General features: G+C 45.5%; 3 protein-coding genes across 3 annotated transcripts; 1 reads left to right on the forward strand and 2 right to left on the reverse strand.

Moving 5' to 3' along the window:
* Window positions 1-13,878: 13,878 nt before the first annotated feature.
* On the reverse strand, window positions 13,879-31,014 carry LOC123045499 (kinesin-like protein KIN-7E, chloroplastic). The gene is made up of 25 exons (XM_044468576.1): window positions 30,420-31,014; window positions 30,224-30,321; window positions 29,131-29,220; window positions 28,553-28,605; window positions 28,216-28,281; window positions 28,079-28,132; window positions 27,700-27,759; window positions 27,359-27,437; window positions 26,945-27,012; window positions 26,609-26,668; window positions 26,382-26,486; window positions 25,803-25,907; window positions 25,529-25,636; window positions 25,310-25,456; window positions 24,849-25,031; window positions 18,601-18,771; window positions 17,180-17,416; window positions 16,536-16,676; window positions 16,289-16,414; window positions 16,020-16,070; window positions 15,879-15,926; window positions 15,573-15,809; window positions 14,823-15,497; window positions 14,547-14,636; window positions 13,879-14,385 (listed from the first exon to the last, which is right to left on the reverse strand). Exons 1-25 carry the CDS (start codon window positions 30,800-30,802, stop codon window positions 14,365-14,367), a joined length of 3,456 nt encoding a protein of 1,151 aa, XP_044324511.1. The 5' UTR covers window positions 30,803-31,014; the 3' UTR covers window positions 13,879-14,364.
* LOC123045500 (uncharacterized) lies at window positions 20,376-24,205 on the forward strand. Its single transcript, XM_044468577.1, has 2 exons — window positions 20,376-21,041; window positions 21,323-24,205. The coding sequence occupies exons 1-2, from the start codon at window positions 20,376-20,378 to the stop codon at window positions 23,087-23,089; spliced, it is 2,433 nt and encodes an 810-aa protein (XP_044324512.1). The 3' UTR covers window positions 23,090-24,205.
* Window positions 31,015-34,646: 3,632 nt separating the features above from the next.
* LOC123045501 (probable L-ascorbate peroxidase 7, chloroplastic) lies at window positions 34,647-38,611 on the reverse strand. The gene is made up of 12 exons (XM_044468578.1): window positions 38,303-38,611; window positions 38,086-38,214; window positions 36,937-37,057; window positions 36,745-36,845; window positions 36,560-36,647; window positions 36,199-36,266; window positions 36,028-36,114; window positions 35,588-35,662; window positions 35,431-35,508; window positions 35,234-35,338; window positions 35,009-35,081; window positions 34,647-34,897 (listed from the first exon to the last, which is right to left on the reverse strand). The coding sequence occupies exons 1-11, from the start codon at window positions 38,474-38,476 to the stop codon at window positions 35,061-35,063; spliced, it is 1,047 nt and encodes a 348-aa protein (XP_044324513.1). The 5' UTR covers window positions 38,477-38,611; the 3' UTR covers window positions 34,647-34,897; window positions 35,009-35,060.
* Between the last annotated feature and the right edge of the window lie 32,621 nt (window positions 38,612-71,232).

The following is a 71,232-nucleotide window of genomic DNA, read 5'->3' on the forward strand; positions in this document are numbered from 1 at the left end:
CTGAAGTGTATTTGGATTGTCTTCTGGGGGAGTATTTGTATATTCCCTCTTCATGAATCCAAGCTGATTCCATGTCGCCAGTCCTGTTCTGCGCAAAAGTGAGCCTGTAAAAAAAATGCTTAGAGACATTTTTGTTTCATGGAGCGGTTGAACCGCAGGGCCCTCCCCAACTTATGCCGGAGTGCTTGATTGAAGCCTGGTCGAGCCGGGCTATCATGCCGTAAAGTAGTTCGGACTCCTTTGTTGGTGTCCAGGAGGTTGGCTGCCGAATCAAGGTTAGATAAAAAGGCACCACTCGCTGCTTCCGTGGTGGTATACTTTCCGGTGCCGGGGTGGAGTTTGGCCTTGCCCATAATTGTGAATATGTCACGTGGGCTTGGTATTTTAAGCTTGCCATAGGCACAGTGTAGTACCGCGTTGAATCAAGCCAACGCGGTTAGCCCCGACAGTACGTAAGAGTTACTGTATAAGGGGACAATGTCGAAGACTGACTATTCAGTATGGTGATTGTTTGGTGATCCGAAGACAACCTCCGGGGTGGTGGGCCTGTAAAACTGACCTTTGCACCTGGTACGACATCTTGAGAAGATGTTTTTAGCGGGTTTGATCCTCGAGCGATCAATACCTATCTGGTGCACTGTGTCCTGGTGCAGCAAGTTTGGGCTGCTGTCTCTGCAAATAGGGGCTCGTATGTGGTGGAACCCGCCAACTATTGGGTCGAGGATAAGTGCAACTGAATTGCCATGGTTGAAATTGGCTGGACAGTCTATATGATCAAAGATGATCGGCCGTATTTTTGTACCCTAGGGCGACTTGCTTTGTCGAGTCGGCGTCCCGAAGAGTACGCATTCGTTCCCATTTGGGGATGTGGATGGTGTTTATCACGTTCACCTTGTTGGTTGCGGAGAAATTTCTTTTGCCCTATAATGCTTGATGGTCTGGGCTCCTCGTTGTCTTCATTGCTTTGAGACCCCTTATTGTTTCCGGCACGTGACCGGCCGGCTTGTTTGAAGATCCGGCATTCTCTATTGGTATGATTGGCTGCCGTTCCTGGGGTACCATGAATTTGACATGGGCGGTCAAGTATGCGGTCCAGGCCGGATGGGCCCGAATCGTTCTTTTTCTGCTGACCAGAGTGGGAGCCGCGGAATCCGGCATCTACTGTCGTGTCTTGGGCGTCATCATTGTTCTTGTGACGCTTATGTTTGTTGCGTCGAGGTTTATGGATGCTATCTCGCAGGTCCTGTGTATTGCCCCGGGCCATAGTGTATTGGCGTCGGGGTGTGCGCTGGTATTCAGGCTGATACGCCGTTTTATCTCGGCCACGAGGTGGCCGGTCAGCCTCGTCATTTGCTGGTAGTGTAGGCTCTAGGGCCTCCTCCTCAAGCTGAGATGGCCACTTGAGCTTTGGGTAACCTTTGGTGGGGCGCTCGAGTCCGTATTCCTCGGCTGCCAGGACATCAGTCCATCTGTCTATGAGAAGATCTTGATCAGCTTGGAGCTGTTGCTGCTTCTTTTGCAGGCTTCTTGCGGTGGCTATAAGCCAATGCTTGAAGCGCTCCTGTTCTACGGGATTCGCAGGCACACCGAATTCATCATCGCCGGGGTTCACCTTGTCTTCGGAGGGAGGCATATAGTTGTCATCCTCCAAGCATCCATCCGTCGCCTGTTCATCTGGGCTAACCTGCCCGTCTTCCTGTTCGGCCTGCTTGAAGGTAGGCTGATCGGGATTGTATTCATCTTCGGCACCATCCGGATTGTTTTCGTCTCCTGTGCCGGTATTGCTGTGGTGGGGCTTAGAGCAACGCCGATGACGCCCATGCTTTGATTGCTTCCCTAAGGGGTTATGCTTTATTGCCTCATCGCCATTGTTTTCTTTGGGGGTGTCCACCATGTATATATCATACGAGGATGTGGCTATCCAACGCCCTGTGGGCGGTGGTTCCTGTTCTTCTCCTGCATTGTCTTCCATATCGTCGATGTCTTCGGAGTCGAATTCAAGCACGTCGGTTAAATCATCGATAGTGGCAATGAAGTGGGTGGTGGGTGGGTAACGAATTTCTTCGTCATCTGCTTCCCACTCGAGCCGGACATAGTTCGGCCAGGAGTCTCCTGACAAAGAGAGAGACTTTAATGAATTCAATACGTCGCCGAAGGGCGAGTGCTGAAAGGTATCCACAGCGGTGGACTCCATTACCGGAGCCCAGTCGGATTCAATGGGCCCGGATGCGCGCGGCCCGGAACCTATGGACGGACACAAGTCCGGGGGTCCCGTGACACAGGTTTCCTTAGGGGTGGAGTCTGTGTTCGGCTCTACCACCGATGGGTATGAGGCCTCCGTGGCGGGGTCCATCCACCCGTCCTTGGATGACACGATCTGCCCCGGATTTAGGTCCGGAGCTACTGCGGGTGCGATATCCCGAATACTGTCCGACAGCATATCTAAGTCATGCTCGTCGTGACCGTTCGGCGTTCCTGGCGTAGGCCTAAATCCGTCGAAGATCAAGCCTCCGCGGATATCGGCCGTGTAATTCAAGTTTCCAAATCTGACCTGATGGCCAGGGGCGTAACTGTCAATCTGCTCCAGATGGCCAAGCGAATTGGCCCGTAGTGCGAAGCCGCCGAACACGAAGATCTGTCTGGAGAGAAAAGTCTCACCAAAGTGTATAGTCCGGCTGTCCGGATACCCCCTAATCCAGGACTCCCTCAGGGAGGCACCGCGGCTCTGAGGTCGTCGGAGAAGGGGAGGGCGCAGGGTCCGGGGAGCGGGTGAGATCGTCAGGGAGAGGTGGCGGTGGGTGAGGTCGTCGAGGAGGGGCGGTGGGTGAGGTCGCCGGGGATGGGGCGGCAGCGGGTGAGATCATCGGGAAGGGGCGGCGGCGGGTGAGGTCGTGAGGGCAGAGAGATAGAGCAACAGAGAGAGGGGGGTTGGGGCCGGGGGCATGGCCGTTTTAGGCAAATTCTTTGTCGTCCGCTAGCATACGACAAAGATATGTCGGGCGGCAAATATTTTACCTAGCTAGCTCCATGCCCCGTGGGGCCCAACTAATATATTTGTTGTCTGCCTTTGGGCCCTTTGCCGTCCGCTGGCTGACGGTAAAGAACTGATAGATAGTAAATTGTATTTTTGCCATATGATAGTTCTTTGTCGTCTGTTTTTTCAAAGCGGACGGCACAGACCTTCTTTGTCGTCCGCTAGAGGACGGCAAAGAACTAGCTGACGGCAAATTCTTTGATTCCAGTAGTGGTGGCTTGTGGCCCTCCTGTGGAACCTCCTGACATGAGACTGACACCAAAAATCCCTATATATATTCGGAAACCCCTAGAAATAACCCTAGAACTTTGACTCTGGTGCCGCAAGCCTCTGTACCTCCTGCGATCTCATCTGGAGCCCTGTTCCGACACCCTGCCGGAGGGGGAAATCATCACCGGAGGCCATATTCATCATCTCAGCAGTCTCCATGACGAGGAGGGATTAGTTCACCCTCGGGACTGAGGGTATGTACTAGTAGCTATGTGTTTGATCTCTTGCTCTCTCTCTCTCTCTATATATCTATCTATCTCTATCTCTCTCTCTCTCTGTCTCTCTCTCTCTCACTCTCTCTCTCTCTCTCATGTTCTTGATTTGGCATGATCTTGATGTAGCGTGAGTTTTGTTAATGTAGTTGGATCATGTGGTGTTTCTCCCTCTCTATCTTTTTTATGATGAATTGAGTCTTTACATTTGAGGTTTCACTATTATCAGATTGAATACTTTTATGGATTTGAGAACACTTGATGTATGTCTTGCATGTGGATTCCCGTGGTGACAATTTGATGTTCTATTGATTCACTTGATATATGTTTTGGCAATCAACTTGTGGATTATTGTGACATTGGGGTAATCTATGCATAGGGGTTGATGCACATTTTCGTCCTACTTTCTCTGGTAGAAATCTTGGGGCACTCTTTGAAGTCTTTGTATTGGATTGAATATTATGAATCTAAAGTTGTTTGATGCATTTAGAATAATCAACTCACGGATACTTGTGGTGGCATTGGAGTATCTAGGTGACATTAGAGTTGGTTGATGTGCATCATATGGTGTTATTTTAGTACGAACTCTAAGGATGTTTGTGACACTTATAGGGATGGCTTAATAGATTGATCGGAAAAGATAACTTTGAGGTGGTTTCATACCCTACAAAAATTTATCTTATGTTCTCTGCTAGATAAGAACTTTGGAGTGATTCTTTGTTGCACGTTGAGGTATTGTTATATGATTCAATTATAATAGCACTGTTGAGAGATTGTACTAGTGAAAGTACGAACCCTGGGCCTTGTTTTCAAGCATTGCAATACCGTTTGTGCTCCATTTTATCACTTGCTACCTTACTATTTTTATATTTTCATATTACAAGACCCTATATCTACTATCCATATTACACTTGTATCACCATCCCTTCGCCGAACTAGTGCACCTATATGATTTTCCATTGTATTGGGTGTGTTGGGGACATAATATATTTCTTGTATTTTGTTGAAGGGTTGTTTGAGAGAGACCATCTTCATCCTACACCTCCACAGATTGATAAACCTTATGTCATCCACTTCAGGGAAAATTGCTATTGTCCTACAAAACTCTGCGCTTAGAGGCCCAACACGAGTCTATGAGAATAAGTTGTGTAGAAGACATCAAGCTCTTTTCTGGCGCCGTTGTCGGGAAGGTGAGTGCTTCAAGGTATATCTTTAGATCTTGCAATTGAGTCTTTTAGTTTCTTGTATCGCTAGTTTGGTTTTATAAAAGAAAACTACAAAAAATATGGAATTGAGGTTGCCTCATGCTATTCATCTTTATAATGTCTTTCTTGAAAATGATGGATCGGAAAATTGTGCCAAAGTGATAGATGAAGAATTCAATAAAATGTTTGGCATAAAATCCATAAATTATAAGCATGATTGCAAAGTTGTTAGTATGAATTCTTTGAATATCCATGATGCTAGTGATATGCAAAGCCATAAGCTTGAGGATGCTATGTTTGATGAAGATGATATTTTTATTCCCCCAAGTTTTGATATGCAAATTTGTTATGATGATTGCAATATTTATGAAAGTGGGTTTGGAAGAGTGTCAACTTTATATAATGATTATCCCACTATTTTGGAGGCTATTGAATCTTATTATAATGATAAAAGTGGATTAGGATAGGTCATGACTTTATTTATTAATGATTCCACTATTTCAGAAGAAGTTTCAATTGATTATGATGAGAACCAAGTTGCTACTTATGATGATTATTGTGATGATACTTATGTTATAAAAAGTAGTGATGATTATATTTACAAAACTTGTCATAATTATAATTACCCTTTTACTGAAAATTACTCTTTTAATGTGGCAACAATTTATAGTATTCGAGTTTCATATGATACTCCCACTCTTATTCATGAGAATAAATTTGCTTATGAGGAGAGTAATAAATTTTCTATATTGCGGATCATGAAAAGAATGGTTTATGTGATAGTTATATTGTTGAATTCATTCATGATGCTACTGAAAATTATTATGAGAGAGGAACATATGTTTTTACATATATCAATAATATCAAGTTTCCTCTCTATGTGTTGAGAATTGAAGTTATACTTGTTTTGTCTTCCTATGCTAGTTGATTCTTGTTCCCATAAATTATTTGGTCACAAAATCCCTATGCATAGGAAGTGTGTTAAGATTAAATGTTCTATTCATATGTTTCCTGATGCTCCTATTATGTTTCAATTCTCTACTTTTATGCGAACATCATTGAAATCATCATGCCTAGCTAAAAATGCATTAAAGAAAAGCGCTTGTTGGGAGGCAACCCAATACTTACCCCTAATAGTTTTATATGTTCACATGATTAAGATAATGTATTGATCATGTTTTATGGATTTTGTTTCAATAAAGAACCAAGTAAAGCCTTTGGGATAGTATGGATGGTAGTTGACTTGATTCTGTGCAAATACAAAAACTTTTGCGCTCGGTCCAGAAAAATATAAAAATCACAGGAACGTTCTTTGGATCTAAAATTTTTACACATTATTTATATACAACTTCCCTATGTTTTCCTAATTGTTCAAAATTTCTAGAGTTGCATAAGTATGCTCATTGTTAAGATCATTACAGATTGTTCTGTTTTTTGCAGATTCTGTTTTCAATGCATAGTTTGCTTCTTTTATAGTTTCTATAGCTTATATTGGTCAATATAAATTGTGGAATGATATAGTATAGTAGCAATTATGTGATTATGAATCTTGTATTGATAGTACCAAAGTGAATGATTTGTTCATTATCATACTAACCAATCTCACAAAGTTTCGTTAAGTTTTGTGTGATTGAAGTTTTCAAGTTTTGGGTGAGATATCGATATGAGAATAAGGAGCGGAAAGACCCTAATCTTGGGGATTCCCAAGGCACCCCAAGTTAATATAAAATGAATACCCAAGAAACTAAGCTTGGGGATGCCCCAGAAGGCATCCCCTCTTTCGTCTTCAGTGCTATTGGTAACCTTACTTGGAGCTATATTTTTATTCGTCACATGATATGTGTTTTGCTTGGAGCATCACTTTATTTTGTTGAGATTTGCCTACTGTTATTTAGAATAATGTCTTGCATCTTTTATTTCAATAAAAGTGTCAAGTATAGCCTTTACTATGCTCAATTTGCAAGTATATGGGTTGCTGTTTCAAAACAGAAAGTTTTCCATTCTTGCTTAAATTCTCTAGAAAAGTTAGAATGTGATACAAGCTTGAAACTTTGACACGAGAAGCTATGATACATTTTATACAGTGTGGTAAATTTTCAGAATTTTTTGAGTTAAATAAGTATGGATCCTGCTTCATCCTTTACAGACTGTCCTGTTTGAGGGTAGGAGTATTAAATATGCAGAGGCATTTAGTATGAAATGTTTAATAATAATTTTAGTGAATTGTTAAAATAGAGAGTGATAAGGTTTTGCATTGATTTATACTAACTTATCTCACAAATTCTTGTTGAGTTTTGTGTGGATGAAGTTTTTAAGATTTAGGGAAACCGTGATATGTGAGGAATTAATGAGACGCAGGAACTCAAGCTTGGGGATGCCCAAGGCATCCCAAGATAATTTTCCAATAAGTCTCAAGCATCTAAGCTTGGGGGTGCCCCGGTAGGCATCCCACCTTTCTTCTTCAACAACTATCGGTCAATTTTGGTTGAGCCTAAGTTTTTGCTTCTTCACATGACATGTGCTATTCTTGGAATGTCATTTTATTTTTGTTTTGATTGTTTTTTTAAATCCTTGGATCTTAAATCTTGAATGAGAGAAAGAGTCCACACATAGCTACTTAATTGTTTGACTACCCATTGATCTTCACTTATATCTTTTAGAGTACTTTGTCATTTACTCTCGTGCTTCACTTATACCAAAGAGTAAATTGTTGAATGAATTAAATATCATAAAGTTGAAATTGCATGTGATTCGTATTCTTGTATCATACCTAGTATTAGTTTCACATTGGGTTTATAAAGTAAAATGTATTGAAGTTTCACAATCACAATATTAGTCATACAAGCAATTCATGAATGATTAGTATAAGGAAGAGAACTTTCACATACGAATATATTATCTTGGACATCTTTTATGATTGTTAATACCCATTTTTTTCAAACTTGAGAAAATTAGTTGAAGTTGGACAAGGAAGACAACGTAATGAGTTATGTTTGGGTATATTTGCATAGAAGTTATATTGTTATGTATCCTCCAACATGTGGTGCTTGCTTAGGATCTTTTACGCCAAAAAATCGTACTAAGTAGAGATACTACTTGTGCATCCAAAAACCCTTAAACCCAGTTTCTTGCCATGAGTGTCCACCATATCTACCTATGGATTGAATAAGATCCTTCAAGTAAGTTGACATCGGTGCAAAAAGTAATAAAAATTGATCCTAAAATATGTATGATCTTTTATTGCAAGGGAAAATAAGCGTTGTATGAACTTGTGATGGTAAAGAAATAAAAGCGACGGACTGCATAATAAAGGTTGCTATCACAAGGGGTAATATAACATGACGTTTCTTTGCATTAAGGGATTGCACATCCAAAAATAAAATAAATGCATGACAACCTCTGCTTCTCTCTGCGAAGGGCCTATCTTTTACTTTATGTATTTACTTTTATGCAAGAGTCAATAGTATTCCTTCTCATTTCAACCTCAATTATTCTCTAGTTGGCGAGCATCATGTGGTCGGGAAAGATCCAGGCACATATGGCCATTCAAATATATTTGATCATGAATAGTTATTGTTGACAATTATCTCTATGATAAATAAGTTGGGAGGCGAAACATTAAGCCCCTATCTGTCTCTGTGCTTGATGGATGCTATTTTTTCTAAAATATGCTTTGAGTACTAGCAATCATAGAATACTATTGATATTGAGTATGTAGCGCTCTTACTTAGATTTTCTTGAATAAGTTGAATTGCAATTATTTGGGAACATAGGTTGTTAAGTTTCAGAGAATGCATTATTTGAACCATAACATGTGAATTGATTGCTACTTTATCATGTTGAGTTTTATGAGAAAGAGTTGTTGTTATGTTGCTAGGAAAAGTGATTGAAATTATCATTGATCAAACTTATTCACTATGCTAGCATTCACACTTCATAAATTATTTCTTTTATCATTTACCTACTCGAGGACGAGCAGGAATTAAGCTTGGGGATGCTAATACATCCCCAGCATATCTATAGTTTATGAAGTATTCATGCTATGTTTACATCAATTTTATATGTTTTCGGTATGATTTGAATAGAACTAACCCAAATTGATGATGTTTTCAACAGAACTACTGTGGTGTTGTTTTTTGTGCAGAAATAAAAGTTCTCGGAATGGGTTGAAACTTTTTGACGATTTTTTTGGAACAAAAGAGACACTAGAAGCTTTGGGGAGGACCATAAGAGCCATGAGGGCCCCACTCACCACCAGGGCGCGCCATTGTGGCTTGTGGGCCCCTTGTACCACCTCCTGATGTGAGACCAACGCCAAAAATTCCTATATATCCAGAAACCCCCAGAAATAACCTTAGAACTTTGACTCCGCCGCCGGAAGCCTCTGTAACTCCGTGATCTCATCTAGAGCCTTGTTCTGGCACCCTGTCGGAGGGGGAAATCATCATCGGAGGCCATCTTCATCATCTCCGTGATCTCCCTGGTGAGGAGGGAGTACTTCACCGCGAGCTTTGTTAATATAGTTGGATCATATGGTGTTTCTCCCTCTCTATCTTGTTGTGATGAATTGAGTTTTTACCTTTGGGGTTTCACTATTATCAGATTGAATACTTTTATGGATTTGAGAACACGTGATGTATGTATTTCATGTGGATACATGTGGTGACAATGGGGTGTTCTATTGATTCACGTGATATATGTTTTGGCAATCAACTTGCAGATTATCGTGACATTGGGGTAATCTATGCACATTTTCGTCCTACTTTCTCCGGTAGAAATCTTGGGCACTCTTTGAAGTTCTTTGTGTTGGATTGAATATTATGAATCTAAAGTTGTTTGATGCATATCTAATAATCAACTCACGGATACTTGTGGTGACATTGAAGTATCTAGGTGACATTAGAGTTGGTTGATGTGTATCATATGGTGTTATTTTTGTACGAATTGTAGGGCGGTTTGTGACACTTATAGGGATGGCTCAATAGATTGATCGAAAAGGTTAACTTTGAGGTGGTTTCGTAGCCTACAAGCATTTTATCTTATGTTCTTCGCTAGATAAGAACTTTGGAGTGATTCTTTATTGCACATTGAGGGATTGTTATATGATTCAATTATGTTAGCACTGTTGAGAGATTGCACTAGTGAAAGTATGAACCCTAGGCCTTGTTTTCAATCATTGCAATACCGTTTGTGCTCCATTTTACGACTTGCTACCTTGCTGTTTTCATATTTTTAGATTACAAAAACCTATATCTACTATCCATACTACACTTGTATCACCATCTCTTTGTCGAACTAGTGCACCTATACAATTTGCCATTGTATTGGGTGCATTTGGGACACACCAGATTTCTTGTATTTGGTTGCAGGGTTATTCGAGAGAGATCATATTCATCCTACGCCTCCCACGGATTGATAAACCTTAGGTCATCCACTTGAGGGAAATTGCTACTGTCCTACAGAACTCTATGCTAGGAGGCCCAACACAAGTCTACAAGAATAAGTTGTGTAGTAGACATCAAAATTATCATCGATTTCATTGAAAGTTTTGCATAATATTTCTCGCTTAATTTGTCTTTCTTTTGTGTGCATGTTCTAATTTAGCTTCGGTACTCATGTTGTAGTTTTACATCTGCTATTTTGTCTCGAGAAAGTTGAAGTTTCAAAAGAAATTTTAAATCTCCCATTCACCCCCCCCCCCTCTCGATATACTCTCAATCCTATAGCTAGGCAGGACAACACTGAACGGTCATGGAATCTAGCATCGCGGGCGCATGGGTGTGACCAACATACACAAATACAAAGGCCAACATCAAATGAATTGTCGAACCCGATGGAAGCTCAGGCCTGAAGCATTGGATGAGGTTCATCATCCATCAGGCACGAGTAATAACACATGACACCGGTCCCCGCTCATATTCCTGGGCACATTGTGTCAAGAAATAAGTTCAACGATAGGCCTAACAATGTTTTCGAGTGGTTGTACGGCTATTGGACGCGCATTCTGCTCGGCTAATGTTCTTGTTGTGCGTGTGTGTTGCCAATGCCCCGCGGCTGTGCTCTTTCCATGGGCCTTCTAATTCTTTCCATCGACCAATAGCAGCCTGGAAGTTAATCAAACTATTCGAACATAATCATTTGCAGACAGTCGAGGAAAAAACCCTTCAGATAGTTTTCTTTACTTCTGGGGTGTAGTTGGTCTCTACGCAAATGGGGCAACTGTTTGTTGACAAAAAAGCTATGGGAATGATGATCATCAAGACAAATACCAACACAATACGAACATAATCATTCACACGTAGTTGAGGAAAAAATCATTTAGATAGTTTGCTTAACTTTCGGGTTGCAATTGGTCTCTGCGCCAATTGGTTCAGCGGGTCATCTAGTTGATTTAATGATGTGTTCTATCCATTTGTAAAGCATGGTTCCATCCATACATTTTCCAATATTCTAGATATGCATGATCTTGAGCTTGAGTAATTAGATGTGAATAGTGCATTTCTGCATGAAGAACTGGAGGAGATATACATGGACCAACTAGAAGGTTTCATTGTGCCTGGTAAGGAGGATTTTGTTTACGAATTAAAAAAGTCCCTATATGGTTTGAAGTAGTCTCCAAGACAGTGGTATAAAAGGTTTAATTCATTTATGATCTCACATGGAATTAAGAGGTCTGAATATGATAGCTTTGTTTACATTAGTTTGTTGATGGGTCACCTATAATACTTGTTACTATACATTGATGTTATGTTGATTGCTGCCAAGGGAAAGAAAGAGATCACTACTTTAAAGGCACAGTTAAGTAGAGTTTTAGATGAAGGATCTTGGTGCTGCTAAGAAGATTTTAGGTATGGAGATTACCGAGGACAAAAAATTTGTTTTGCTATTTCTTAGTCAGCAGAGTTACATTAAGAAAGTGCTTCATCGTTTTAACATGCATGATGTTAAGTCAGTAAGCACTCCTATTGCTCCTCATTTCAAATTATTACTTTCTCAATGTCCTAGTAAGGATGAATTTTTTGAGTATATGTCAAGAGTATCATCTTCCAGTGTTGTCGGTTCTTTAATGCATGCCATGGTGTGTTCTCGTCCTAATTTATCATATGCAATGAGTTTGGTCAGTAGATACATGGCTAATCCTGGTAAAGAACATTGGAAGGATGGTCAGTGGATTTTCAGGTACCATCGTGGCACTTCCAATGCTTGTTTGAAAGTGGATTCAGATATTTCTTCCAACGATTTGGGTAAGAAAAGGTCCCTTACAGGTTATGTTTTCATTGTTGGTGGTTGTGTTGCAAGCTGGAAGACAACATTGCAGCCAGTAACTGCCCATTCTACCAATGAAGCAGAATGCATGGCTATTGCTGAAGCATGTAAAGAATCGGTTTTGCTGGAAGGTTGTGCTAAGCTTTGTGGAGATAATTCTTACATTAATCTATTTGACAAAGTGGTATATACCTTAGGAAGGATCAGATGTTCCATGAGAGAACAAAGCACATTGATGTCAAATACTATTATATCCAAGACATTGTTGCTCAAGGTAAACTGAAGGTGTGCAAGATTAGTACTCATGATAATCATGTTGATATGATGACAAAGCCAGTTCCTCTTGCTATGTTTGAGCTTTGCTAGGACTTAGTTGGTATAGATGTTTAGCCCTAGCGGTTGTTTGGCGATAAAGTGTTTTCTTTGTTGTTCGGGAGAAAAAATTATTCTTCATGCTGCAAGATGGAATTTGTCTCAAGATGGAGTTGTTGAGTAGTGATCCAAATTCATATAAAGGCTAACTTCTGCACCCCCCCCCCACACCCCAGTATTGATAAGTTTCAGCGTAGGTCACCTACGCTATATATGCCTCATGTAAACTGCCGAATGGGATAAAATCATCATTGTAAATCCTCAGCATTTGTAACCTCTCCGATATAGTGAAGTTTCGCTAGTTGCGCACGTGGTCTTTTACCCTTCTCATCGGAGCGGTTTTCCACGTTAAAATCTTATGTCCTCTGTGTTGATTTGATCTTCCTCTTTTTGTCATACCTCCAACATCGGTGTTCGTACGAATGGTTTCTCTTGCAACTTGGCGACACAAATAATTTGATAACAAGGTAACAAGAATTCATTGGAAACAGGTTTTTTAACTTGGAAACGGAGTTTCTAACGGAGAGACTTTTTTTTCCTCCATGAAACCACTGCTAGATGCCATCCGTTCAAACGTATTGTTGTGTGATCCATGCCAGATGGAACAAACAATCTGCAGTTTCCTGCAATAGGTAACAGTACTTCGCGGCACTGTGCCTGTCATGGCTCCTACCTCTAGGTGGATGGAGCGGCAGTAGTCCTGGCCATCTCAGGCCCGGCCCTGTCAGCCCACCCAGGCCGGCCCTAAAATACAAGGCCTAGGCCCGATGGGCTTGCTCATGGGCCGGGCTTGGGCCCAAGTTTTGAGCCCACCAGCAGGGCCTGGACGGGTTTGGGCTTGGCATATTGGCATTTTAAGGAAGAGGCCCAGCCCACGGCCCTAAGCCCTAAGGGCTTTTGAGGGCTTTTTACCAGATGGGTCGGGCTTGGGCTTGAAAAGTAGGCCCGATGGTAGGGCCTGGGCCTCAGTTTTCTACCGTGGGCTTTTTTAGGCCCGGCCCAGCCCATGGCCAGATATAAGCGGCAGCTCCATGGTGAGGTAAACTTATTTTTCAGCATTCCAGAGTCCAACTAGAGAGCAAGCTTACACTTCGTCACTGCGCCCCCCGGGTTGATCACCTCGACCAGAGATCAACCATGGACATGCGAATTGAAGGCAAATTCTTACGTTAGCTGCTGCCGTGACACGAACACAAATTCATTTCCTTTCCCCCCGCCAAAAAAAAAATTCCTTGCCGACGGCGCCGCCGTACAGCAACTGAACACGGATCGGAGGACCTGGGCAGCGGGCGCGCACACACGTTCTGGTCTCCTGGATCAACCGTGGAAAAAGAATGTCTCGCGGCACTGTATGACAACCACCACCAACCCAGATCTCGGCCGCGCGCAAACGTGGAACCCTAGCTTGCACAATCCGTAGCGACGCTTTAATCAGCCGGAAATCCGTGCCGCCACTGATTGCTGAAGTCAAATCCAGCACTAAGTACAGTCCCAAGCATACGGCGATCACGCATGAAAATGAAAATAATGTGCGAAGGCTGCAGTTTTGCTCCAGGGAACAAGTACGCCAGGACTACATATATCCGCCTAAACACATACAAACACGCTAAACAAACAGTTCCACCTGTTCAACTCAAGAAGTCGGGATTACATCTCTGACTCTGGAGGCAAAAGCGCGGATTAGCTACGCCTTTGGCGTCTTCTTGCTAGGCCGTAGTACGAGTAAATACAATCTACAGTTAGATCTTTCTAGTGGAGTAAACTGTACAGGAGAGTAAGCGCCCGGTAGGTTAACAACGGGGCAACTGAACTATATTTTGCCTCCCCTTTTGCTTGATAACACAGGCTTAGGATGGCTGTCCGAAGTGCCCTGATCTGGTGTTGTAAGTCTTAATGCAAATAGAATTCACATGCTTCGACTGTAGCAGCAATATACCGGGTGAATAAACAGCAGCCGACGAACATGAGATATGGCCGCAAGACTCAGCTTGAACAAGGAGGCCTGCTATAGCACCTGCTTTGCCATCTGTAAACTACAAGCGGTAAGTAGGGTGGAGATAGGTACTTACAAGCACCCAAAATCTACAGGTATGAAATGAAGCCTTCTCTCTCAGATGTGCTCAAGTGCAAGACTGTGTAGCAGCTGGCAGGAAGTTCAGAAAATTAAGTAGAAATGAGATAACGTACCTTTTCTTGGCAAATCCTCGACAATGCTTCCACATGAAAATTCTGTAGCTCCTCAAGGACTTTAACCTCCAAGCCTCTGATATCTTCACCCTGAAAAGGTCCTACACGTGCATCAGAAGAATAGAAGGACATCACACGAGTCATCTCTGTATATTGGATTATGTGGTTCAAGGTAAGCTCTAGCAGAAAGAAATACTGTGCACAAAATATAGATGAGATGTATCCAGATTTCAGAGAGGACACTTGTTACAACGGTAAGAAATATAATAGGATCACCTTCAATCTAGACATTGCGTTTTCCAACTCTTTGCAGCGCCTTCTTTCAAAATTGTATGCAGCTTTGGCTTCTTCCAAAGTACTGATGCCATACCATTTCCAATTATCTGAAGCTTCCATATCGCTTAGGATTCTACCAGTATCAGTCTTCGATGAATGAAAGCCGTTTTGCTTTGATTTAAATTCAAACAAATCATCCTGAGAGCTTTCTTTCTTTATCTTTGAAATAAGGGCCCACATGTTTTCTAGTTCATTTTCCAAATCATGCTCATGGCACTTTGCATCATCAATTATCTTCAAAAGCTCATTTTCCCTTCGGGCCTTCTGCGATAATGTGTCTTCTAAGGCAGCCTCTCGCTGGCAACTAGCAACCAACTCTTTCTGCATCTCCTCAACTAAAATTCCATTATCTTGATCACGGCGTTTTGTGTCATTGCCCCTAGTGACTGATGCAGTAAGCTCTTTGGCTGCAGTAAAGTCTGCAACCAGCTTTGCATTTTCGTAAGAAAGCCTGGTGACTTCTTCTGCCAAATTTTTTAGTTCAACTGCAGCGGCAGCTGCCAATTCTTTAGCATAGTATGATTCTTCAGCCAGCTTTTGACTCTGAATTTCTAGCCCATCTTTCTCTTCCGTCAGCCTCAGCTTGTCTTGCTTCAAATTCTCAATTTCTGCAGCCTGCAGCGCTGGTTTTTAGATTTGAAGTGACAGACTAACTGGACGCAGATAAATTTAGGGGGATGTGATGCTTACCTGCATGAGCACTTGAGATTTTAATGGCGACTCCTTATTTTCTTCCGCTGTTCTAGAGGGAATGTTCTCATGACTTGAGAATTCATCTACCTGATCCCTAGGATAACTTCTTGACGTTGATGGTTCACTAAACTGCGTACCGGCCACATTATTCTCACTCTTAGAGGCCTTCAACAAATTACTGATTTGTCGCCTCAATTGTGCAACTGTTTCTTGGAGTTCTGCATTTTCTGATACCTATTTGAACAAGAACATTAGACTGATATGTTGGAGATGAAAAATAATTGTTCTCCCGCCCTTTCTCACCTTTGTTTGTAGCTGATCTTGAAGAATTTTATTATCTGCAGACATGATCTGCAGAGACAACACATCCGAAACAGTAATTAGTATAGGATAAATATCAACCAAAAAAACAAATATTAGCTGACGAAGTGGCATTGAACAAACCTCCAGTTCACATGTCATCTCACTCAATTGCGTGCTCAACCTTGAAAAGGTCTGAAAAAATCACATCACAAAAAACATTTCAATCATTAACATAGGAATCCAAAACACTATAGCATATGGCCAAATAAGTAACGCGACCTAGAAAGTTAAGGTAGACCTTAACGAAAACAAAAGAAGAATGCTCAAATGAAATTTTGTACAAATTTGCATGTAAGGCAACATAAGACAAATTCAAACTTTTCAGTTTAGCATCACTCGAGAACTATTACCTGGGTCATTTCAGTCCTAATAGCTGGGTCATCAGTAGTTTCCAGTGATTGCATTATGCGCTGTTCTAACACATGTATATGTGATTTCTTTTCACTGATTTCATTTTTCAATCTCTCAATTTGGTCCTGCGGAGGAAGAGGAATGAGAATGCTCAGATAAGTATATTTTTTAAATAAATAGCTGAGCTAAAGAAGATATCACATGAATATGCCCAGCTAGCTCAGAAAGGATTACAGATATATTTACCTGAATTTGCGAATCATCAGGGCTGTTGGCTGCTTGCTCTAATAACCTTTTGAGTGAGCTTGTAGATAGTGCGACTTCCCCAGCCAGCATCTTGACCTGCTCTTGGAGAAGATCTATTTGATCCACAATAGTTGTTCCACTCTATACATGTAATATGTCAGTTGACTCAGTTCGAGTCCAAACCAGTGATTATAGCAAAAACGCGATAAAACAAAAGACAATATGAGTCAATCTGCCATATTAGCTAAGCCATGGGATGTGTGCTGCTTCTAGTCAGAAGAGGCAGCCAGGCAAGGAACATAGGCCAGAGACAACCCTCGCAGTTCAGGGCCAAAAATACACTTTTTGTAACTAAAATCTATTATAGCTGAGTCCACTTGTCAACAGCTTTAATCCGGAATCACATTACCCTATATATGCAACAACCATCTCTGTGTGAATGCTCTCCGCAAGCCACTGTTCTTCAGCAAGAAGAAATCCAGAACTAGAAGGTTTTGTTATTAATTAACATGGAAGGTTTCCAGCATATTTCACAGCATAGTTTGTGCCAACCAAGAGAAGGAAAGGCATGGATTTGGAAGTGTGCATCATGCTAGAATGAGAGCAACAGGTGAAAATGTAAGAAAGTTGGAAAACCGACTCACCGGCAGAGGGTGTCGTACTATGGGTGCAGCACTAAACAAATCACCAGCTTGAGTCCTCTCCAGAAAAGAATCACCGAGTGCTGAATCATCTGCTTTCCTAGTCACAGATTTCCTTCGACCATCCTTCAGGTCAAGCAATAGGTGTTTCTGTTGTGATGATCTGGAGAAGGAAGGTGAGCCGCTAGCAGTGCTATCACTATCGGCACTAGGTGATAGCCCAGATAATTGCTCTGACTTCTGCATAAGTAACATATATCAATGAGTAATTCAGATAACTTATATTACTAACTCAAATAGCTTATACAACTAAGCTACTACAAGTTACAAAAATAAAATAGCTCACAAAGCTATATGAAACATCAATGAAGATAGCTGAACAATTAGAGAGCATCCAACAAATGGTGAGACGAGACCTGAGTGTTCCATGTGTATATAAAAAAGAGGGGCGCATAAGTGGAACCACACGTCTTAAAAATCAGGTAGAAGATGGAGCTGATACTCTCTCCGTCCGGAAAAGCTTGTCCCTCAAATGGATGTATGTAGCACCAAGTTAGTGGTAGATACATCCATTTGAGGGATAACCTTGGGACAATCTTTTCCGGACGGAGTATTTATGATCTCAACCACCAAAACCAAGTACTTTGCTGGAAGTGTATATGTGGATTGCCTAGCCCTTTGCATCAGTTCGTACTTTGCGTTGGCTAGTGCATGAAGCTTAACATGGTATCAGAGCCTAAGGTCTTGAGTTCAAGTCCTGGCTTTCATGATTTATCCAAGAAATTGTTCTTGCCCGTATCAGAGCCTAAGGTCTTGAGTTCAAGTCCTGGCTTTCATGATTTATCCAAGAAATTGTTCTTGCCCCCCCCCCCCCCCCCTCTTTTGTGTCCACGTATAGGCCTCTTGAGCCATACCTCTGAGTCTATTCACATGTTGAGTTCCCGCGTCACACATAAGAGGGGGTGTTCAAGTGTATATGTGGATTGCATAGCCGGATAGCCCTTTCCATCAGTTCGGACTTTTGGTTGTGTTGGCTGGTGCATGAAGCTTAACATACATTACTACCAATGTATAGAAGTCTGCAAGCAAACAACTCCTAGCTGTACTGCATTCCTTCTTTATTTGAACTGAAACTATTGTACTGCATTCCTATCATGCAAGAGATATTTAGAAGAAGAAAAAGTAAATGCAAGTGGAGGAGAGCACATTTAGAATAAAATGAACTAGAAGACTCCAGTAAAACCACCTAATGTGTTCCTTAAATTATATCCTTTTTGAATGATCAGGAAAGCTAAATTGCCTACTGTAAGCATGCAACCCTTTACCAGGAGAGAACAAAAAAAATAAAAATTGGTGGTGCCAATACAAAACTTAACATAGAAACTGAGAAACACAAACTACATAATCCATGGCACGAAAATGACCTTTAGTTTGAACCAACCAAGCATTCCACGTTTGCGATTCCTTCTATCAAATCTAGCAGGCTCGTCAGAATTGTTAGAATCAAGTTTTGCTTCAATCGAAAACTCTGAATCAAGGCTAATATCATCATCCTCTATGGAGTACTCCCGCTTACGATCAGGTAAATAAGCAAGCTGCAAAAAGAAACCGAATAAGAATAATAGGCATACTCCAATGCACGAAACAGGTATAATCATCAGGAGAAATAATGCATTTTTAACTACAAGAAACAGTGTTTTATTCTAAAAATACAACCATAATATGCTGTTGAAAATCGTAATGCAGAGCAATTTTTCATGTTCCATTCGATTTTTACTTGAGCATTTCAGCTACATATAGCTACTTAGTCATTCAGTTAGATATACTGCCCAGAAGAGTATGTTTTGATTGCATATTGCCGGGATCCTATGCACTAAGCTCTCGTACAAAATGGGATTAGTAGTGTGTACCCACATCCATATAAGCGAAAAACTTTCAGAAAAAGAACTCCTTAATACTCCCTCCGTTCGGAATTACTTGTCGTAGAAATGGATGTATCTAGATGTATTTTAGTTCTAGATACATCCATTTCCGAGACAAGTAATTCCGAACGGAGGGAGTATAAAACAGTATTGAAGAACCCTATCAACAAGTAGGTTACATAAAAATTACAAAGGTTTCACATGAACAAAGGCGCAGCCGAAAAGTAGAAGCTACAAACAAAGTAAGAATTTTGTATGATAGGTAAAATTTTCAAGATGAACAACTCCATTTGTCCTTTCTTAATCAAATTAATCCATATAAGCAAAACATCATCCACTTGTTGGAGAACTCTAGAGCACTCATAATTTTATGTCATGCCTGTTAGAACAGGGTTGTGCTGTGTGTGTAGTTATCATATTGTATAGGGGCTTCTTTGCTTATTTCCCTTCATGTATATGTGCTGGCCTGTTGGCCCGATGGAATATAGGCTCACTTCATAACATGGTATAAGAGCTAGGGTTAGGTTCCCCAGCCGCCGCCGCCGCCTCTGGTCGCCGCCGCCGCCGCCGCGGCCACCGCTCCTCTCTTCATCGAGCCTCTCCCCTCTTCTTCCTGGTAGCTGCTGCCGCCTGCTGGTCCAGGCCGCCGCCGTTCCAGGCCGCTGCTGCCGCCGTCCTTCCCGGCCGGCGCAGCCGCCTCAACGTGCTGCTGCTGCTCTTCTTCAACGAGCTGCTGCTGCTGCTCTTCAAAGTGCGACTGCTGCTGCTCTTCTCCTCCTGGTCTGCTGCTGCCATCAAGCTGTGCCTCCTGCTGCTGCTGGTCTTCAACGAGCTGCTGTTGCTGCTCTGCTGCAATGGCGCCCTCCACCACCACCGGTGCTGTCCCAGTCCCACGATGTCCTGTTATCTTCAACGGACAGAACTACAGGGACTGGGTGCAGCACATGAAGCTGCACATGAGGGGCCAGCTGGTCTGGGAGCACCTCTCTGGTGCTCTGCCTTGTCCCCTGCTGCCCACTCCTCCAGCTGAGTTGGCCTTCCCTGTTGATGCCGATGAAACCAAGCAACGTGAGATGCTAGATGCTTTTGAAGAGGCCACTGAAGAGTATCAGAATCAACTCCACTTATACAAGCAATGGACAAATGATGATGCTCGAGCCTCTTCTATCTTGGTGAACAGCATGGATGTTGATCTCACCATGGATGTGGTGGCCCTTACCACTGCATATCAGATGTAGGAGCACCTTCTCCATCGCTATGAGTCTACAGGGGATGCCATGTATCTCTCTGTTGTTCGTCAAGAGCAACAACTACAACAGGGAGATGCTACTGTGGATGATTTCTACAAGGAGATGTCGGCGGTGTGGCGCCAATTGGACTCTCTGGGAGCTGATGTTTGTCGCAGATGTCAGTGTTGTGTGCGGCAACAAGCTAAGCTGGAGGTTCGTCGCCTCTACGACTTCCTCACTCGCCTCCGGCCGGAGTTCGAGCAGAGTCGTGCTCAGCTATTGGCACGCCATCCTCGGCTCTCTACTCTGGAGGCCCTTGCTGAGGTGCGATCTGAGGAGGTGCGCCTACGGAGCACGGGCTTATTGCCATCCTCTTCAGCAGTCCTGGCTGCCCGCGTTCCACCACCGCTGCCTGGTGTGCCCTCTTCTACACAGGTGGCAGCAACCTCCACTAGTGCTTTCTGCAACTACTGCAAGCAGGATGGTCACATGATCACGGAGTGCATCAAGAGGAGGAAACAGGGTCGCCGTGGTGGCCGTCCTCAAAAGGACTCGGGAGGCTCCTCTAATTCTCGTGAGGGCTCCCTTGACACCATCCTCAGGTTCACCAGGAGATGCTCACCTTGCTGCGCCGCCTTACTGCTTCTGCACCATCCTCAGGTTCTGCTGGTTCTGCTGGTCAGACGTCTGGTCCACCACCGCACTCTTCGTCAGGTACATCTTTGCCCTGGATTCTTGATTCTGGGGCCTCCTTCCACATGACACCACACAGAGATCATCTTTGTGCTGTCAATTCCGTGCCTTCTCCTCTTACAGTTCAGACTGCAGATGGCACTTCTCTTTCTGTTGCCGCAAGAGGGACTCTTTCCACGTCTTCTTTTCATGTCCCTGCCGTTTCTCATGTTCCTAAACTGACTATGCAACTTCTATCTGCTGGTCAACTTACTGACTTGGGTTGTCGTGTTATTCTGGATTCTGACTCTTGTTGTGTTCAGGATCGTCGTACGGGGACTCTGGTTGGGATCGGTCCTCGGCGCCATGACTCTCAGCGCCTTTGGGAGCTCGATTGGCTGCGCCTTCCTTCCGCTGCGTCCTCTAGCCAGTCGGACATCACCACCCCTTTTGCTTCAGCTGCCACCTCCACCACATCCTTCGCTCAGTGGCATCATCGATTGGGTCACATTTGTGGCTCCCGCTTGTCTTCTTTGGTTAGGAGTGGTGTTCTAGGGTCTGTATCTGGTGATAGTTCACTAACTTGTATGGGTTGTAAGCTTGGCAAGCAGATACAACTTCCATATCCCTCTAGTAATTATGTTTCTCAACGACCTTTTGAACTTGTTCACTCTGATGTATGGGGTCCTGCCCCCTTTGTTTCGAAAGGGGGTCACAAATATTATATAATTTTCATTGATGATTTTTCTCCCCACACTTGGATCTACTTTATGTCATCTCGTAGTCAAGTGCTTCAAATTTACAAGTCGTTTGCTACCATGGTTCGCACTCAGTATGATTCCTCTGTTCGAGTTTTTCGTGCTGATTCGGCTGGCGAGTACTTATCTCGTGCGCTTCGTGGTTTCCTTGCTGAACAGGGTACCCTTCCTCAGTATTCCTGTCCTGGTGCACACGCTCAAAATGGGGTGGCTGAACGCAAACATCGTCACGTCCTTGAGACTGCTCAGGCTCTTCTTTTATCTTCTGTTGTTCCCCTGCACTTTTGGGCTGAGGCTGTCTCTACCGCTGTTTATCTCATTAATATTCAGCCTTCTGTTGCTCTTCAGGGAGGGATACCAGTTGATCATCTAGGTGATGGTCCAGCTGATTATAGTGGTCTACGCCTGTTTGGTTGTGCCTGTTTTGTTCTTCTCCACCCTCATGAACACACCAAATTGACTGATCAATCTGTTGAATGTGTTTTCCTTGGCTACAGTTTGGAGCACAAAGGTTACCGTTGCTGGGACCCTATTGCTCGAAGACTGAGAATCTCCAAAGATGTCACTTTTGATGAGTCTCGCTCCTTCTACCCTCGTCATTCTTCTACTGCCACAACCGAGTCGTTAGTCGAGCCTCTCTCTTTTTTGACTCTACCTGATTCTTCACCTTTATCGTCACCTGGTAGGTCCACTCCTAGCCTTTCACCTGTGTCTGCTCATGAGCTTCAGCTTACACAGGATGAGGTTTCTATTCCTGACTCTCCTACTCGGGTTGAGCCATCCACTCTCTCTCCTTTTCCTTTTACCTACTCCCGTCGTGCTCAACACCCTTCTCCCTTGATGCGCCACCTTCCACTTCCCCTCTCTCTCCGCTTCCTTTTGTCTACTCCCGTCGTGCTCGGCACCCTTCTCCCTCGGATGCGCCCACTTCCACTTCCACTCCTTCCCTGTTGGGTCCCATTCCTTCAGAACCACCTACCCCTCCTGCTCCTCGGTATAATCTGCGTGATCGCCACACTCTCCAGCCTCCTGCGTACTATGTTGCTGCTGCTACCACTCTTGTTGAGCCGTCTACGTATCGTGAGGCTGCTGCTCATTCTGAATGGCAGCATGCTATGGCAGAGGAAATTCATGCTCTTGAGCGCACAGGCACTTGGGACCTTGTACCCCTGCCTACAGGCGTTAGACCCATCACTTGCAAATGGGTCTACAAGGTTAAGACACATTCAGATGGTTCTCTCGTGCGCTACAAAGCTCGTCTTGTTGCGCGTGGCTTCCAGCAGGAGTATGGTCGTGACTATGATGAGACTTTTGCTCCTGTTGCTCACATGACCACTGTTCGCACTCTTTTGGCTGTTGCTGCTGTTCGGCAGTGGTCCATCTCTCAATTAGATGTCAAGAATGCCTTCTTGAATGGTGAGCTGCGGGAAGTGGTCTATATGCAGCCGCCTCCTGGCTATACTGTCTCTGATGGCACTGTCTGTCGCCTTCGGCGCGCTCTTTACGGGCTGAAACAAGCTCCTCGTACCTGGTTTGAGCGTTTCTCCGCCGTCATCACAAGGATCGGGTTCTCTGCTAGTGTTCATGATCCTGCTCTGTTTATTCACACTTCTCCTCGCGGTCGCACCCTTTTACTACTCTATGTTGATGACATGATTATCACAGGGGCTGACCACCAATTCATTGATTTTGTGAAGAAACGTCTACATGAGCAATTCTTGATGACTGATTTGGGTTCTCTTCGCTACTTTCTTGGACTTGAGATCATTTCTTCCCCTGAGGGTATTTATCTCTCTCAAGAGAAGTACATCCAAGATCTTCTCACTCGTGCCTGCCTCACTGATCAGCGCACGGTTGACACTCCTATGGAGTTTGGTCTCCATCTTCGTCCTGGTGAGGGTGAACCCCTTGCAGATCCCACACGCTACCGCCATCTTGTTGGGAGCCTTGTCTATCTAGGCATCACTCGTCCTGACATTTCTTATGTTGTGCACATTCTAAGTCAGTTTGTCTCTGCTCCCACTCAACTTCACTACAGTCACCTTCTTCGTGTTCTTCGTTACCTTCGTGGTACCGTGACTCGTCGCTTATTCTTCCCTCGCTCCAGCTCTCTTCAGCTTCAGGCCTACTGTGATGGCGTGATGCTACCTGGGCCAGCGATCCCACTGATCGCCGCTCTCTCTCTGCCTATTGTGTTTTTCTTGGCTCCTCCCTGATTGCCTGGAAGACCAAGAAGCAGAATGCTGTATCTTGCTCCAGTGCTGAGGCTGAGCTGCGAGCTATGGCGTCCGTGACTGCAGAAATTACTTGGCTACGATGGCTTCTTCAGGATTTTGGTGTTTCCACTGCTACACCGACCCCTCTGCTCTCCGACAGCACTGGGGCACTCAGCATTGCCCGTGATCCTGTTAAGCATGAGCTCACCAAGCACATCGGTGTTGATGCCTCCTACACTCGTTCTCAGGTGCAAGACAGAATTGTGGCCCCTCAGTATGTGCCCTCGGAGCTTCAGCTTGCTGATTTTCTGACGAAAGCTCAGACACGGTCCCAACACAGTTTTTTCCTGTCCAAACTCGGTGTCCAAGATCCCCCTTGAGTTTGAGGGGGGGTGTTAGAACAGGGTTGTGCTGTGTGTGTAGTTATCATATTGTATAGGGGCTTCTTTGCTTATCTCCCTTCATGTATATGTGCTGGCCTGTTGGCCCGATGGAATATAGGCTCACTTCATAACAATGCCAACAATTGCATCATCACAGAGTAACCTCACATGGTACACATAAGTGTGAACAAAAGCTGCAACCGTGTAGCAATTTAACTGCAATGTCGAAGAAAGTGAGATAAAATAACATCCTAGAGAAAATGGAAGCTTCAACATCCTCCTCCTTAATTCGATCCACAAAAACAACAAAATAAAGGAAGTACCTACCCTGCTCTTTCACACTTGCACTATCGGCTAAAATACACTTGCACTATTACTCTCAGTTTATGTCTCAACTTTTGTCATAAGGCTCTTTACAAATTTTATGTTAAGTTAGATTAATAGACTAAGATGTTGCAACCAAACAAAGAAAGAGAGCTTGAGCTTAAAAACCTCATCTTCCCCAAATGAATGCCGTCGGCGGAGGCTAGCCTGTCCTGAAACTTTTGAGGATATTGAACTTTTGGTTGATACCAGTATCAGTTTTGTTAACCTCTGAATTCTACCCATCAATGCTGCTTTTGCTTCCTCTTCCTGTTCTAACCTTGACTGGAGTTTGACTTGGCCAGCCTCAAGCTATTACACAAAGAGAATATCAGTAATAAATTAATCATCACGGATAAAAATATGGCCCAAGTAATTCATGTTCGGAAGGAACAGGTTGGGTTTAATCTACAGTTATGCCATCTGGAAGAAAAGTATCCCAATATGCATGGAGTACAGGCACACTTAGTGGAAGAAAAGTTAGTCTTGCAGTGACGATTTTGTTCGTATTAAGAAGGGAAACAGAACAAATGGAGTAATGGACAACAGTTAAGTACCCTATTAGGTGCTGAAAAACATGTAAAAAATACCTGAAGTTTTAGATTAACAAGATCCTCCTGATCCGTGGGAAGAATGTACCCATTTCCCATCATTCCACGTCTAAGTTGTTGCAGCTCTTCTTTCAAGCATGTTATCTCCTTTTGATACTTCTTTATCAAGGACTTCTCATCAATTATCTGGAAAGAAAATTTGTCATCAGTAACAAGCATCTTCCTTACAATATGGATTCAAGACTGATTGATCGTTACCTTATTTTGAGAAGCTTTCAACTCGACATGCTTGCTCCTGTGGGCAAATTTTAATGTATTATGTGTTTCTTCGGTGTTGCTGGAAGCAGGGGTAACTGTGCAAATAAGCTGTGACAAAGATAAGGGTGACAATATATCAACATAAGTTACTTGCACTTATGAGTCCACATATACACATGGAAAGGTTCCCAAAGCCAAGGTGAAAAATAAGTAAAGAAATAAAGGATCTTTGTAAGATAGAAAGCACAAGTGTACTGTACAAAGAAACACTCACAGAAATGCGCCCATGCCCACTCAGAGAGTACTGAAGTAAGCGTGTGAGCTTTGAATCTCTATAGGGAATATGGGTGGCCTTGCCATCTGTAAGTTTAGCAATAACCTGCGACAAAATTCCATTGACAATTTAACATGGAAAGAACTAAATAGAAGTACAAAAATGTGATCATTTCCCTAGTATGCCTTCATACTAGTAATTTATATTTGGGGTTAAGCATCATGAGGATCCAGGTTAGCATCAGGTATGGAGACATGCATGTAAAAATTGTCTAATTAGTGCTACAAGCAACTATCACAAGTTAAACCTAGCAGATTTGGCACACCATGAGAAGAACTAAATAAGCGAATAAAATGTGATCATTTCCCTAGTACCCCTTCCGACTAGTCATTTATATTTGAGGTTAAGCGTCATGTGATCCAGGTTGTAGCGATCAGCTGTGAGCAACTACAGCAAGTTAATCCTGGCATATATGGGACAACTCGATGAAACGTTTTACAGAGTTAATATTGTATATATTTGTCAATAATATCACAAAGAAAGAGAAATCAGCAGCAGCGCAGGTTGCAGGATACTTACAGTTCCAAGAGTGAGCAGGCTTTTGTTTATGTATGAACCTTCCTTACGACGTAATCCAGTTGTTTCAGTCTTGGAACTCTCAGAGCCAGCCAGATCAATTAAGTTCTGACAAAATTATAAGGATTAAAACAATAAGAGCATGTAGAAATAAATTCTACTAAGATGACAATCAGTAAGGTGCTTGAAATGGTATGAAAACTATAAGCATACTCGAGGAGAGGAATTACCAATTGGCACAATCTGACTTCTTCCTCTTCAGTTTCACCAGAGGGGCTGCTCTCAATGGTCTGCAGGTGTGTAACACTGTAAGTTTAACAATTCTACCTGAGCTGAAACTATATTAACTGGCTACATCAAACAACTTCCCAATGGAAGAAATAGCAGAGTTTAAGATTCAGTGAACATGGAACAATTAACATAATTTTGCAGACTCAGCAAGCACTAAATATTTGGCAGTACACTGGATGCAAACACTGTCAGAGTCTCAGCCAACAGATGTGTGCAGGAGAGAGAGAGAGAGAGAGAGAGAGAGAGAGAGGGGTGGGAGGGATGAGAGAGAATACCAATGTGAAGATAGTATGGCTCCGACTACTGACAAGATTGAAGTTGTTGGATCCAACATGTCTGTGCTCTGCCAGACGCAACGGCGTCAGTAATTCAGTGCAAGGTTAATGTAATTTCTTTTTCAAAAAGGTTAATGTAATTCAATTTCAAGGTGTAGATAAAAATAATGAATTGCCAAAGCATCGCATGGACCCACACACAGAAGTTGCAGAAGGTCAAAGACGGAGATACACACATAGTACATGGGTTCACCAGCAAAGCCACTTATACTGTAGGTTTAAATTTTAGCACAAGAAATCACAAAGACAAACATGGAGATCAAGCAGTCTCCATGGAACTGAGGAAATCTTCCTTGGATGCGATTGGTGATAATCTGGGAAAAGCAGTGGATGTTATCAAGATAAAACAAATACCTTCTCCAGATGCTATCAAAGAGAGTGCGTGTGCAGGTGATAAGACGACCTCTTCTTTAATCCCTTCCACATAGGTTCCCTAAATGAATAGAAAGAAAGAGGGTACAATTATTAGTGGCTAATAAGGAAGTATAATCTAGTATAGATCAACATTTATTGACAGGAGACTCATCAGAGAGAAATGAGAAAAGGGAATAAAATAGATCAACACGCAATGTGAAATAAGAACTCATAAGTGATAAGTATGCAATAATTCATATTGAGAAACGAATATAAGCTTCCATCTAGTTTAGATTGTCCCGCTGTATAGTATTATCGGACATTATCCAATGACCAGGTACCTGTGCGTCTTCTCGAATTCTGAGATTCTGTCCTGTCGGATCAAGTAAATCATTTATAACCTGCAAAGTGACAAAATCAAAAGCATGAACAACTACTAAACATATTAATGAGTGATTTCAGAAAAAGTTTGCTCCAGTTTACTATTTTGCCACCATTTTAAGCTTGTTTTCTAAGTAAGCCTTACTGCATCAGGTTTATCATAATCAGGAGTGCATGGCATGGGACTCCTGGTCTTATATATTATCATATAGATAAGAAACAAACTGGTTCCTATAAGGTAGCAAATCTATGTATTTAAAGCTCCAACGCATAGTGGATAATTCGTCTTTGTGTCGCAAATCAGCAGCAAACAAATGCATTGCTTGAAAGATATGTCACCTCATTGTAAATTTCGAGATATGACACTCGCAGAAGAAACTCTCGTCCAGGTGTCTGAGGTCAAGAAAATAAATAATGATGTCATGCGAGCCCGATCTTTTTAACAGTTTATAGACAGAAACATATAAATAAATTACATCTTGAATAATGCTGAACACATCCTTCACTGCCAATGGGATAATTCCAGGCGATTTTTGCTCTCCCTGCAATCAAGGTAATCCAAGTGTACCGTGAAAGAGAATTCAGTATTGCTGCTGATAAAAACAAATTCCACATGCTTATGTGTGTAGGTCAAGTGAACTGTGGTAGGCATTACTCATAGGAGAGAAAAGAGGACAATAGCTATATATGTTAAACCGTAAAGCTATGTCTTCTGCTGAAGAAACATGTACGTAGAAGCACACCGCTAGACGTGTTAGAAAAATTAAGATAACAAATGCACACACATAACAATTAGAGGATGCACAAACTTACATGCATTGTATGAGTTTTCCCGCTACTAGTGACACCATATGCAAAAACAGTTCCTGAAAGAAACAGAGCAATGTTTTCGTAATTGAACAAATCTCAAAAGGTAAAAGTACAACATTATATACAAGAGAAAGAAGGCAAGACTAGCAATGACCAATTATTTAAGTGAGTACGTCCTAATTAAAGGTAGAGGAACGGTTGGCTTCTTTTTCAGGGGAAAAGAGAGTAGAGGTACCACTGGAAATCCGAGATTCTGACAATCATGTAATATCAGTTGTAACAAAGAAGCATGCGAGATCCGAGACCAGATATGTCTGATCACAACAAAGTTGGCACTGCAAAGGTGGATATAAACGTGGTATGGAGGTTCCCTCAAAGGCATTATGAAAAGTAATGCAGATCCATCCAGTTCCCTGCGTCAGATTTTTTATTGTATGTTGCCCAAATCTACCTTACTACCAAATATTTATCCTACTAAAGATATTAATAGGGGTATAACGGTGGTTCCTGGTCCACTAAATTTACATTTAGTTGAACATAATTCACTCTAGAAATTAGAAACAATAAGAGTTGAAACATACCATTGATTCCTTCCATGGCACCACTTACAACATGCTGAGCAGCAACATCATATACGCGGCGAGTTGTAGTAGCTGGACCAAAAACTTTATCTGCAAAATTGAACAAATGGAAACAAAGAAGATGTAGGTTTCAGCAAACTACACAGACCTGGCAGATGTCACAAATTGTAAAGTATGAAGTTATGATCACTGATATTAGCTTTATTTTTACGGGCGTATTTGGTTCATGCTATAGTATGCCCTACCAAAATTTGCCACCCATTGGCAAGCCAAAATATTGGCTAGAGATTCCTTGACCCTTTGTTTGCCAAAAGATTGGCAAGATTTGTGAAGAGAATGCGAGGAGAGTTGGTAAGATTTCATAGGCAACCAACCAAGTAAGAGCCAAAATCTGCCAAAATTTTGGTAGGGCATGTTTTGGCACCAACCACCAACCAAGCATACCCTACAAGACGAGCCTTGCTCGGATGGCTAGCTCTGGAGTTGTGCAGGCAACCCAGCTGTTTCGGCCCTTGGGTCAAGAACTAGGCACCGCGCATTTTCCAGGTACTTTCACACATGCACATTTAGTGCGATAAATTTCCTGGTGCAGATAGCAGACCGGCATGTGGATGTGTGTGTATGCTGTGTACGAGTGGTGTGCGTCTGCCTTGTACCTCTCAGAAAAATGTTAAACTGTCCTTTTGGTGTAACAGCACCTCAGATTCAAAACAATAGCACATTAATCTTTACCATGTGTTTGCTACTTCACTAACAAGCACACATTCTCATCACACTCTTGAGCTTGCATGATATAAAGCTAGCTTGACAAAGGTGAGACATCCTATAGAGCTGTAACTCACTTCGACGGTCTATTACTAGAATATATCAACATTCTCACCACAAAAGTGGCATATCCATTACATTTACACCTCGATGGCCCCAACAGAGCATTTAGTCATCAAACAATTTTACCCTCATTTCACAAAGAAAACCCCGAATATGGCAATCCCTTCTGTTTCATGTGAGGACATTTCCTTAACATCACCGATTCCACAATCTACATTGTAATACAGTATGTAATATTAACTGAAATGGGCTGAAAAGCACTCACCAAAAGCATAGGCGATACTCGGGTTGTACTCATTACGCACCATGTTGTCACCATCAGCATACCAAGCCACCTCGTCCCCCTTGTTGATCTCTCTAGGACTATACACCAACAAATACAAACAATTTTGAAACACATAAGCACAAAACCCAGAACCTCACGTCCTCAGTAGCAGAAAGCTAGCAAATCAGCAGCGCACCTGAGGGGGCGGAAGCGGACGGTGACCATGATGTTCTCTTTGGCATTGGACGCGTCCACCGCCGCGGTGGACGGCGCCCTCCCGGTCGCTCGCGAGGAAACCGAGGAGGGCGTGGTTGGCCGCGCGGAGGCGGTAGATGAAGGCGTGGTGGGCCGCGCGGAGGAAGGGGTGGCTGGGCGCGCGAAGGCGGCGGAGGGAGTGGTGGGGCGGCCACCGGAGGAAGACGATGGGGTGATGGGCCGCGCGGAGGAGGCTGGGGTGGACGCGCGGCCTCCCGACGAGGTCCTCGTCGCTGGAGGCGCCGCGGGCGCCGCCACCGCGGACGAGCGGCGGGATCGGAAAGGGGAAATGCTGGAGCGCGTCGATTTCGACGACGACGACATTGTCGCAGAGCTCAGGTTGGAGCGGGGGGCGGGGTGGGGGGCTTAGGGTTTTGGTGGGGAGCAGGCGAGCACGAGCGCGAGCTCGTGGGGATGGAGGGGAGGCTCGTGGGCTTTGCTTTGGTGTGTCGTCGCCGTCTTCCTCAGGGGAGCTTTGCCAGCTTGGGTCGCCGTGGCCTCGTTTGTCGATTTGGTCGTGCCGCCTTTTTGGCACTTTGGTCTAAAGCTCCGAAATTTTCTGGGGGCTTTTGGGGTTAAGACCACCGATGGTGTGCTTATCGGCGGCTATTATCTGGATCACACAGTCTATACACTATTTTCCTTCTCTTGTGGTCCTAAATGTTTTCTTTAATAACAGAAAGACTTTGTTCATTACATCGTCTATACGGAGGGTTACAATATGATTCAAAGGCTCCTCAAACCAATCATAAGTTGTAAACAATCTAGCCAATCTAGCAAGCTTATGAGTGATCTTGTCCGCTTTTCTATTACAATGTTCAAAAGTAATGAGTGAGAAGTCACAAACCATATAATAATGAATTATAAAAAACGATTGTCACCGTTCTCGCATAACATCTTTTGTTTCTTCATGGTGTTAATGACATCCAAAATGTCTAACTTGATAGCAAGGCAATTACAGTCTAGCCTTTGCACAAGGGATAATTTGAACCTCAGTGCCAATGCTTCATCTGTTGGACATTCGTGCACACATTTATTCTCATATTTCCCCCGGTAATTTTTTTTACCTTTCTTATCTCTCAATACTGCACACTAGTTGAACCCCTTAGAAGGTCTTGATTGAACGATGCAACAACGTTAAGTTTTACAAAACCCATGAAATTGATAAAGAGCGACTCAGCATAGTCAACCCCCCCCCCCCCCTTGTCTTCTTCTCTTCTCCTTCCCTTGCATATGAACCTTGTTTGATAGCAGGGTTCACCCTGCCCCCACGATGAGAGAGGTTGAGCACGGGTTAGGAGAAGGGTGTTAGAATGATGAGTGTCAGGAAGCATAGACACGATGGCATGGAGTGGGTGAATGCATTGTTGCATGGGGGAAGGCGGGCGAGGAGGTCAAGACAAGGGCGGCGGAGAGATGTGGAGTGTGCGACTTCTGGCAAGAAAAATGACAAGTGGAGAAGAAAAGGATGGACATACATGACCGAGATGGTGTAGTCCCACCTATCAAGGAATATATCGTAGCACATGTGGATATAATGGAGAACATGTATGAAATTTTACATGTATGATCTAAAAAAAGTGCCAAAATTTACAATCCCCCCTCCACAACCCTCAAGCCTTTTGGGAGAAACTCCAACGCGCAGACGCATTTGGTCTGCGCGTGTCCATTTTGCTTAAAACGAACGAAAACACCAGCCCAACGCGCCAACCCAAACCCAAATCATGTCCGTTGCGTGTCCGTGTGGACGCATTTTAGGCCCAAAATTTGCACCGGATTTGCGTTCACATGGACACAAGATGGACATGCCATGCATCCACTCGGTGTCCACCTCGGGCACGCGTGTCGGCCGCCCGACCACCATCACGATCATATTGAATGTGACCCACCCACCTCGGGCCCACATGGTAGCCAGTGGAAGCATCAAGAGTCCACACACTTTTTAAATGACAAGCGTGCAGGGGACGGCCTCATCCACTTCCTCTTCCTCCCATCCACATCTTGCCACGCTTGCCCCCTCACCGACAGACAGGAATCCTACCCATGGTTGGCTTCTCTGGCAAAGGCAAGGGCAAGGCCAAGTACAGCGTCGAGGCCAGCTCGTCATGCGGTCCGGCGAGGTAGACGCTTGTGCCAATGGAGGGAAGGGCTCGTCAGCAACGAGGCAAGCTGTACATCCCGATGCACCATGCGCGCTACCACTGGGAGTACGACGTCCTGTTATCGTGGTCGGACATCAACTTTCCCCACGACTGGCACCTCGACCCCCACCGCATTCCAGTGCCAGCCGTGCCACAGTCACCGCACGCGCGTGCAGGGGAGATCCACAAGCGGTGTGCTCTCCCGAGGCCGGTGCAGCGCCGCTACCCCGCGTACGCGCCAGACTCTCCCGACTAGGACGTCTGGTTCGCCTCTGAGCATGACGTGTGCCACCGCGGTGACATCCAAATCGAGTCCGGCTTTGCACCACTGCCCCCTGGTGGTGGCGCAGGAGGACGAGGAGGCCGAGGCGGTGTACCTGGGCGCATTGGAGGAGGCCTACCAGCACGCCCTCGAGGAGTCCAAGAGAGAGGAGGACGCCCGCTGGACTGGCGTGGAGGAGGCGCTCCAGCTCTTGACTGCGGGGGATTACGTCTACCCTCCACCACCACCACCACCTCCACCATCGCGGCCCAAGCCTGATCCCACGTTGGCAGCACCCGTCGCCACGGAGAGGTGCCAGTGGGACGGCGTCGTGCGGGAGTGGGTCAGCACACCACCCGAGTGGCTAGGCACGACGGAGGCGCGGGAGGCAGCCTATATCGAGCAGTGGAAGGCCCGCGCGTTGGCGGAGGAGCATGCCGACGAGGGAGCGACGCATGCAACTGGAGCGAAAGGAGGAGGAGCGCCGACAACGGTGGGCACGGGAGGAGGAGGAGGAGGAGCACGTGCGCCGTGCAGCAGAGCTGCCGCAACAGCAGACGCGGGAGCAGGCGATGCTGACGGCCTAATAGCAGGCCTTCCCATGGGCTGCGGCACCCGCGTTCTTCGACCTCATCGGCTCTGAGGACGAGGGCGACGCCTAGGGCTGCAGGCTGGGGTGGCTGTGAGGTTGCAATTTTTTTAAATAATGTTTAATTATGTTTGAAGTGGACTTTGGGCGATGGTTTAATGTCTAATTATGTTTTATTAATTTGTATGTTTTAAATTTAAAAATTACATACCTAGTCGGGTTTTTCTTAATGATGTGGACTAATGTGTCGGTTATGTTGGACGCGCCGACCAACCCAAATTTAAAACCGGAAACACGGGTCGCTCTTTTGAATGGACAAAAAGCAGACAAAACCAAGGACCATTTGCATCGGCGCGTTGGAGTTGTCCTTAGGTCGTGCGTTCTTGTATGCTGTCACGGGAATGGGTAAAAATAGCACCAGGAAACTCAAGGCAACCGACGCCTATTTCTCATTTCCAGAGGTACCAAAGGGGTAAACAGAAACGGTTGGGTGATTTGGGCGGGAGGGAGCGGTGAGCGCGAGTATAGCCACCGGGAGGGAAAGTGACCGGACCCGGGACCTCCGCAGTGCGCACTCCTTGGGGTTTGTAGTTTTGGGGTTTGGCCCGTTGTTCCGCTTGCGCCACAGAGCCTACCACTCCCGGCACGTGGCGAGCACGTGAGGCCGATCCGAGTTAATGCCGCGCCCGTCGTCGCAGGCCATCGCCACCACCACAGCACATACGCCCTTCTTAATTCATTCATTCACAGCCCTGCTGCCCTGCTGATGTCTTATTAACCAGCGTTGTTCCCTTGAATGAATGGTGGACGCCCACCCACCACCAACGGATCGGTCCAATCCATTCCAAGCCACCGGTAGGTACGCACGCACGGACTGTGGACCGGGTCCAGGCATACCGGCAGGCCCTCCATGGATCACTGCTCCAAAGATTCTGCCTACCCGTGGAGACAAAGACGGAGGGGCTCGCCAAATGGAAATCACTCCTGGTTTACGCCGGGAGGCAGCTCCTCAGAGGCTGTAGGGTCCAGGGGTTTATGTATTGCAGTATTGCAGATCTGATGTTTACTGCACCACCCCCCCCCCCCCCCCCCCCCACCGTGCTCGATGAGCCACACGACTAATAGAAAAATGACAGCACGGCACGGAACAGCACTGCACAGGCAGGCAAAGCATCATGTGATAAATTTTTGAATGAAACGAATTTGTCATCGGAGCAGGTTCACATGAATGAATGGCTCAGATTTGTTTGCATGCCTGTATTATTTTTGCACCTCAATTGCCAAATCTAACAATTTGACCAAGCTGGAAAGGAAAATCTCTATCTTGTACATATATGATAATAAGTTGGGAAAATGCCTCGTCCTGTAGTATGGTGACACCAAGCTGGAGAGGAACGATGGTGATTAAGTTGTGCCGTCCTCTGGTCCTGCGAGGGATCACAACAAAGTGAGCCCTTTGTTTTATCGATGGGATCAAGTGGGTGAAAGGGTTGTGCCATGAATCAACAAACTGGGGAGTGGGAAGGGGTATGATGTACCTTTTGGAAGTGTGTTTGGCTGCTTCAAGGGTTCTCTGGCTAACGCGCGGCGCTAATCATCCAATGAGAATCCCTGCAGGACAGCCACATAGATCAGCTTGAAACACAAGGACAATAAGGTTGGATCAAAAGCAGAGAGCAGAGCAACGCCTATGTAATGGTTTGTAGAATAAACTGAAGGGCGGCCCACTCTTGGTAAACTGTGGACGAGATGCTGACACTGACCTCGGCAGGATCAAACTTTGCACCCAGGCTGCTCAGTTTAGCATGAGCCTCCGCATAGTCATTAAAGAATGCTTCTTCGTCTGCTGCATATTTCTCTGCATAGACCTGAAAGCGTTGTGGATTCTTATGCAGTCAGTTCAGGAATTATTTCACTCTCATAGGATGCCGAGAACATACAGTTTGAGCATCAGACTCACCTTGAATGCTGGGTCCTCAAATAATGCAGCATCTGTAGGCAACACAAGAAGATCCTGATCTCTTTTCTCTTTTATCTCCTAAAGTATCGCTACCAGCTCAGATCTAACAAACCAGATGAATTGTCCAGGCATGTCAAGTATTGAACGGGGCACTTACCTTGAAGTAACTGTTATCAAACTTCAGCCATTCAGCTGTCCATGATTGTCCACCAGGTGCACCAGGACCATTTTTCTGTCAAAGCAAATAATGGAAGAACATTACTCACGCAGGCAATTCACTTGTACATCTACATGGAGCAAGGTGCACACAGCATTAATGTTTTGAAGCGGGTACCATAAGGACTGTTTGGAAAAAAAAATTGCATATCTCAACTGACACCATCAGATGTAAACAAAGGCTAAGAAACATTATGTAAAGTGTACAAATCTTGAAAACAAGCACAGCTAGTTCCCAAAGAGATTTTAAGTGTAATTTTAAGTATGCAAATTTCCAGCAGTGGTCAAAATGATACTGCAACATGCTATGCAATCGTTAACCTGGGAATTACAACATCCAGGGTAGCATATATATACACAGAAAAGTTAAGAACAGCATACAGTATATTTTGTTTCAGGTTTCCCCCAGCCACTCCGTTCGGGCCTAGACCTTCCAAGTGTATGTGCCCCAGACAAAGCAACGATTTCCTGCAGATACAGCGTACACACAGCTCAACAACGCCAGCCAAAACAGCATGGGCAAACAGGTGACACAGATCATTATTTACATACCTTGTCATCAAGGCCCATTCTGTAGAATACCAGCCTCAAGTGGTCAGCAGGAGCACTCGGGCCAGCATCTGTAAAAACATAAATAACACATAATTGAAGAATTAGCAATCATCATATTAAATGCATTTATCAATACACAGGTGCCTTTTTTATCTCCAAATTATTAATAACAACTCTGTGCTTTTGATGTGGTGATGGAATTATCAGTAAGATTATGGAGATAACGAATACACTTGGTTTACTGCAAAGCAGTCAGGGGATGTTTCGCATCTTTGAAACATATTTACAAACTCAAAGATGAGAGAGAGAAGGATATACAGAACACAACGAGCTGGAATATGCAGTGAACAAGATTTCTAACCAGGAAGCTTCCCTTCAGGTGGACACTGCTCAGGTCCTGTGACATCAACCCGTCCATATTTCATTGGAATCTTTGGGCCACCAGCTTCCTGGTACCAGATTGAGAAAAGAAAGGAAATTAGGTCTGAATACAGTATTGATATATTAATTCTAACCTAGACAGATACAGTGGGGCAAAGGTCAGACCTCAATTGCTGTAGCACTTGCCAACTGGAATAAATCCGCATAAGTTATACTCGGGTATTTGTCCTTGATAGGTTGCACAAGCTTTAGAGCATTTACCAAACCTTTAAGGATACCCGATCAGGACTTTCAGTTACTAGCTGTTGACATAGGAGGAACAAAGAAATGTACTCGGGAAAATCCAGGTAACCGTACCGGCATTGGCTCCATGCTTCAGTTCAACGTCAAATCTTAAACTTCCATTAGCCCCACCTCGTTCTGGCCAGTCCTTAATATTTTTGTCATATGTGCCAGAATCATGCCAACCCAAACGAACCTTGATGCAACAAAACAAATAACAATTAATAATCTTGGAGCGGATATAGAAAACTGATATGTATTAGAATGGTAAACTAAAGCAAAAATGGCCCTGTACCGATGCATTGCACTAAGTAGTTGCATCAAAATGAAAAGTTTCACTTCTATGATTTTTCGTTTTGAAAAGTTCCAGTGGGCAGTGCTTATTTGGACAGATGGCATCCCTATCTATGCCTTAAGCTTTTTTGACTGCCAACTGGAAAGAAAATATCTAAGATTGTTACTGACAAGGATAAACTTCCTATGACCATACAAAGGTAAAATACAAGAAAATGTGGTATATAGTCTGCATAAAGACTAAAGAGTGCAGTTGATAATGCTCTCATCTGTGTAATGTCGATGCAACATTTGTTACTATGACATAACGTTCATAACAGAAGGGTTATTGTGCAAGGGTAAGGTTCGTCTAGAAATTCCCTTCCCCAGACCCCACCTTGTGTGGGAGCTTTCAGCACTGGGTGCACCCTTTTACATAAGGTTCACATCAGACAATGCCCTTTAAATACTCTGCACGGTTTGATGGCTAATTAACTGAAGTCTTCTCATATCCTGATTGGTCAAATCTCGTCACACTTCATTCTATTAAATTACAACAAATGTCTCATGTGTAAGCATAACATTTTCAGTATAGTAGGGCTAGGCTCCATACATAAAAAAAAGGAAGCATATTAAGCTCCACAGTGAAGAAATGGAACTAGATGGGCCAATGGACGCTAGAGCCTGGCACAAATAACACAAGAAAATCACTTGACACAGAGTCTAATTCAGAAAGTTGTTGCGGTTTGTCCAGTGGAGATATATGTTGGCAAGCCTTTTTGAGAGGCAAACTGTCTAACAAAGCACTTTATGATGTTAAAATCCCAGCACTGCTCTAAGGATCGAATTCACCTTACTGTCCTAATTGACGACGCTGATGCAAGGCATAAATTCCTAGTATAGTAGCCTAAAAGCGTGCCATCGCCGTGTCGCTATGAGGTAGTACCATACCAGGATGGGGTGGCAGTGGGTTGTGTTGAGCAGCTCCCTGATGTCCTCGCGCGCGGCCTTCAGCTGTGCCGCGTCCGACGCCGCTGCTATGCACCTCACCGATCGCCCCCTCCCCGCCGACTTGGCCTTCTGCGATCACACACATAACCAAACACAAGTCAGCAACAAGAACATTTGGGTCCAAATCCTGGGCCGCCCGAACCTAACCGACACAGACCTGGGAGGGCCGAGACGACGCGGCGCGGAGGCTGACGAGGCGGAGAGCCGGGGAGGACGAGGATGAGGAGGGGAAGAAGGCAGAGCTGGATGGCCCGGCGCGGCGGCCGGCCGGGAAGCGGCCGGACGGAGCGGCGGCGCGGAGGGTGGCGGCTGCGGCGAGACGCTCGGCCATGCTGATGGGTGGTGGGTTGGTGAGAGTAAACCGTAGACCGTGGCCCTTTGGAATGAGGGAGGAGCTGCGGCTGGTTGACTGCTTTGAGAGGGAGGGCCAGCTCAGCACGGCTCCTGGGTTTTGAGGGGGTTTTCCTCGGCTCTTGCGGTTGGTGTCGCAGGCTCGGGGTTGGGGAAGAGGTTGGTTGGTCGGAGTGGAGGGGTGTCATGATCTTGAACACTAGAACAGCTAATTTTCAGAGAATTTCAGTAACTAGACCCGAATTGGAGGGAAAAGCTCGCTAGGGTTCTATCGTCAAGAAAAGGAAAGTGGACCAACCACTTGGCGGCTAGGGTTTATACCTGATTACAATGCGATGCCCAACGTAACTGAAATTCAGGGCTTTATTACAGTCCAAAGCAGTGGTAAGAACATATGTAAAGTAACTACAAACAATGCTATGTTGTTTCAGTTGAAGTGTCTCAATTATATGCTATATAAGTGAGGGCTAGGCGGAGTGCATACCCCGCCGCTTGCCACCCCGACATCGGCGGCCACGCTAGCCGTCGCCCTCTGCTCGTGAGGCGGCGCCACCAAACCGTCGCTCGCCGGTCCCGGCCGCGACGGCCACCCCAGCTACGGTGTGCACTATCGCGTCGCAAGAGCGTTAGACCCGTTCCGACCACCACTGGTTCCTCGTCGCCGCCGGCTGGTAGTTACTCTCCTTCCTTCAAGTTTTTCGTTGGTGCCCAGGTATGCAGCAGCTTTCGCCCTGATGCATGTTGATCTTGATGCATGGTAGCCTCACTCTTCTGTTGTCGCATGGTAACCTCCCCCTTTTGTTGATGCATCCCTGCTCCATCTTCTTGCCGTTGCCTTGTTGCTTGCTTTGATTGTCGCTCTGGTGGACCATGTTTGCCCCATGGAAGGCTTGCGTTTCCAGGATGCTATGCTGGCGAAGTATGGTTGTGGCACTGTTGAGGCTGTTGCTGGTCGTTGCCAGCCGGCCGACGTTCTCGCCGCCGTGCTTAACGACGACGTCTTCTTTTCGCCGGAGTTCTTTGCTTCTCTTCTGGTCAGCTGGTCCGGTGGCTTCGCCAACGGCTATGCTGCCAGGGCCCAGCAACCAGGTTGTTTCTTTTTCCGGGTCGCTCATGCGTGTATTGCCAAAGAGATAGTGCTCCGCGATTCCTGGAAATCCGGTTTGCTCTACGTCAGGATGTCACTTTCTGACTTGGACCCTGGTTCTGTCCCTTTGGCTTCTCCTCGGACGGTTGCACGAGGCCCGGTCTGGGCTGCCAACTCCAGGCTGCCGTCGTTGCTTGGCCCGGCTCCGAGGTTGGGTCACGTCGCTGCTCAGGTGCAATCGATTGATATCCCGCCGCAGGCGGCCCGTGCCCAGGTTTTCGGGGTCTCTGGCGCGGATCTGCATGCCTTGGAGGTCGGGCGGGCGCTTGACCTCCCCGTGTGTAATCAAGTGCTTGGCCTTAATTCGTCGCGTTTACCGGCATCGCCGCCCACTGGCCAATCGGCTGCCTCGCTTTGCCCCCCTCCTCCCGCTGATCCTCCTTGTCCCGCTCTGCCGCCCATTCAGCCCCTGCCGTCCCCGCATGCGCTAGCTCTAGGCCGCCTCTCTCTCGTCATGCGTCCTTCAAAGACGCTCTGGTCTCGGGTTATGCCCCGTCACCTGCAGTTGCATGCTCATCTGCGCCAAATCGCCTTTTCTGAGATGGTAAGCCAAGAGACCTCCATCGTCGCTGTTACCGATGCCTCTCATATAGCCATTACAGGCGGGATTGTAGGGATCCGGCTGTTTGCTAGCTTTGTAGGAGGGTTGGTCACCTTAGTTTTCAATGTGCCTTTCACTTCCTGAGCGCTAACCCTAGGCCTCTCTCCCAGGCTTTATATACCCTCCCGTCTAACCCCCCCCCCCCCCCGCCCTATGCCATCCAAACCTAGCCTCTCCTCTCCCTTGCTAGCCTTGCCTCCTCCGCACACCAGCTCCTTGCCTTCCTCTCCCGTCGCTCCTATGGAGCCCGTGGTTCGCGGCCGCCCCACCTCGCTCGACGTTCACTACCCCATGGTTCCCGACCAAACACTCTTGTCTGCCTTGTCAACATCTCCCCACCCCGGCCCAGCTTTCTCCCCTGGCTCAAGCGAGTCTTCCTGCAGTGACTGGGCATCTCTGTCGTGCACTTCGCGGGTTCTACGATGGGCACCGTCTTCGTCGTGTTCCAGCGCGAGGAGGAGCAGGTTGCTGCCCTCCGTGCGAGCATGTTGTACGTTAGCCATCGCTCTGTGCTTATCCTGCCGCACAACAAGGGGGGCAATGCTTTCTCCTTCTCCTTCAAGCATGTCGTCAACCTCTCGTTGGAGAAGCTTCCTCTGGAGCTCTGGAACAGGCGTGGCATTGTTGCATCCGTCGCTGGCTTCGCTAGCATCTTGCGGGTGGAGCACGACGGCCTCTACGGCAGCGAGTTCTCGAGTATCTTCATGCTTGTCAAGGTTGAAGCTCTCCAGCACATTCCGCACCACCTCGCCTTCCACCAGGTGGGTGGCGCTAGGGCGTATGCCGACGTCCTCATCAATGAAATCTGGGATGTTGCCCGTTCTACGTTGGTGATGAACGGGCATATCGGGCCTTCCTTTACCCGCTCATCACCAACGTTGGGGACCTTATGGCCATGCTCCAGCTCTCCGTCAAGCCTAAGTTCATCAAGTGTGCCCCCTTCTACCTCCCCACTGCCGAACAAATCGCGCATGAAGATGAGCACCGGGGCTGTCTTTGCTCCGTTCTGCTAGCGGTGGATGCCCACAAGCCTCGCCTCATCGTCTCCTTCGACCCCAACGCCATGGCCTTCTCCTTCAAGCTCGAGCTCAGCCACTGCCATACTGCTGCTGGGATCATCCCCCTGCGTGCGGTGGCGGTGGACGATGGCTACTTTCCGTCGTTCGACCTATGATCCGAGCTGCTTGTGCGGGAAAGCTGTCGTTCCTTGCTGTTCAAATTCTGGCCAGAGGCGGGTGACGGCAGGGCTTGTGCTCGTCCCCTACCTCTGCTGCCTTCTGTGGAGAGCAGACACCCGCCCAAGCCCGTCGTGCCCGCTGGGCTTTTGCCTGCTGCAGGCCCGCTTCTCTTCTTTGGAGAAGCTACGGTCCTGCCGGGGGACGCCTACTACTCAACACAGGCTCGTGTCCAGGCCCACCTGGTTCTCACCACCCGGGCCATCTGCTCCAGGCCCATCAAGCATCTCCCCCTAACGGCGAGGGCATGCTGCCTTGCGGTCATCTCTCGCCTATGGTGGCCACCGATCTCAGGCACGGGGCATGTGCGTTGCTCCCCACTCAGGTGGCGGCGGCCTTCTGCAGCTGTCGGGCGCCGCCTCTCGAGCCTGGCGTGGGTGACCTACTTCCCTTCCCGCCTACGCTGTAGCTGTTGGATCCAGGATCCGCAGCAGCTGGCTCGTCGCGGCTGGCTCCTGCCTCGGAGGAGGCGGCTCTGGATCTGGTGGCCACGCCTCCACCCTTCGCCTGCGAAGCTCTGGCTCCGGCTTCCTCGGACATGCTGCCACCGATGCAAGGTGAAGCATGGGGCGTCGGGTCAAGCCGGTCGGCCGTCGCGCTCCCCCCTTCTCCACGCTGCAGCGCTAGGATTCTACGGTTGTGCAACGGGGAGCGGGTTGGATCCGTCGAGCGGGCATCTAAGAGGAAGGCCAAGGCAGCGGGCTGCTCTTCCAGCTCTGGTTCTGCTTCCCCTGGCGACCGTCGCAAGAAGTCTAAGGTTTCGGCAATTGCTGGCCTCCTGGAGCTCCCCCTCTCCGCCACTCCAAGACCTCTGACTAGGGGCAAGCTCAAGCAGTTGGCTAAATGCTGCGATCTCAATGCTAATGCCATCCTCTCCCATGCCCTAGCTCAGCATGACACTGTCGCTGCTATTGGGGCTGCTAGGTCCTTCCCGATCGATATCTCTTCTGCTTCTTCTGTGGGCGACGGCAATGCTCAAGATGTGTAGGCCTAGGCTGTCTCTTGCTCAGCCTTTTATGTTTCTCTGCCATGTACTTCCTCCGCATGGTTCTGTAGTTGCATGTCGTCATTGTAGTATGCATGTTCCACCCCTTCCGGGTTATCTGCATATCTTCTTCAGGTTGTACTGCATTAGCTCCATGGTTACCGCCTTTCTGGGGCTTTCCTGTGTAAGACTAGCAAGCCTTATGCTCCTCTGCTCTTTAAGGATTATTTCCTACCATGAACTGTTCTCCTGCTCTTTCGGGCTTCTGTCATGCTTGTTTATCAATGAAATTACTAGACTGGAATGTTAGAGGCCTCGGTGATGAGTACAAGTGTTCTTTGGTTCATAACGTGATAACCTCTTGTCGTCCTAGTGTGGTTTGTTTGCAGGAAACCAAGCTGGAATCTATACCCAGGAGAAAGATGGGTGCTTTCCTTCCGGCCTACCTTGATGATCATGTGTTCGTCCCTTCCACTGGTTCGTTTGGTGGTCTCTTGGTGGCATGGGATTCTGCTATTGTCTCTGGGCATTTTGTGGCTGCTCACAGGTTTCATATCACCATCCGGCTGGTCTCCGCTTCTAGCCATGAATCATTCTTGCTTACGAGTGTGTATGCTCCCTGCCATGACCATGAGCGCTCTCTCTTTATTGAGACGGTTAGTTCTATTGTCGACACAATTTCGGAGCCTTGGATGGTTGTGGGGGATTTCAACATGTACCGCTCTGAGCATGAAAAGTCTTGTGGTCGTATCAACTGGTCTATGATGGAGTTGTTCAATGGGTGGATCCGGGAGAACGGCCTAGACGAGGTGGATATCATTAACAGGTAGGTCACCTGGTTGAACAAGCGTGACAGCCCAACCCTGGTTCGTCTGGACAGAGTTTTTGTGAACACAAAATGGCTCCTGGGGTTTGTTCAGACCACTGCTTCGGTTGTCCCCGCTGTTACTTCGGATCATGTTCCAATTCTAGTTCAGTTTGGTGTCGGGGCTGTAAAGAGCAAGCTATTCCGCATGGAAAATCGCTGGCTGGTCATAGAAGACACAAAGAAGATCATTTCAGAGGGTTGGTCCAAGGGTACCAGGCCCTTCCAATCTTCTGCTTCTCTCATCAGCTTCAAGATGAGGCGCGTTCGTGCGGGGCTACGCGAGTGGAAGCGTAATCGACCTAGTCTGGAACTGCTAATCAACAATAACAAGCTGGTGGTTGATTATTTGAATGCAGTTGAAGAGAGACGTAGGATGTCTACTCTAGAGGTGGTTTTAAGGGTTTTTGCTTCTGCTAAGGCTGAGCAGCTTATTTTATGGCAAACAGCTATGTGGCGCAGGCGAGCTAAGTTGCGATGGTGCGTTTCCGGTGATGAAATCAACAAATTCTTCCATGCTGCTGCCAACCATCACGCCAGGTGTAATAAGATCAAGGTCCTGGTTCATGATGGGGTTGAGTTCTCTGACGATCAGCTTAAATTGCAGCTTGCCACTAGTCACTACTCAGGTATCTCGGGTCATCCTTCTCCGTCCCTGCCAACAGTTCAACTTCACTCCCTCTATGATCCTATGGACTTGTCCTGTCTCGACCGTGAGTTCTCTTGGGCAAAAATCCTTGAGGCAATCAACCACTCTTCGAATAACCGCAGCCCTGGTCCAGATGGGTTCACAAATGAGTTCTATAAGGCCTTTCACAGTGTCCTCAAGGTTGACTTGCAGTGTTTCTTCTCAGATCTGTATCACAGCCGGGTGGACCTATCTGGTATTAACACGGCTTTCATCTCTCTTTTGTCGAAGAAGGAAAAACCTCTTGACATATGTGACTACCGACCAATTTCCATGGTCCACAGTGTGCCGACACTTGCGAGCAAGGTTCTCACCCGTAGGCTGCAGCGTCAGATGCCTGAGTTGATTCACTCGTTGCAGCCAGGCTTTGCTAAAGGCAGGTCTATTGTGGAAAACTTTGCCATGGCAGCAGATATGATTCGGAGTGCTCATAAGTGACACTTGCCTATGATTGTTCTGAAGTTGGACTTCAGGAAAGCTTTCGACGGTGTTAGTTGGGCATGCATTTCCAGCATTATGGAAGCACGGGGTTTTCCCCGAAGATGGATTGATTGGATTTCTTCACTCCTACACACCTCTAGCTCTAGAGTCATGGTCAATGGTGAGCTAGGTGACCCGATCGTATCCAAGAGGGGGTTCAGGCAGGGTGACTCTTTGTCTCCGTTTTTGTTCATCTTGGTGGCTGACGTGTTGCAAAGGCTGTGCTGTGTTGCATTAGAGGCCGGGAGGTTGGTACATCCTCTCGGATCTGACAGGTTGTTTTCGGTGCTGCAGTATGCGGACGACACCTTACTTCTCTTCCAGGGTAGCATGCAGCAGGCCACCATCATCCGGGATCTTTTAACAGCTTTCATGGATTTCACTAGTTTGCACATAAATTTTGACAAGAGCACTTTGGTTCCCATTGGGCTGGATGCTGACACCACATCTAAGATTGCTACTCTGTTCGGCTGCCCAGTTTCTTCCTTCCCATGCACTTATCTTGGATTCCCCTTATCTTTGCACAAAATCAAGCATGGCATGCTGCTGTCGGTGATCCACAAGGTAGACAAGTGATTGTCAGGATGGTTAGCTACTCTATTATCCTGGGGTGGTCGTCTAACGCTGCTGCACTCTGTGCTTGCTTCCATTGCAAGCTACTACATGACATGCTTCCCTTGGCCCAAGGAATCCCTTGCAAAGTTGAACAATCTCTTTAGGGCGTTTTTCTGGCAAGGCAAGAACAACATACAGGGTGGCCAATGCTTGGTGGCTTGGGATTATGTAACTATGCCGCAGTGTTCTGGTGGGCTAGGCGTGTGTGATGTGGTTGCTCATAATCAAGCTATGATATGCAAGTTCATGGCCAAAGTTCTGCAGTTCTCTGATATTCCTTGTTTCCAATGGTTTGCTTCACAATACTACAATCGTCGTATGGCTTTTGGAGCTCACAGCAGGGATACACCTATTTGGAAAGGTCTCAAGCATTTTATTCCCATGGTTCTCTATGCATCCAGATGCTCTCTGGGTAATGGGCGCCATCTCTCTTTTTGGCATGACAAATGGTTGGATGCCGGGCGTCTCATTCATGTGCTGCCGACTCTATACACCTTTGCAAAGGACATCACTTCTTCGGTTGCTTCGCAACTCTCTGTTGATGGTGTTTGGGATGTTCAGCTGCACCCTAACCTTACAAGATCGGCCGTCCAGGAGCTGCGCCGCCTTCACTCCCTTCTGCTGGGCATTCAACCTGCGTCTCTCGACCAAGACACCCGTTCTTCTTCCATCTATGGAAAGCTCTTGAGCACTTCCTATTTTTATCACCTTCTCACTTTTCGGGGGATGAACGACCGGTTCAACTTGTGGGTTTGGGACCCCATAATTCCGCTTAAATATCAGATCTTCTTATGGCTGGCTTTTTGGGGTCGTCTGAATACAAGAGATGACATGGTCAGGAAACAATGGACCTCGGTGGTTTCTCATGCTGATTGCGATATATGCCCGGCCCGCGAGTCCATTGACCATATCATCCCGTGTTGCTCTCTCGTCGCTGCTGTCTGCGATAGGTTTGGCATGGAGAACACTGCTTCACGCTCTGTTGATCTGCTGGAGTTTATGCACCATTCTCAATCACGCTGGTCGTCGTCAGCTGCTTGGCATGTCCTCGTTGTTGTTGCTGCTGTCACTCTTTGGCATGCCCTAAATGATAGGGTTTTCAATGACAAGTTTTGGACTCCAACTTATGCGCGTTTATATGCATCAAATCTTCTCAAGTTATGGAGCCACCGGGCAAGGAGTCCAGAGCACAAACAAGCCGTCCTACTTTGGTTGCATAGCTTACGAGCATAATGTAGATCAAGCTGATGTAGATGTTCTGTTCCTTTGTTTTGCTCTGTTCTTGCTCTCTCTCTCTCTCCTATTCCTCCCCCTTCCCTTTTGCTAGGCAGCTTATGGCCTACGCACCTTGGTGCAGAATATAAGCTTCATGTAATGGACCTACGGTCTCCGGGCTACGACCTATTTTGAAATATACAAGGTAGAATGAGATCTACCTTTCATTTCAAAAAACTACAAACAGTAAACAAGCTAAAAGGGGTAATTGAACTGCAGCCGTTGGATGAATATCCTGCGTCGACCACATCATCTTCTCGCCTATCTGCATACAGGTTCCTCAGACTGACTGGGAGCCGCTGGAGCAAGATCATATTGTTGGAAATATTCCCTAGAGGCAATAATAAAATGGTCATTATAAAATTTCCCATTCATGATAAATGTTTATTGTTCATGCTAGAAGGTTATTGATCGAAAACTTAAATACATGTGTGAATACATAAACTACACTGTGTCCCTAGTATGCCTCTACTAGACTAGCTCGTTGATCAAAGATGGTTAAGGTCTCCTAACCATAGACATGAATTGTCATTTGATAACGGGATCACATCATTGGGAGAATGATGTGATGGACAAAACCCAACTATAAGCTTATCATCAGATTGTTTAGTTTATTTGCTATAATTTCTTCATGTCAAGTATCCGTTCGTTAAACCATGATATCGTGTAACTCACTGACACTGGAGGAATACTTAGTGTGTATCCAAACGTCACTTTGTAACTAGGTGATCATAAAGATGCTCTACAAGTACCTCCGAAGGTATCTGTTGGTTGGCATGGATCAAGACTGTGATTTGTCACTCTGTATGACGGAGCGATATCTCAGGGCCCTCTCAGTAATACAACACCTTAACTTGCAAGCAATGTGACTAATGAGTTAGTCACGGGATCTTGTATTATGAAACGAGTAAAGAGACTTGTCGGTAACGAGATTGAACTAGGTATGGAGATACCGACAATCGAATCTCAGACAAGTAATATATCACCGGACAAAGCGAATTGCATACGGGATTAACCGAATCCTTGACATCATCATTCAACTGATAAAAGATCTTTTTGGAATATGTAGGAATCACTATGGGCATGCAGGTCCTGCTATTGGTTATTGACCGAAGAGATGTCTCGGTCATGACTACATGATTCCCGAACCCGCAGGGTCACACAGTTGATGTTCGTTGACGCTAGAGTAGTATTGGGATATTTGATGATTGGTAATCGAATATTGTTTGGAGTCCCAGATGAGATCCGGAATGTCATGAGGAGCCACAGAATGGTCAAGAGTTAAAGATTTATATATGGAAAGTCATATTTTGGGTTCCGGAAAAAGTGCAATTTTTTCGGTATTGTACTGTGAAGCTTCTACAAGGTTCCGGAGTATTCTGGAAGGGTTCAAAAGTCCACAAGTGGGTCCACCATGACTCGAAGGCTATCATGGGCTGTGGGGAGTCACCCTGGCCTTATTGGGCTAGGCGCACCAAGTCCTCAAAAGCCCATGTGGCTAGGGAAAGGAAAAAAAAGGAGGAGTCCTAGTAGGAATAGGATTGGACTTGGAGTCCAAGTCCTCTCCCCCTTAGCTGCGCCCTAGGGCTTGGAGGGGTTGTTCCCCATGCCCCTCCACCTATGTAGAGGGGAGGGGGTGCCCGAAGAGGACACACCAAGCGACTAAGCCCTTGGAGCCCTCTCTCTCTCTCTCTCATTACTCTGAATAGTTACTCCGTCCTCATTCTAGTAGCGCTTGTCGAAGCCCTGCTAGCTCCACCACCACCATCACCACCACGCCGTCGTGCTGGTTGTGATCTCATCTACTTATCCTCCTTCTCTTGCTGGATCAAGGAGGAGGAGACGTCATCGAGCTGCACGTGTGCTAAACTCGGAGGTGCCGTCCGTTCGGCACTAGATCGGTTGGATCGTGATCGGATTGCAAAGAGTACTAATTGATACGTCTCCAACGTATCTACTTTTCAAAACACTTTTGCCCTTCTTTTGGACTCTAACTTGCATGATTTGAGTGAAACTAACCCGGACTGACGTTATTTTCAACAGAACTACAATGATGTTGTTTTATGTGTAGAAAAGAAAAGTTCTCGGAATGTCCTGGAAATCCACGGAGGCACTTTTTGGAATTAATAAGAATTTTTGGCAAAAGAATTAATGCCAGGGGGCCCACAGCCTGTCCATGAGACAGGGGGCGCCCCCCCTAGGGCGCGGCCTCCTATCTCGTGGGCCCCCTGGACCTCCACCGACCTCAACTCCAACTCCATATATTCCGTCTCGGGGAGAAAAAAATCAGAGAGAAAGTTTCATCGCGTTTTACGACACGGAGCCGCCGCCAAGCCCTAATCTCTCTCGGGAGGGCTGATCTGGAGTCCGTTCGGGGCTCCGGAGAGGGGGATTCGTCGCCGTCGTCATCATCAACCATCCTCCATCACCAATTTCATGATGCTCACCGCCGTGCGTGAGTAATTCCATCGTAGGCTTGCTGGACGGTGATGGGTTGGATGAGATTTACCATGTAATCAAGTTAGTTTTGTTAGGGTTTGATCCCTAGTATCCACTATGTTCTGAGATTGATGTTGCTATGACTTTGCTATGCTTAATGCTTGTCACTAGGGCCCGAGTGCCATGATTTCAGATCTGAACCTATTATGTTTTCATGAATATATGTGTGTTCTTGATCCTATCTTGCAAGTCTATAGTCACCTATTATGTGTTATGATCCGACAACCCCGAAGTGACAATAATCGGGATACTTCTCGGTGATGACCGTAGTTTGAGGAGTTCATGTATTCACTATGTGTTAATGCTTTGGTCCGGTTCTCTATTAAAAGGAGGCCTTAATATCCCTTAGTTTCCGCTAGGACCCCGCTGCCACGGGAGGGTAGGACAAAAGATGTCATGCAAGTTCTTTTCCATAAGCACGTATGACTATTTACGGAATACATGCCTACATTACATTGATGAATTGGAGCTAGTTCTATATCACCCTATGTTATAACTATTGCATGAGGAATCGCATCCGGCATAATTATCCATCACTGATCCATTGCCTACGAGCTTTTCATACATTGTTCTCCGCTTATTTACTTTTCCGTTGCTAGTGTTACAACTACTACAAAAACCCAAAAACATTTATCTTTACTTTTGCTACTGTTACCATTATTATCATACTACTTTGCTACTAAATACTTTGCTGCAGATACTAAGTTATCCAGGTGTGGTTGAATTGACAACTCAACTGCTAATACTCAAGAATATTCTTTGGCTCCCCTTGTGTCGAATCAATAAATTTGGGTTGTACTTCACCCTCGAAAGCTGTTGCGATCCCCTACACTTGTGGGTTATCAAGACTAATTTCTGGCGCCGTTGCCGGGGAGCATAGCTCTATTCTCTGAGTCACTTGGGATTTATATCTGTTGATCACTATGAAGAACTTGAAAGACGCTAAGACCAAGATTTTGCCCTCAACTACGAGGGGAGGTAAGGAACTGCCATCTAGCTCTGCACTAGATTCTCCTTCCGTTATTAGTAGGCTTGCGACACCTAAACCTGCTACTGCTATGAATTCTGATATGTCGCATGTTATTGATGATGCCACTTCTGCTATGCATGATGAAACTACTTCTGTGCGTGATACTACTTTGCCATTAGGTGAATTTCTAGATGAACAACTTGCTAGAGTTAGGGGGAATGAAAATATTGAAGAACCTATTATTGATGATAGTGATGATGAACGTTCCCCCAATGATTATGTATTACCTGTTGTTCCTAAGGGTTATGTTATGAATGAAGCAGCTGCTATGGAAATTCTTGCTTGCAATGATAGAAATGATCTTAAGAAATTATTAGCTAAATGGAAGCAGCAGTCTCTTAATGCTAGAATGAAACCCGATCCTGCTTTTGCTACTTCACCTATCTGTGTTACTGATAAGGATTATGAATTCTCTGTTGATCCTGATATTATTACTTTAGTTGAATCTGATCCTTTTTATGGCCTTGAATCTGAAACTGTTGTGGCACATCTTACCAAGTTGAATGATATAGCCACCCTATTTACTCATGATGAGAAGTCTCGCTATTTATATATCCTTAAGATATTTCCGTTCTCATTAAAGGGTGATGCTAAGACTTGGTATAATTCTCTTGCTCCTGGTTGTGTGCGTAGTCCCCAGGATATGATTTATTACTTCTCTGCTAAATATTTCCCTGCTCATAAGAAACAAGCTGCCTTGCGGGAAATATATAATTTTGTGCAAATCAAAGAAGAGAGTCTCCCACAAGCTTGGGGGAGGCTTCTCCGGTTACTTAATGCTTTGCCTGATCATCCTCTTAAGAAAAATGAAATACTTGATATCTTTTATAATGGACTAACCGATGCTTCCAAGGACTACTTGGATAGTTGTGCTGGTTGTGTTTTCAGGGAAAGAACAGTCGACGAAGCTGAAATATTATTGAATAATATGTTGACTAATGAAAATAATTGGACTCTTCCTGAGCCAGTTCCTGAAGTAATTCCTGAACCAATTGAGCCAACTCCTGAGCCTATTCCTAAACCCACTCCGAAGAAGAGAGGTGTTTTATTTCTCAGTCCTGAAGATATGCAAGAGGCAAAGAAATCAATGAAAGAAAAAGGTATTAAAGCTGAAGATGTTAAGAATTTACCACCTATTGAAGAAATACATGGTCTTAATTTACCGCCTGAAGAACCACATTGTCTTGATAACCCGACACAGGTAGTAAAGGTAAATTCTCTCTATAGATATGATAAAGTTGAAATACCCTCTACTAAATTTCATAGCCCATGCTTAGATGAATTTGATGACTTTATGGCTAGACAAGAAAGTTTTAATGCTTATGTTGGTAGAGAGTTAAAGAATAATGCTTTCGAGATAGGACGCGTAGGTGATAATCTGGCTAGAGTTAAAGATGAACTTCACCGCGTTAGCAAATATGCTTCTATGGTTGCTACTCAAGCTGAGCAAGTACTCAAAGCTCAAAATGATTTGCTTGATGAATTGAATAATAAAAATGACTTTGCCGTTAGAGTGGCTACTAGAACTGGTAGAATGACTCAGGAACCTTTGTATCCTGAAGGCCACCCTAAGAGAATCGAGCAAGATTCTCAGAGAAATAATTTAGAGGCACCTAGTTCTTCTAAGAAGAAGAAAAAGAAAAACGATAGAACGTTGCATGCTTCTAGTGAACCTACTGTAGACACACCTGAGAATCCCAATGATATTTCTATTTCTGATGCTGAAACACAATCAGGTGATGAACATGAACCTAGTGATAATGTTAATGATAATGTTCATGTTGATGCTCAACCTAGCAAAAACAATGATGTAGAGATTGAACCTGCTGTTGATCTTGATAACCCACAATCAAAGAATCAACGTTATGATAAGAGAGACTTTGTTGCTAGGAAGCACGGGAAAGAAAGAGAACCATGGGTTCAGAAACCCATGCCCTTTCCTCCTAAACCATCCAAGTCAAAGGATGATGAGGATTTTGAGCGCTTTGCTGAAATGATTAGACCTATTTTCTTACGTATGCGCTTAACTGATATGCTTAAAGTAAATCCTTATGCTAAGTATATGAAGGATATCATCACAAATAAAAGAAAGATACCGGAAGCTGAAATTTCCACCATGCTTGCTAATTACACTTTTAAGGGTGGAATACCAAAGAAACTTGGAGATCCGGGTGTTCCAACTATACCATGCTCCATTAAAAGAAATTATGTCAGAACTGCTTTATGTGATCTTGGAGCCGGTGTTAGTGTTATGCCTCTCTCTTTATATCGTAGACTTGAATTGAATAAGTTGACACCTACTGAAATATCGTTGCAAATGGCTGATAAATCAACTGCTATACCTGTCGGTATTGTGAGGATGTGCCTGTTGTGGTTGCAAATGTCACTATCTTAACAGACTTTGTTATTCTTGATATTCCCGAGGACGATAGTATGTCTATTATCCTTGGTAGACCTTTCTTAATACTGCAGGGGCTGTTATTGATTGCAACAAAGGCAATGTCACTTTTCATGTTAATGGCAATGAGCATATGGTACACTTTCGAGGAAACAATCTCAAGTTCATAGCATCAATTCTATTGAAAAAGTTCCAACTATCATTTTTGGAGGTTTTTAATTTCCTCTTCCTACTGTCAAGAAAAATATGATATTCTTATTGTTGGGGATTTTCATATCCCCGTTGAGGTAACTTAGTGTTATTCGAAATTTCTCTGGTTCCGTGTTATTCGGAATGAGTTTGTTAACAAGACTTGATCAACCTTGTTAGCGGGTTCATTTTGATGATCACGAGATGGATGAAACTAGAAGGCACAACCTTCTGTACCCTCTTTTTACTTTATGTTATTTAGATTAAATAAAGCAAAAATAGTATTATCCATATGTTTCCTGAATTATCCGTGCATTAAAAAATGGTCCAAAAATAAAAGTGCTCCAAATGCCCTGCAAATTTAGTATGTTTTTTCTGTAATATTTGAGGATTTTAGGCACTGAAAACACTGCAAGAGGGGCAAGCACTAGGCCACGAGAGAGGAGGGCGCCCCCCCCTGTAGGGTGCCCCCCTGTCTCGTGGACCCCTGGTGGCTCCCCTCCACTTATGCCAGCTCCCACACACTTCATCTTTTACCCAGAAAAATCCCCATCCAGCTCAAGCACGAGTTCTAGCTCATTTTGCTGTGATTTTCGATCTCTTAGCTCAAAGCTCCATTCACAAAACTGCTTTGGGAGATTGTTGCTTGGTATGTGACTCCTCCATTGGTCCAATTAGTTTTTGTTCTAGTGCTTTATTCATTGCAAATTTTTGCTGCTTAGGTGACCATGTTCTTGAGCTTGCACGTTAAAATTTTGAGGTCCCAAGCAATTCCAATGCATGATATGGGCTCTAGGCACTTGTAGGAGTAGTTGTTATCATTCTTGTTTAGTTTTATGCACTTTTATTTTGAAGTTACTAAAAATTTCAGAAATTTTCAGAAAAAAGGAATATGCTTAGAAGAATGTACCAAGGAGGTTCCTCGGCAAAGAAAGGGCCAAGGATTGCTATACGTGAACAAGATATTAAATTGCCAAGGGACGCAAACGTACGGGCTTGTGAGTGGCCATCCGATGATTTTATGGTCGAAGCAGGCTTCAAGGAAGAATTTGACGTGTATGTGCGTAATGCCGAGCTGGAGGACTTCTTACAAGATAAGTGTCCTCAATATTATCAGTTGACCAATTCCTTTGTGCGGAGGTTCGAATATATTTCTGCGCGTAATTCTCCTAGTGTCATGTTTGATATTTATGATACATCTTATACCATGGATTTAGAGGATTTCACAACTGCTTGCAAACTCCCGCAGTGGGGTAATATTAATGATCCTCCCAAATCTGAATTTAGAGATTTTCTTGCTAATATTACTGTGGGAGAATCTAGGGACATAACACAAGCTACCATAAGGAGCATTCATTTTCCTTCTATACATTACTTTGCTCTCTTTATTGGTAGATGCATTAACGGTAAGGACGAGGTATGTCACATGTGTGCCCCTGATCTTTGTGTCCTCAAGAGTGCTGTGTCAGGTTATAAAGGTTATAACTTGGGGGCAATAGTTGCACGTAGGTTGCAGAATAATAGTAGAAGGGGAGATTTCTTTGGAGGAATTTATGCAACCCGTGTGGCTAATTTTCTTAATATAGCTCCACGAGAGGGGGATATGATTGTACCTCCTGTTTATTTGGATAAAGAAGCTATGTTTGATCATCATTTTCTTGAGAGGAATGAACAATTCTTCCATTATCGACTAATCTATGACAGACGCAACGTCGTCCCTGTTACTCTTCCTGCTCCCTACCTTTTTGATTATCAGGCAAAAGGAAGATATATTGTCACCAGGGAAGAAGCAACTGAATATGAGAGGGGAATGGTGGCAGCTCGCCAACACGCTGCTGCTCAGGAGGCGATAGCCTCTGCATCTCAGTACTACCCCAGTTTCACTTATGGATATCAGCCAGGCGGTCCCTGGTATTAGACCAACTTAGGCCAAAAGCCTAAGCTTGGGGGAGTATGTATTTCTCACCGACTTTACATTCATGTTCACACACTAGTCGTCGGTGCTCATACTCTTTCATTGTATTATCCATGCTAGTTTAAATTTCTTTTTCTAGTTTTCTTCTTGTGTGTTTGATAAACCTTGAGAAAAACCAAAAAAATTAGTTAGTTTAATTCCCTTGCCTGTAGCAGAATTAAAAAGAAAACCCAAAAATATTTCTAGTTCTTCTTCTTACTTGTTGGGAGCTTTCCCGTGTAAATAGTTTTCTTTTCTTTCCTTTGGGGGTCGAGAAGACCATATTGAAAATGCTTAGTGGCTCTTATATGCATGATTGTTTATTTAATTTAGAGCCCATATTACTTGTCTTCTCTCTTGAGTTGAATGCTTGCAGATTCCAGCTTAGCCCAATGCACATACACTCTTATTATTATACACATCGTTCGGTCGTGCAAGTGAAAGGCAATAATGACGATATATGATGGAATTATTGGGATGAGAAAAGCTGGTATGAACTCGACCTCTCTTGTTTTTGTAAATATGATGAGTTCATTGTTCCTGAGTCAGCTATTATGAAGTAAACATATTTCCAATGACATTTAGAGATTATAGTTACTAGTGCCATGCTTGATTAGCTATGAGTTATAATGGTTTACCTTGCGTGCCAACATGCTATTAGAATGATTATGATGTGATATGATGGGATGGTATCCTCCTTTGAATGAATTGAGTGACTCGACTTGGCACATGTTCACGCATGTAGTTGAATCAATTCAACATAGCCTTCACGATATTTATGTTCATGGTGGATTATATCCTACTCATGCTTGTACTCGGTGTGAATTAATTTTAATGCATGCTTACGACTGTTGTCGCTCTCTCAGTTGGTCGCTTCCCAGTTTTTTGCTAGCCTTCACATGTACTAAGCGGGGATACTGCTTGTGCATCCAAACTCCTTAAACCCCAAAGTTGTTCCATATGAGTCCACTATACCTACCTATATGCGGTATCTACCTGCCGTTCCAAGTAAATTTGTATGTGCCAAACTCCAAACCTTTAAATGAAATTCTGTTTTGTATGCTCGAGCAGCTCATGTTACAACTAGGGCTGCCTATATCTTCCATGCTAGGTGGGTTATTCTCAAGAGGAGTGGACTCCGCTCCTCATTCATGAGAAAGGGCCGGTAACCGGGATGCCCAGTCCCATGATCCAGAAAGATCAAAGCAAATCAAAATAATTAAACAAAACCCCCCAGGGCTGTTGTATGTTGGAGGCACTCGTTGTTTCGAGCAAGCCATGGATTGATGCTTGTTGGTGGTTGGGGGAGTATAAACCTTTACCATTCTGTTTGGGAACTGCCTATAATGCATTTAGTATGGAAGATACAACCATCTCATAGATGTTGTGTTGACAGCAAAAGTATGCCGCTCAAAATGTTATTCAATCTCTATTTTAAAATCGAGCTCTAGCACCTCTACAAATCCCTGCTTCCCTCTGCGAAGGGCCTATCTATTTACTTTTATGTTGAGTCATCATCCTTCTTATTAAAAGCACCCGTTGGAGAGCACACTGTCATTTGCATTCATCATTACTGGTTTATATTGAGTATGACTTGACTGGATTTCTTTTACCATGAATTACAATGTTTAGTCAGTCCTTGATCTTTAAAGGTGCTCTACATTTATGTTTTGCGGTCTCACAAAGGGCTAGCGAGATACCATTTTGTTATATCATGTTATGATTGTTTTGAGAATGTGTTGTCATCCGAGTTTTATTATTATGGCTCGCTAGCTGATTATGCTATTGATGTGAGTAATTGTGAGACCTATGTGTTATTGTGAGTATGGTTAGTTCATAATATTTGCTGAAACTTGAATGCTGGCTTTTCATGTTACAACAACAAGAGCAAACAGAGTTTGTAAAAGTTTTTCTTTATCACTTTCAGTTTATCAACTGAATTGCTTGAGGACAGGCAAAGGTTTAAGCTTGGGGGAGTTGATACGTCTCCAACATATCTACTTTTCCAAACACTTTTGCCCTTGTTTTGGACTCTAACTTGCATGATTTGAGTGAAACTAACCCGAACTGACCTGTTTTCAGCAGAGCTACCATGATGCTGTTTTATGTGTAGAAAAGAAAAGTTCTCGGAATGTCCTGGAAATCCACGGAGGGACTTTTTGGAATTAATAAGAATTTTTGGTGAAAAAATTAATGCCAGGGGCCCCACAGCCTGTCCACGAGATAGGGGGCGCCCCCCTAGGGCGCGGCCTCCTATCTCATGGGCCCCCTGGACCTCCACCGACGTCAACTCCAACTCCATATATTCCGTCTCAGGGAGAAAAAAATCAGAGAGAAAGTTTCATCGCGTTTTACGACACGGAGCCGCCACCAAGCCCTAATCTCTCTCGGGAGGGCTGATCTGGAGTCTGTTGTCGGTGTCAAAATCGGCGGATCTCGGGTAGAGGGTCCCGATCTGTGCGTCTTAGGCTAATGGTAACAGGAAGCAAGGGACACAATGTTTACCCAGGTTCGGGCCCTCTCGATGGAGGTAAAACCCTACTTCCTGCTTGATTAATATTGAAGATCTCTACTCCTAATGGAGCAGTTGGTGAATAGTCCGACGGTTATTTTTCACTGGGTTTTTTCGTCTCACCACTTTCGTTGGTTTTATTTCGTCTTCCTCCCACCTGCCTTTTCGCTTCACCACCCACATAAACCCATCAGATTAGTTACCATATAAAAAGTAAATCACAATCAATCAAGTATTGATGGACCACCCAAATAAACCCATCAGATTAGTTACCATATAAAAAATAAATCACAATCAATCAAGTATTGATGGGATATTTCCTTATATTGATGTGATTTTCCCTTTCTTATCATCAATCATCTCTACTGCCTAAAATAATGCGTAGCTTTCCTTTTCCTGCCAACCGATCGCGTCTCGTCTCCCTACGTCCGCCCTCGTTGCTCTGCCTCCCGCACGAAAAAACCCTCTCGTTTGACCTCCCACAAACCCCGCACGATGGAAAAACCCAGCCGCCTGCTTCCCCTCCTCTCGACCGCTCCATACGTCCAGACCGTAGCCCCATCCCCATCCTCCTCTCACTTTACAGCGGCCGATGGACTACCGCCACCACCCTCCTACTCTCTCGCCGCCGCTGTCCTCCCGCTCGCTCGCCGCCTCCGTCGCCACCAATCTCGGCGAAGTCGCCGTTGCTGCTATGTCGCCTCCTTTCCCCATCCAAGCCTGACCATGGCAACGACACCCTACCATGTGTCCCGCGGTGAGGTTTGGGGAGGCGCGACCACAATCCAGTAGGGATCTCACCGTGGCCCCGTCCGCTGGGATGGGTGTTGCCTCCGTTGCGAATGGGATCGAAGGGAGGGACTACTTCGTCGTCAAGGTCGGCGAGGCAGCGGCCGATTGGGAGCCCGGTTGTGAACATGGGAGTTCGGCCCCATGGAGGCGGCGACCGGGGAGATTGGATGTGAAGCAACCCCACTTGCCGGTGGTGGAGGCTTGCCATCCATGTGCTCCTTTCTTCTCCCGGTATCCCCATTCCTTGCCTCTCATTACAAAAGCAAGCATGAATGAGAGCAGGGGCTGATTTTCATCAATTCATTTCTCATATTTTTAGTTGCTTTTTTGAGATTATACAAGATGCTCCCGATCTGTTTTGTCAAATTACTTGGATCGTCTTATGGAATTGACAGCCATCGTATTTTTCACCTCATGTTATTTCTTAATCCTTGTCCCACTAGGCATCCACTACATGTTTGGTAATGACGTGATGTTGAGGCGGCTAGGAGAAGCTCAGCAGCCAGATCAAGGGCTATCGAGATGGATCTGGGAGCCAAGCAGTAGTTCTTCTGTTAAATTTTGGTTATTATCTTTTCTATTGTTACGATTATGGGATGGTTGATTTTGACTCGGTGTAACATTTGCATTTGTTTCCCCAGCTTGTTGGCGTAGATTAGAGCCAACCACGAATTGGGTATGTTCACACGAGGGATGGGAGAGGAGAGGAACATTAACATTTTTCATGATTTGGATGAAAATTTCAGTTCGTAGTTTCTCCGTACGGGGCAACACACTAGCGGTACTCATGGGCTTAGGATGAAAGTAGCGCCAGCAGAATCAGTAGGTTGGATGGGAAGGCAGTTGTTGCCCTTGTCCCTTGGTGCTAGCCTACCGTGGCGGCCTCACTAACTTTCTCATTGCGAATATGAGTTCGTGGGGTCGCGAGTTGCTGCAGATTTGTTTTTATCACTTTTTTACAATATTTATTGATGTATCCCTAACTCATCGAGTCATTTTTAGCTTTGATTTCCCATATACGCCAGCCTAAATATCCCATGGTCAGAATATTGAACTCTTAAAGTTAATTCCCTTAGTTCTGGTGGCAAATATAATACACATAATCCATATTGTTATGCACTAGCGTGTGTGTGTGAAATAGATGAATTATGGTCCCGTACCCAATAAGATGGATATGTGCGTGTTAGAGAGAGGGAGAGGGGGAGAGAGAGTGAGGAAGAGGGAGGGAGAGAGAGTGTGTGTGAGGATTTGATGGTAAAAAAGGTTGCCAATGTCGTAATATTGAACTCTTAAAGTTAATGTGGCCCCGTTGCAACGCACGGGTATTCTTCTAGTATGAGTAGTACAAGAGTAGATCTACCACGAGATCGTAGAGGCTAAACCCTAAGAGCTAGCCTATGATGGTATGATTGTAATTGTGATCGGCCTTCTAAGGACCATCCTCTCCGGCTTATATAGACACCGGAGAGCTAGGGTTTACATGGAGTCGGTTACAAGGAAGGAAACATAATATCTGGATCGCCAAGCTTGTCTTCCATGCAAAGGAGAGTCCCATCCGGACACGAGCCAAAGTCTTGAGTCTTGTATCTTGACGCTTCTATAATCTGGACGATGTATATAGTCTGGCTATCCGGATACCCCCTAATCCAGGACTCCCTCAGTAGCCCCTGAACCAGGCTTCAATGACGATGAGTTCGGCGCACAGTCTTTCTTCGGCATTGCAAGGAGGGTTCCTCCTTCCGAATACTCCAAGGTTATTATCGAACACGTAGACCGTGTCCGGATCTGCAAAATGATCTTCACATACCACCATAGAGAGAATGATACTTCAGCTGACAATCTTTCAGACGACGTGATACGTCATTACGGTCAGGTTATTATTCAAACCGTTTTCCCATGCCCAGCCTCAGCGTATATTGCGAGGCGGTTTCCTCAGCACGTCTTGTCGAAGCGAAGATCGTGTCCCCTTATCACGGGATTCTCATCAATACGGGTATGGGTAACCCAACCGCACCGCTAATCGCGGCGAGTGGGAGGTGAGCGGATTCCACCAGGCAAGTGGGGAGGCGCAAGAAGATCTTACCTTCTCTTATAAAGAGACAAGGTCTCCTCCTCTTTTACCCACGCCTTCTCCTCTGCTCGAGCCCTAACGCCCAAGTGCTCTACTTCTCCATCGAAGAGAGGTTTTCCAAAGATGTCCGGATCCGAAGCAGAAGGCAAATGGATGGCCTCTACCGTCCAGGAGAAGGATATCAAGAGGCTCCGGGAAGCCGGGTATCTGGCCAAGAAGATCAGCCACCGTCTCCCACCGGCGGGACAAGTTGTCCCTACTCCGGAGCCTCACGAGAGAGTCGTGTTCCTTCCTTCCCCATTTTGTCCGTGGGCTCGGGTTTCCCCTCCACCCATTTGTACGTGGAGTCATGTATTACTATGGGGTTGATTTTCATGATCTTTCCCCTAACTCTTTTCTCAATATCTCGACGTTCATCGTCGCATGCGAGGCCTTCCTCCGGATTCCGCCTCACTTCAGCCTGTGGCTGAAGAGTTTCAATGTGAAGCCCAAGGCGCTGAGTGGCGAACACGTCGAGTGCGGCGGCGCCATGGTGAGCAAGATGCCCAAGGTAGTTTGGCCGAAGGGCACTTTCAATGACTCCGTCAAGGAGTGGCAGCAGCAGTGGTTTTATATCACTGAACCACGCGGCGAAAAGTGGGCTGCAGCTCCCGAGTTCAAATCCAGAGCTCCACTTTGGCTCATGTCCTAGCCCAAGAAGGGCCCGAACTGGTGCTCGTCCGATGAGCTATCACTGCTCTAGATGCGCGTTCAGAGTATGGTTAACAAGGACGTCAAACTTGTTGACATGGTCCAGGTGATGCTAGTTCGCCTGCTTCTCCCTTGCCAGCGTCGAGCCTGCACTTTGTGGGAGTTCGACCCAGCCGAGCACCAAACCCTCCGGGAGCTCTACGATTCCTCTCACGAGGATATCTGGAAGGTGCTCTTCAAGTCCGGCAAATGGCCGGATTCCACCGAGGATCGGGGGTATCAATTATCCCATTCTCCAAGCCCAGTAAGTTACAGCCATGCCCTGTCAATCCATGCTTCAGTTGACATGTTCCGAGGGAAAATTCTAATCGTGTCTTGTTGTGACCTCAGGGATGGATAAAGAAGGTGGAGCGGATACAATGTCCGGCCCCATTGCCGGAGGAACCGGCCGGACCTCTTCTAACGAAGATGCTGGTCCCTGCGCCTTACAAGGCACCCAAGAAGGAGGCCTCCAAGAAGGTCAAGAAGACCCGGAGTGGCCTCCGTTGTCGCAAGGCTTTGGATGCCAGATCCGAAGGCTCCAGCGACGCTCCTTCTTCCAAAGACGAAGAGGAGGAAGTAGAGGAGGACGAGCCCCACTCTGCAAGCAGGAAAAAGCATGCAGCTTCCCCGTCCCTGGAGGCCGAATCGCCCAAGAGGGGGCGAGGTTCCCCTCCAGAGGCATCCCCCCCGGCTGCCGATAACAGCCCGGAGTGGGATCCCGAGGCCCAGCCCCTGGGAAAATCGTAAGTAACCGAGATCCGAATACGCCTATGTATCCAGGGTCGTCTGGGCATAGTAGTTTTAACTGTCGCCACATCTCATACAGCCCGCGAGGTCTCCTGCCGGACAGTCCTCATCGGAGGATTCGTTGAGCTCGAATGCTGTGGCGAGCGAGACGCCTCCGGGGACTCCTTTTCCGAAGTCCGGGCGCGACACCGAGGTGTTGTCTCAAAGAGACTTAGAGCCGGATAAGGTTCGGGAGGCCTCTAGGGCTCCAGGATCGGGCGAGCGGCCACCTTCCACCGAGGGAGGTTTGACTACTCCGCCGGCAACCTCTATCTACGCAGAGCTGCCGGGTGGTCTGTTGACAGCGTTAAGGAACACGTCCGTCGTTGATGAACGTCGGACCCTTATGGGTACGGTGGTTGGAAATATTCAGGCTGCCGAAAGCGGGCTGAATGAGTCATGTCTTGGCCTTATAAAGGCTTTTGAGGTATGGTTTCTAAGGAACCTTTAAAGAATCATCATGATATGAGAAGTAGCCCCTGATACACTGTCCGGCCAAAAAGAGCCGGGCAGGGGATCAAACCCTCTATTGTAATGGGAACCTTTGTTTAATGATGTATACCCATTTGTTTGAAAATAGGCGTCTGCGGAGAGGACGACCGCTCATGATGCGGAAGTGTCCGAACTGAAGCAGAGCCTGGAATGGGTCGAAGAAGAACTTGGCCGTGTGAAGAAGCAATTAGAAGATAAGCAAGGTATGTTTAAACATTGTCTTGCATTGGGCACAAATGAATAAGTGTGCTTATTGAAAAGTATTTATGTCATACGCCCTAGGAGCGAGTGCCGAATATGAGGCACTGAAAAAGGCGGCGGCTTATGCCCGCGAGAAGGCTGCCACCGAACAGGTGCTTCGTGAAAAACACGAGGCCAGGGTCGTTATAACTGAGCGGAAGCTCCAGGAGGCTGTGACAAAAAGCGAGAGCTTGGAGGAGAGTCTAGTAGGGAAAGAATCCAAACTCGCCCAAGCTATTCAAGCCGCGGAAGATGCTCGGGAAGAAGCCTGAGGTGCTGTACGGGACATTCAGGAGGCCCAAAAAGTTGCGGCTGGTAAGGCCTATTGTATCTATGGCCATTATTATGTTATAGTGCGGAGAACTCTAAGCGGCAAGCTGAATTCTTGATTCCGTAGGGGCGTTTGCGGATCTGCCTCGCAACATATCAGATGCTGCCCAATTTTACCAGACCGAGGAGGGGGAGTTTGCCGAGAGGAACTTCTGGTCGCAGTATCTGGCGCCGAACTATCAGGTGCCTTTTATCGATCAGCTGAAGCAGCTGGTCGAACTGCACCAGGCGGCCGAACTAGCCATGAAGGACTTGATTATCCGGCTATGGCCTGCAGAGCCAATTCCAAGCAGTTACTTCGGACTCGTGAAGCGGATTGTGGGCGCCTATCCTCGGCTTGATACTATCAAGCGATCAGTCTGTATAGAAGGTGCTCGCATGGCGCTTGCCCATGCGAAAGTGCATTGGGGGAAGCTTGATGCGGAGAAGCTGATAACTGAGGGGCCACCGGAGGGTAAGGAGCATCACAAGCCCGAACTGTACTATGAAGGTGTAATGAAGGGTGCCCGCTTGGCGGCGGATAAGTGCACTAAAGACATTATATTTCCCTGAGGGCATTCTTGCCAATATTTGTAATATGGGATAATGGCACTATTATTATATGTTGCCTATTTTGTTTGAACATATGTTCTTCCTTTGCGGCTGTTTATTGTATGTAAATTCTGAGAGTTGGCCAGTCATCGGCTTTAGCCCCCACGTGAGAAGTACGGGGGTGTTCGGGGTATTTCTTAACACTCTTTATCCCATGATTGGGTCCTTATAAGGAGGTGTTTCGCACCACGAACCAGGCAATCGGACTATAGGGCTTTACTACTCTCACTTAGCCATACGAATTCGAGTATGGTCGGTGCAACCCCTAGTGTTCGAAAGGCTGGACTAGGGGCTCTATTGGCACCTGATCGGAAGAACGATCCATCGCAATCTGCTTTTTATAGTGGTGTTATGCGGAATAAATCTTTAAGGATTTTACAACCTCTCGAACAGCTGACCGGCTCTCGCAGCATCATGATAGTTGGTTTTTGGCTTTCTCTACTGAGGCGCTTGTCTGGCTGAACCGGGACGCAATCGCAGTAGTTCTCCCAGCGCTACCTTAGCCGACGGAACGGAACATAAGGTACTAAAACAGGGGAGCCGGGCAAACCCAACCAATGACCCAAGACATGATTCGGAGCTGATGCATATAGTGCTATAAGTTCGGGGTGCTGAGCGACCGAAAAGGTGGTCGGACTTTGTTACTGCATTATGCAGCTATTGCCATAACCAGGCGTAACACGAAGCGTGGCTGCCGTAGTGTGGCAAAGAGGCGTCGGTGATGAACGGCGGTCGGTGCATGTTATTTATGTCTACACAGTGCAGTAGGATGATATGTCTATGCATATGAGTGCGATTTATTATTATGAAAAAGGGATGGTTTTTGGCGGAACCTGTGATGGCCGGACTGGAGGGGGCTGTGAATGGATCGAAAATGAGTCCGAACTGCCTTTTACCCGCATGGTCCTGTCCTTGTGTGTCCGGCCGTGTCCACGCCGCCAGTCCTGTTCTGCATAAAAGTTAGTTTGTGAAGGTAAGTGCTTGGAGGCAGCTGAGCGTCCTCCCGTGGTTGGTCTAGAGGTTCCTAATCGGACCCTGGTGACCCCAGTCGCTATTCCGAGAAGTAGCCCAGACTCCTCAGTTGGTGTCCGGATAGCTGGCTGTTATATCAAAATATTGATAGGTGTGCACGACTTGTTACTCCGACAGCTGTATGATTTCCGCTCTAGTGGCGGGGTTTGGCCTTGTACGTAGGCGTGAGTATATCACTAGTTTTGGCCTTACGGCCTACCACGTGGAATCGAGTCAGCGTGGTTCATCCAGTTAGCAGACGGTGAGTTACCGTATGAGGGGAATGCGCCGATGATGTGGCGTTTTTTGGTTATCTGAGGACAATCGTTAGAGCGGTGGGCCAATGAACTTGGCCTTTGCGCCTGACATCTTGTAGAAGGTGTTATTGAATTGAATGCCAATGAAGGGATGTATTATGGAGCCCCTGGACCACTAGGTCTGGGGGTACGGCAATTGAATTGCCGTGGTTTGTATGATAGAGGGGCGATCGGCCGTACTGTTTGTGCCCTGGGGGGGGGGGGTCTCTTTGACTAGACACCGCCCTTCATTGTTTCCAGCACACGATGCTTTGTTTTGAAGATCCGGCATTCTCTATTAGTATGCTTTGCCGTCCTTCTAGGAGTACCGTGAATTGCACATGGTTGATCAAGTATGTGGCTCAGGCCAAATAGGCTCGAGCTGTTCCTTGTCCGTTGACCGGACTGGGGGTTGCTAGACTTAGCGCCAGTTTCCTTGGCTTGACGTTTATGACCGCTGCACCGAGGCTTTAGGATTCCTCTTTGTGTGTCCTTTTTGCTGTCTGGGATCGTGGTGGTGCGTGGACGTCAGATTGTGTGCCTTTGGTTCTCCTTCTTAGGCTGAGGTAGCCAGTTGTGCCTTTTATGCCCTTTAATAGGGCGGTCAAATCCATACGTTTCGGCGGCCAGGATCTTGGTCCACCTATCCGCTAGCAAATCACGGTCAGCTTGAAGCTGCTCTTGCTTCCTTTGCAGACTCTTTGCCGTGGCTATGAGTCGTCGCTTAAAGCGAACTTGTTCCATTGGGTCTTCAGGCACGCCAAATTCGTCATTGCCGAGGCTTACCTCGTCTTCGGAGCGGGGTGTATAGTCGTCCCTCTCCAAGTATCCCACCGTAGCCGGTCCGGCCTGCTTGAAAGTAGGCTGATTGGGGTTGTATTCTTCTTCGGCACCATCCGGGCTGATTCCACCTCCGGGGCCGATAGTGATGTGGCGGGGCTTGGAGCGGCGCCGAGGGCGCCCATGCTTTGCTTTTTCTCCTGAGGGGTTATCCTCTACTGCCTCGTCGCCATTGGTTTCTTCTGGAGTGTCCGCCATATGTATATAAGGGGGTGGTTGTCCACCGCCCTGTGAGCGGTGGCTCCTGTACGTCTCCTGCATCGTCATCCATACCATCGATGTCTTCGAAGTCAAAGTCAAGCACGTCGGTTAAATCATCGATCGTGGCGATGAAGTGGGTGGTGGGTGGGCAGCGAATTTCTTCGTCGCCTACTTCCCATTCAAGCCGGACATAGTTCGGCCCAGAGCCTCCTGGCTCGGCTGGCTCAAGAGTGAGCGGACCGGGACCAACGACCGGATACGAGTCCGGGGGCCCGAGGATACAGGTCTCCACAGAGATGTGACCTGTGTTCGGCTCCACCGCCGATGAGCGTGCGGCCTGCGGGGCGGGGTCCATCCCTCTGTCCTCAGGCAACGCAACCTGTTCCGGATTTAGATCCGAGGCTATTGCAGGGATGATGTTCCGAGCATTGTCCGACAACAGGTCTAGGCCGTGCTCGTCGTGACTGTTCGGCGCTCCTGGCACAGGGCCGAATCCGTCGAAGATCAAGTGTCCGTGAATATCCACTGAGTAGTTCAACTTTCCGAACCTGATCTGGTGGCCATGGGCGTAGCTGCTGATCTGCTCCAGGTGGCCAAACGAATTGGCCCGCAGTGCGAAGCCGCCTAACACAAAGATCTGTCCGGGGAGAAAAATCTCACCCTAGACCGTGTTGTTGACGATTGAAGACGCCATCAAGCCTCGAAGCGACGACACAAAGGAACTCTCAATGAAAGCACCAATGTCGGTGTCAAAACCGGCGGATCTCGGGTAGGGGGTCCCGATCTGTGCGTCTTAGGCTGATGGTAACAGGAAGCGAGGGACACAATGTTTACCCAGGTTTGCGCCCTCTCGATGGAGGTAAAACCCTACTTCCTGCTTGATTAATATTGAAGATATGAGTAGTACAAGAGTAGATCTACCACGAGATCGTAGAGGCTAAACCCTAAGAGCTAGCCTATGATGGTATGATTGTAATTGTGATCGGCCTTCTAAGGACCATCCTCTCTGGCTTATATAGACACCGGAGAGCTAGGGTTTACATGTAGTCGGTTACAAGGAAGGAAACATAATATCCGGATCGCCAAGCTTGTCTTCCACGCAAAGGAGAGTCCCATCTGGACACGAGTCGAAGTCTTGAGTCTTGTATCTTGACGCTTCTATAATCCGGACGATGTATATAGTCCGGCTGTCCGGATACCCTTTAATCCAGTACTCCCTCATCCGTTCGGGGCTCCAGAGAGGGGGGGTTTGTCACCGTCGTCATCATCAACCATCCTCCATCACCAATTTCATGATGCTCACCGCCGTGCGTGAGTAATTCCATCGTAGGCTTGTTGGACGGTGATGGGTTGGATGAGATTTACTATGTAATCAAGTTAGTTTTGTTAGGGTTTGATCCCTAGTATCCACTTTGTTCTGAGATTGATGTTGCTATGACTTTGCTATGCTTAACGCTTGTCACTAGGGCCCGAGTGCAATGATTTCAGATCTGAACCTATTATGTTTTCATGAATATATGTGTGTTCTTGATCCTATCTTGCAAGTCTATAGTCACCTATTATGTGTTATGACCCGACAACCCCGAAGTGACAATAATCGGGATACTTCTCGGTGATGACCGTAGTTTGAGGAGTTCATGTATTCACTATGTGTTAATGCTTTGGTCCGGTTCTCTATTAAAAGGAGGCCTTAATATCCCTTAGTTTCCACTAGGACCCCGCTGCCACGGGAGGGTAGGACAAAAGATGTCATGCAAGTTCTTTTCCGTGTCACCCTATGTTATAGCTATTACATGAGGAATCGCATCCGGCATAATTATCCATCACTGATCCATTGCCTACGAGCTTTTCATATATTGTTCTTCGCTTATTTACTTTTCCGTTGCTACTGTTACAACTACTACAAAAACCCAAAAACATTTATCTTTACTTTTGCCACTGTTACCATTATTATCATACTACTTTGCTACTAAATACTTTGCTGCAGATACTAAGTTATCTAGGTGTGGTTGAATTGACAACTCAACTGCTAATACTCAAGAATATTCTTTGGCTCCCCTTGTGTCGAATCAATAAATTTGGGTTGTACTTCACCCTCGAAAGCTGTTGCGATCCCCTACACTTGTGGGTTATCACTACTACAACAACTGCGTTATATATGCTTCCGCTTTCGGTCTACGAGCGTATGTAGACACACTCTCCCCTCTCATTGCTATGCTTCTCCTAGATAGATCTTGGGTGTTCGTAGGACTTTTTTTGATTTTCATACTTCGTTCCCCATCAGTTGCATCATGAGCTAGGTCTATGTGTAGATGTATATGCACGAGTAGAACACAAAGAGTTGTGGGCGTTCATGCTCAAATTTCTTACCTCGCTTGTCTTATTTGGATTCGGCGGTATTGTGGGATGAAGCGGCCCGGACTAACCTTACTTGTCCGTGCACATGAGTCTGGTTCCACTAACAGACATGCAACTTGTTTTGCATAAGGTGGCTAGCGGGTGTCTGTCTCTCCTACTTCAGTTGAATCTAATTTGATGAAGGCGGTCCTTGTAGAAGGTTAAAATGCAAATTGATTATCACTGTTGTGGCTTTGAGTTGGTAAGAACGGTTCTTGCTAGTTGCCCATAACAGCCACGTAAAATTTGCAACAACGAAGTAGAGAACGTCTAACTTGTTTTTGCAGGGCATGTTGTGATGTGGTATGTCCAAAATGTGATGTGATATATGTTGATGTATGAGACGATCATGTTTGTAGTAGGTTCACGACTTGCATGTCGATGATTACGGCAACCGACAAGAGCCATAGGGTTGTCTTTAATTTATTAATTGCCGTGTAATTGATTTACTTTATCGCTATGCGTTAGCAATAGTTGTATAAGCAATAGTTGGCAGAGATGACCACGTGACGACACGATGATGGAGATCATGGTGTCATGCCAGTGACGATGGAGATCATGACAGTGCTTTGGAGATGGAGATCAAATGCACGAGATGATAATGGCCATATCATGTCACATATTGATTGCATGTGATGTTTTTCCTTTTTATGCATCTTATTTTGCTTAGAACGGCGGTAGCATTATAAGATGATCCCTTCATTTAATTTCGAGAAATTGTGTTCTCCCTGAGTATGCACTATTGCAAAAGTTCGTCGTTTCGAAGCACCTCATGATGACCGAGTGTGATAGACTCTACGTTGGCATACAACGGGTGTAAGCCGGTTTTACACATGTAGAATACTTGGGTTAAATTTGACGAGCCTAGCATGTACAAACATGGACTTGGAACACAGGAGACCGAAAGGTCAAACATGAGTCATATAGTAGATATGATCAACATGGAGATGTTCACCATTGATGACTATCCCATCTCACGTGATGATCGGACATGGGTTAGTTGATTTGGATCATGTATCACTTAGGCAACTTGAGGGATGTTGATTTAAGTGTGAGTTCATTAGTAATATAATTAATTGAACTAATTATCATGAACATAGTCTAAATTGTCTTTGCAAATTATGTTGTAGATCAATAGCTCACGCTGTAGCTCCCCGCTTTAATACGTTCCTAGAGAAAGACCAGGTTGAAATATATTGTAAGCAATTATGCGGACTAGGTCCGTAGTCTGAGGATTGTCCCCACTGCTGCACAAAAGGCTTATGTCCTTGATGCACCGCTCGGTGTGCCAACCCCTCTAGCATCGTCTATGGATGTTGTGAACATCTGGCAAGCATGTTCTGATGACTACTCGATAGTTCAGTGCGTCGTGCTTTACGGCTTAGAAATCAGGGCCCCAAAGACGTTTTGAATGTCGCGAAGCATATGAGATGTTCCAAGAGCTGAAATTGGTATTTCAGGTTCATGCCCGTATTGAGAGGTATAAGACCTCTGACAAGTTCTTTGCCTGCAAGATGGAGGAGAACAACTAAGTTAGTGAGCATGTGCTCAGAGTGTCTGGGTGCTACAATCGCTTGAATCAAGTGGGAGTTAATCTTCCAGATAAGACAACAGTTGACAAAGTTTTCCAGTCACTGCCACCAAGCCATAAGGGTTTTGTGATGAACTATAATATGCAAGGGATGGAGAAAACGATCCCTGAGCTATTCGCAATGCTTAAAGGCCACAGAGGTAGAAATCAAGAAAGAGCATCAAGTGTTGATGGTCAATAAGACCACCAGTTTCAAGCAGGGGAAGGGAAAGAAAGGAACTTCAAGAAGAATGGCAAGACAGTTGTTGCTCCCGTGAAGAAACCCAAGGCTGGACCCAAACCAGAGACTGAGTGCTTCTATTGCAAGGGGAAGGGTCACTAGAAGCGGAACTACCCCGAGTACTTGGCAGAGAAGGATGGCAACGTCAAACGTAGGTATATTTGATGTACATGTTATTGCTGTGTACCTCACTAGTGCTCGTAGTAGTGTCTGGGTATTTGATACCGATTCAATTGCTAATATTAGTAACTCGAAGCAGGAGCTGTAGAGTAACGGAGACTAGCTGAGGGCGAGGAGATGATGAGTGTTGGATGTGTCTCCAAGGTTGATATGATCACCATCGGCACGCTCGTAATACCTTCATGATAAGTATTAAACTTAAATAATGGTTATTTCCTGCATGCATTGAGCATAAAACATTATATCTAGATCTTGTTTATTGCGAGACGGTTATTCATTTAAGTGAGAGAATAATGGTTGTTCCATTTATATGAGTAATATCTTTTATGGTCATGCACCCCTTGTGAATGGTTTATTCTTGTTGAATCTCAATCCTAGTCATACACATATTCATAATATTGATGCCAATAGATGCAAAGTTAATGATGATAGTGAATAAATATTGGTATAATCGAGGTATTTTGGGGTTTTTGGAATAAAAAGTACATCAAGGTATTTTTGGGTTTTTGAATAAAACACAAAATAAAATAAGTAAATAAAAAGTACATCAAGGTATTTTTGGGTTTTTGGAATAATAGATCTGAAAACAAATACGGTAAAAGATAGATCGAAAAGCAAATATGATAAAAGATAGACCCTGGGGCCGTAGATTTCACTAGTGGCTTCTCTCGAGAAAATAGCACATGGTGGGTAAACAAATTACTGTTGGGAAATTGATAGAAGAACAAATATTTATGATGATATCCAAGACAATGATCATGTATATAGGCATCATGTCCAAGATTAGTAAACCGAAATGATTCTCCATCTACTACTATTACTCCACACATCGACCGCTATCCAGCATGCATCTAGTGTATTAAGTTCATGGAGAAACGGAGTAATGCAATAAGAACAATGACATGATGTAGACAAGATCTATTCTATAGGAATATACCCCATCTTTTTATCCTTAATAGAAAGGATACATACGTGCCTCGCCACCCCTTCTGTCACTGGGTGAGGACACCGTATGATCGAACCCATCACAAAGGACCTCTTCCCATTGCAAGAAAAATCTATCTAGTTGGCCTAACTAAACCAAAGATTCAGAGAAGAAATACGAGGCTATAAATGATCACGCATATAAGAGATCAAAGAAAACTCAAATAATATTCATGGATATAGATCTGATCATAAACTCGAACTTCATCGGATCCCAAGAAACACACCACAAAAATTCATTACATCAAATAGATCTCCAAGAGACCATTGTATTGAGAATCAAAAAGAGAGAAGACGCCATCTAGCTACTGCCCGCGGACCCGTAGGTCTATGGTGAACTACTCACGAATCATCGGAGAGGCACCAATGAGGATGTTGAACCCCTCTGTGATCGTGTTCCCCTTCGGCGGAATGCCGAAATAGGGCTCTAGATTGGATCTCGTGGTTCTGGAACTTGCGGCGGCTAGAATTGTGTTTCGTCGACTCCCCTAGGGTTTTTGGAATATTTG

This window comes from Triticum aestivum, chromosome 2B, assembly GCF_018294505.1.
Source record: "Triticum aestivum cultivar Chinese Spring chromosome 2B, IWGSC CS RefSeq v2.1, whole genome shotgun sequence".
NCBI lineage: Eukaryota > Viridiplantae > Streptophyta > Magnoliopsida > Poales > Poaceae > Triticum > Triticum aestivum.

Excerpts from the sequence above, each read along its gene's own strand:
- LOC123045499 (XM_044468576.1), bottom strand. The coding sequence starts at position 30,802 with ATGTCGTCGTCGTCGAAATCGACGCGCTCCAGCATTTCCCCTTTCCGA. Across the intron at positions 28,282-28,552 it reads GGAAAACTCATACAATGCAT|GGAGAGCAAAAATCGCCTGG; the intron begins GTAAGTTTGTGC and ends CCTTGATTGCAG. Across the intron at positions 27,438-27,699 it reads GAATTCGAGAAGACGCACAG|GGAACCTATGTGGAAGGGAT; the intron begins GTACCTGGTCAT and ends CTATTCATTTAG.
- LOC123045501 (XM_044468578.1), bottom strand. The coding sequence starts at position 38,476 with ATGGCCGAGCGTCTCGCCGCAGCCGCCACCCTCCGCGCCGCCGCTCCG. Across the intron at positions 36,115-36,198 it reads GAATGGGCCTTGATGACAAG|GAAATCGTTGCTTTGTCTGG; the intron begins GTATGTAAATAA and ends CTGTATCTGCAG. Across the intron at positions 35,509-35,587 it reads TTGATAACAGTTACTTCAAG|GAGATAAAAGAGAAAAGAGA; the intron begins GTAAGTGCCCCG and ends GCGATACTTTAG.
- LOC123045500 (XM_044468577.1), top strand. The coding sequence starts at position 20,376 with ATGTATCTCTCTGTTGTTCGTCAAGAGCAACAACTACAACAGGGAGAT. Across the intron at positions 21,042-21,322 it reads ACCACCGCACTCTTCGTCAG|GATCGTCGTACGGGGACTCT; the intron begins GTACATCTTTGC and ends TGTTGTGTTCAG.